Source organism: the organism of the source record quoted next, unplaced genomic scaffold (assembly GCF_019419815.1).
Source record: "Pyrus x bretschneideri cultivar Hongxiangsu unplaced genomic scaffold, Pyrus_bretschneideri_v1 Contig54, whole genome shotgun sequence".
Lineage (NCBI taxonomy): Eukaryota > Viridiplantae > Streptophyta > Magnoliopsida > Rosales > Rosaceae > Pyrus > Pyrus x bretschneideri.
In genome coordinates, this window is record NW_025999792.1 from 1,711,453 (window position 1) to 1,779,331 (window position 67,879).

Consider the following 67,879-nt stretch of genomic DNA (forward strand, 5'->3'; position numbering starts at 1 on the left):
GGGTAACTAAGTATGTTGATGCAAATTCGTCGGATTTTATCACCCATAACTTCCAATGTTGTTCCTTGCTGTTTTTAAGTGTTTTTAAGCTATTTTAGAGTGTTTTAGAGTGTGTTGACTTAAAAATCCGAAAATACCATAAAAATTTGAAAAATTGTTTTGAAAAACCCAAAAAGAGTTGTTTTTGTGTGTTTGTTTGTGTCGTAGCTCACCTTCCAACACAATGATGAGGATTTGGTTTTTAATTGCATGATGCTATGAAAAAGAGTTATAAACATGGAGAAAAGTTTGATTTACTCTTGGTATATGCTTGGTTATGGTTATAATGTATGACTTCACATGCAATCATAAAAGAAAAATTAGTTTTTTTAACATGCTTGAAGGAAGGAACTCAAACAAACGCTACAACCTTGTGAGACTTGAGCCTAAACGTTATTTGGAGAGTTAAAATCTGTGCATTATTGTTTTCTAAAGTCGTTGCATGATCTCATTATTCTTTGCTTGGTTGCTAATTAGAAGGCGTTTCATCATATAGTTCCAAATGCTAGAACTCATGCCCATTTCATTCAAAGCATGTTATTGATTTGCATAACACATATTCAAGAAGAAGTTGTGTAGTGACCACCACCAAAGCCAAATTGCCATGTATCCTACTTCATTATATGTTTAAGTTAACCCCGTTGAGCCTTGTAAGCTTACATACTTTGTTAACCCACATTATCCTCACCTAGCCTAGACTAGGACCATCCATACCTTTGTTCTTAAAAGATAGTGAAGCATGACTCAGATTGAACTCCTTTTGATTAATGAATGGCAGAAAACAAGTGTGGGGGAAGTATTTCTCATGTGAATTAGTGTGCCATAGGCACGGGTGGAAAAGAGAAAAGGAAAAAGAAAATAAAGGAAAAAAAGAATTTCGTGGAAAAAGAAAAAGAAAAGAAAAAGTTGCGAAAAGAAAGAAAAAAGAGTATGAAATAAATGAAAATAAGTTCACATGTTTGTGGTAGTTGAGGAAAGGGTCCAAAAATGTTGAATATAGCCCTGAGTGTTGCTTAGTTCTTCCATTTGTGTTAAAAGTTGATTTATGTGTTTTAAAGTGAGTTCTAAGTTTCGATTTCATTACTTTGCTTGCTATTGCTTTAAGAACCTTTATTTCCCTCTATCTTTCCATTGTTAACCAATACCCTAAGCCCCAGTACAACCCTTGACTTCTATCTTGAGTGTTGTGCATTTCAATTTGTGGAGTTTGAAGTTGGTATGAGCATATGGTGTCAATGGTTCTCGCATCTAAGTAGTAGCATTCCATTCATGAGATCATATCTAAACATGTTTATTAACTCCAGAAATTGCTTTCTTTGTGATATATATATGTGAGTGTTCTTTTCATGCTTACATCAATCTTCTCACATATAACTAGATTAGGGTGTGTAGTTAGAAATTCTGAGTGAAAATTGAGGGCATATCTTGTAAGGAATTGAGCAAATTCTCTAAGCCATGTTACTACATTCAAAACATGGTTTTAAATGCTTAATTGTGAACTAGTATGTGGTGACTATGATTAAGAATGTACTTAAGTGTGAAGATGACTTAAATCTGTGGAGATAACGATTTTTAACATGTCTTGTGCATTGGAAATCCCTGAGGCAACGTTGGAAGGTTTAGATTGTCTTTTGCTTGTTTTGTTTTGTTTCGTTTTGTTTAGTTTTTCTGTTTTGCTCGAGGACTAGCAAAAGCTAAGTGTGGGGGAATTTGATAGGAGCATATTTAGGCAACTTAGTTGGCTTGTTCTTGTGCATTTACGTTGTTATTTCTTAGTTCTTTAAGTCTTTTAAGTTATATTCGTATGTTTTTAGGTTCTAAGGGCTAAAGGAGCAAAGAAGTGCATTTTGGAGCACTTTTGGGCTAAGGATGGATAGCTTATGTTTGGAGCAAAAGGAATGGACGAAATTGAAGACCTAATTGAGTTAGGATTCCTAATCACAAGAGGATTCCTAATCACAAGAGGATTCCTAATCAAATGAGGAATCCTAGTCAAAGAAGGTTTCCTACTTGAAGTAGGAAAGTTAAGCCAAGGTGTCCTATTTTGGTTTAATCTTTCCTAATCCTTAAAGACTCCATGTTCAGCAATATCAAGGACTCCTACCTATTCTAGGTCATAAAACAATGTCCCTTGCAACATTAAAGCCCTTGCCGTGTGTCCCTTGGTGTTTCCCTTCCTTGCCGTGCAAGGAAGGGCCTTGTTTCCTGTTTTAAACCACTTAAACACCTTCCTTTTTCATATCAAGCTCAGCCATAACTCACATACCCTTTTATATTCCAAAGTTCTTGCCTAATTTCAGAAATAAATGACATTCCCCTTTTCACAATTGACTGCCGCAAGTCACTTCCCCTTTCCTTCAATTTCTGAATTTGTGTTTCCTATTCTTGAAGGATTTAGAGTTATTTCCTTTCCTAAACTAAGTAATAAAGCCTTAGGATTCTTTCTTCCTTATAAAAACCCCTATGCCGCACCTTTATGACCCTAATCCCCCTTCCACACAACCTGCCTTCATTCACAGAAAATCACATCCTTTGCCGCAGCCTTTCCAGCTTTCCCCCTTCATAAAACAATCAGCCACACTTCCACATGCATTCCCTCTTTAATCATTCACTCCCTAGCTGTCATTCCACATGCATTCCCTCTTTAATCATTCAACCACACTCTCTCCCACACATTCACTCCCATTTCTCTCCCATTAACCCTTTTGTGCCGTGCATAACATTCCCATTTCCAGCTTTCCCCCTTCATAAAACAATCAGCCACACTTCCACATGCATTCCCTCTTTAATCATTCACTCCCTAGCTGTCATTCCACATGCATTCCCTCTTTAATCATTCAGCCACCTATAAATAAACATCCTTGTTGCAGCCACAAAAGAGGGATTCATACACACTTCACACCATCACAACCCTTGTGTGCCATGCACTCCCATGCCACATTCCAGCTTTCTTACAACCTGGCAGCACCACTCCAACCACTCCCCATCCCTCCAAAACACTACCCTACCATCACACATCCATTCCTCCATACAAATACCACCCCAAAACCTGTCCTTAGACCTTGTGCCACAACAAAGAGGAGGAGAAGAGGGCCTAAACGTTCATACAATTCAAGTTTGAGTTGTTGGAATTTTTAGGTGTTTTCTCTCCTTGATTTCAATGGTTAAATTTACTTATCTTTGTCTTGTACGTATGAGGAACTAAACCCCCCTTGGCTAGGGGGGGATTTGAAACCATGATCATGCTTGCTATATGATTTGATTACCTCTAATTGCGTTTCATAAGTTATGAATTCAATTTACTTATCTATTTGAATTAAACTGATTTGTGTATGTTGGTTGAGAGTGCACGCTTAATTATCATGCGTAAATCTAATGCTAGGATATAAGGAAGTTTCTCTTAATCGTTACAAACTTATATTCACAAGTAGTAAAAGTTGATGACCTCAATTGCGTTAAGTAAATTCTTGGCATAAGTTTCATGCAATTCATAGTAACGAATGCTTTGTCAATGCTTATGGTTTTCAAAGAACTTAATGATTCTTGCTTGTATCTCTATTATGCAATTCATGTAGGGAACTTGTGGGGAATGCTTTGGGTTGTCGTATGCAATCATCCAATTCAATAACATTAGGAAAATCTGAGGGTTAATTAGTGCAATTCACGGTTAATCTGGGGCGTTGAGAATTCATGGGTTATTGAAAAGCAATTAGAAATCGTTTTGTGTGCAAGTATGGCATGTGTGGAGATGAACCCCTTAGCTATTCCATCATCTATTGATTCATCACAATTTGTCTTACAATCTGTCCATTTAATTTAATTTCGTCCAAACACAATCCCCCCATATTTTGTTAAGTCTTAGTCATTACAAGCTATCTTATTTTGTGTTTTTAAGTATTTGGAGTCTTGTGGACTTGTTTTGAGTTTTTGATTGAGTTAAGTGGTTTAAAGGTTAGTTTTATTTATTTGAGTCAGTTTAAAGTGTTTAGCATCCCTAGTTAATCCCCGGTTAGAACGATCCCTACTTACATCATTACTACAATTGTCACAAATAGGGTTTAATTTGTGTGTCACATTCCTAACGCATCAGTGACATACTAGAAAAATGTGAGGGTAAATCTCAGCATAAGGCATTAGAAAAGTTATATTCTGGGTACAAAACACATAAGAGGTAGTCTTGATTAATAACTGATGTGTGACATGCAAGTTGAAGAGTTAGGCTAATTAAGTGGCCTAAACCTGTTTGAAATTTTCTATTATTCATGGAAAATACCATTGTGTATCTCCCTTACAGAAGAGGTCAAGTTTATCTAAGTCTATATGTATTGATAACCTAGCTATATATGAATATAAATTTATTTACCATATGCATAAGCACTTGATATAATTAATTTGTATCTTCTCTTTCTTATTTTCTAGTAATGGGGTTAAGAGAATAATACAAGTTACATTTTCAATTGATTAACTTGCATTTCCTCATTGGTCTTTATAGCTGTATATTGTTTTCCACAATGTCAATACAATTTAATTAAGAAACAACATTGACATTTAAATTTTATCGCATCTTTAAAATTGTGGGGTCTCTCCATCTCAATTTTTCTTGGAGGAATTAAGTTGAAGCTTTGTACCGTGTGATTATGAGTATTATAAATGAGCTATACATCTTTTAGATGTAATCACTAATGAGTCTGTTCGAGTAAATTTCAAGACATCATTCCAAATTGTTGGGGTTGGAGGAGAACCCAGTATACAGGATAAATTTTGACATACTTGAAAATGTGGGTGTATGCTAATTATCTATAAGTTTCTATAAAACATATGATTTAGATTTGATAGTGACCCTGGCAAACATGTCTGCCTTGAAATTTTGTTCATATGCATGGCATTAGATTTATCTTGAATGCGTTCAGAAATAGTTTTGTACTTATCAATTTTGGTATGAAAATTAAGTGTGGCCACTATGATACTAACACTTAGCTGGTGAAATGTAAAGGATTTGGGCAAGTGTACCACAAAGTTCCATCGACCATTGCGGAGGCATATACTGAATGTCAAATATTTTGAGGTATTGTTTATATTAATTACAAATGAGTGGTAATTTTTATTAAACAGTTTATGGTAATGTTATACGTGCAAATGCCATATTATGTTGAGATGTCATGTTTGGGAGAGATATCTTAAATGGATATGCAAGTTCACTTTGGGTTGGAACATGAGTTGAAACTCGTTGGAAAAGATATTTATTTGAGGCTTAACAACCTTTTTGTTATATCCCATTTTATATGGAAGAGACCAATTTTGTTTGAGTTTATTATTGTGATATCCCCTTGTTGAAGAGGGCATTTTGTTTGGTTTGAGATATCCCACTATTTGCGGAAGAGAGTAGTCGGTTCATTGTGTATGATATCATAGCTATGAAAGTTTAAGCGGAATGGCTTATGCAATGTATTTGATATAATTATTTTAAGGTCAAAATTGGATCTTGTATATCCTCTGACAAATCCACTAAGCTAAATACTAGTGATGATTATTTGAGGGAGATGAGACGTATGCCTTTAACATGTATCAAGAGTGATGGTAACCCAACCTATGTGAATGGAGATCCCATGAAGTAGGTTCATATGGGTAAGAACAAGTCACTTGTTGATTAGGCTTGCATTATTAATTTATATCAATAACTTTATTAAGCGTCTATCCCTATGGTGTAGATAGTGCAACCGTCAGTATTGCTATTACATAGTGTTTGTTTTCTGTTGGAACTTTAACAGGGTATTTCAAAACACAATTCTTCATTGGTCACACTTCAACACTATTCAATTTGTAGTTTCGAACACAACAAGCCTAGTAGGCTTCGCGCACTGGCCCAAAACCGAAGCCAGTCTCTTGACTGGGCTTCTCGCACCCAAGACCAAATTCGAAGCCAGCTCGCAGCTGGGCTTTGCGCACACCTATGGTTAACTTCCGAGCTGGGCCCGTGTTCCCCTGCACTACAGGGCTTATCCCAAATCCCAGCCCGTGGCCTACAACCATGATTTGGGTTGCCCCACAGCAACCTGTGGTCCACTAAGCCCTTTTAGGGCCTTGCCCTACTCATGGCACCCAAGCCCACCGATATTAGGCTTTGGTTTTTCAAACCCAATGCTATTTTTGGCTTTCTATAATTTTAACTCAAATGTTATAATAATTATTGCTTCTACAATCGACCCTGCATGGTCCGATCTATTGACGATTAATCCAAAATTATTGGCTTGAAGCTCACTTTTGGCAATTAATGATTCAATAAATTATTTCGTTTCATTGAACCGTTGACTATCTTTTGTAGTCCTAACGCACTCACACTTAGGTTCCTGATACAAGCCACAAATCCACTACATTTTACTATATATTGTGTTCTGTGTTCTTACAGGTACCCCTATATATAAACTAAATGTTCATAACTAAATCAAACCTGTAGTTTTGAATTTAGTGCCTTTGAAACCCGTAGCTTTCATGCTTAAATTAAACCAATACATGTCTATAGAACCCGAATGTTCTACGATATATATATATATATGGCTTTCCATACGACTAGCCACGTTTTGTTGTACCCTCCGTTTTAGAGACATGTCGTACTTGAACAAGCTCGATTTCACTGCTCTAAAAGTCTCTGGAAGAAACTACCTGAAGTGGGTTCAAGACGTGAAGCTCCATCTTATTGCAAAGAGTCTTAAAGCTACTATCGAGGAACCTACCAACGATAAACCCGTCGACAAAGCTCAAAAAGCTACTGCTATGCTCTTCATCTGCAGGCATATCCATAATGCATTGCAAATCGAGTACTTCGTAAAGGAGGATCCACGTACCCTCTGGTTCGCTCTGGCCGATTGCTTCGATCACCAGAAAGACATTTACTTGCTTGAAGCAAGACACAACTGGCATCATTTATGTTTCAAAGACTTTATGTCTGTGAATGAATACCACTTTGAAGTTTGTAGAATCCGATCACTGCTTAAGTTCTGTAACGAGGACTTAACTGAACATGATCTCCTAGAGAATACCTATTTGACCTTCAGTGCCACCAATATTGTCCCGCAGCAACAATATAGGGCACAGAAGTTCACCAAATTTTTTGACTTCATATCTATTTTACTTCTCGCTGAAAAACAAAACCAGCTTTTGATGAAGAATCATCAAGCTCGACCCAATGGCTCGAACACTTCGCCTAAAGTGCATGTGACCAATTCTAGTAGCCACAACCGATGGAAATCCCGTCATGGCTATGGAAATGGGCGGCAAGCCCCACCATGGGCCCAAGGTTAATAAAACAGAGGCCTACCCAAGGGAAGAAATTTGACCCAGAAGTGCCAACCCCTTGCCCATAAGGCCACAAACTTTAAGAACAAGGGAAAAGCTATCGTTCATTCAGCTTCCGCTGAATTGGACATATGCTATCGTTATGGATCAAAGGATCATTGGTCACGTGTATGCCAAGCTAGCCCTGAGGCTATTGCCAAGTATTATTCCTGTCATGAGACTAACTTTGTGCTTGTAGAACTTCCCGAATATACTACTACAACTCTGGAGGTTTCAAATTTTCAGGAGGGATTAGCTCCCATGGAAGAATAAAATTTTATGTTTCCAATCGAAACCCAACCCCCTAAATTGTAGGACTATGGTTTAATTTTCAAACAATTTTTCTATGTCTTTGGAATTATTTGTTTGCTTTTGGTTTGTTTTAAAATATGGATAATTATTTTTTGGATATTATTTCTCAAATTGATTAATTGAATGAATGGAATTATATTTATGCATGTGACCAATTCAATTAATTTATTTCTAGGTATGACTAGTGGATAAATTAGTTATCTGGCTGATAATGCCACCACACACACCATATTGCGTGAGAAACACTATTTTACTAACTTCGTACCTAAAAATGCACCTCTAACAACCCTCTCAGGCCCATCTAACCTAATAGAAGGATACATAAATGCTTGCATTATGTTGTCCAATGGTACTGAATTAATCATTAAAGAGGCATTCTATTCTCCACGTTCCGGAAGAACATTGCTGAGTTTTAGAGATATTCGAGATAATCAATATCATGTTGAAACAACTGAAGAGAATGGTTTTGAATTTCTTTGTATCACTTTTTACAAATATAACCAGAAGCGTATTCACGAGAAGCTGGAACGTCTCCCGAGTGGGTTGTATACAACAACCATTCAATCCATAGAAACTTATCATGTGGCCGGCCCTATGGCTGAGTTCCAGAGCACCCTCCTACTTTGGCATGATCGAATGGGACACCCCGGACGGGATATAATGCACCGTATCTTCAAAGCATCACATGAGCATTACTTGAAATCTTATCTCGGCCATCCACTTTGCAAAGCATGCTCCTTGGGGAAGTTGAACATTCAACCCTCACTTACAAAGATTATTCACAACCCCTCTAAGTTTCTTCAGAGGATTCAAGGGGATATTTGTGGAGCTATCCGACTAACATGTGAACCATTTAGATATTTCATGGTGTTGCTTAATGCATCGACGCGATGGTCACATGTCTGCTTATTATCCACACGCAATGTTGCATTTGTGAAACTCCTAGCTCAAAATTATTAAGCTTAGGGCTTACCACCCTGATTATCCGATTAAGTCAATTCGACTGGATAATGTTGGAAAGTTTATCTCACAGACCTTTGACGATTATTGCATGTCTGTTGGGATTGAATTTGAACATCTTGTACCCTATGTTCACATCCAAAATGGTCTAGCAGAAGCTTTCATAAATCGCCTTCAAACGATAGCTCAGACTTTGGTTATGCGAACCAATTTCTCAGTATGTACCTGGGGCCATGTAATATTGCACACAGCTATGTTGGTCTGCTTGAGGCCCATTACTACCTAACCTCATTCACCGTTATAGTTTGTTACTAGATACGAGCTTGACATCTCGCATTTACTTTTGGTTGGGTGCACAATCTATCTACCAATAATACCAAAATGGGTCCTCAAAGAAAAATGGGAATCTATTTCGGTTATGATTTGCCATCAATTATTCGCTACTTAGAGCCCTTGACATGAGATCTCTTTACCGCATGTTTTGCAGATTGTCACTTTAATGAGACAATCATCCCATCGTTGGGAGGAGATAAGATCACTAACGTTCCTGTAGAATGCTGCGAATTGTCGTGGATTACTCCCACTGTGTCTCATTTAGATCTCCGCACCTCTTAGTTTGAAACTAAAGTGCGATGTATTCTAAATCTTCAGAGCATCACTCAAAGCATGCCAGATGTTTTTATTGACCTAGCAAAGGTGACGAGATCACATATACCTGCTGCAAACGCACCTGCAAGGATGGACATATTTAACGTACACTGTAAGACCGCCTTGGAAGGCCAGACCATCCCCAAAGGCAGGGCGGCCACACCTCCCACGCTACTTGGTACACTGGTGGCAAGCCAATCACCTGCTTTCACCTTGAAGCATGGTAGGCCCCCTGGTTCAAAGGATTCGCAACCCTAGAAGAGGAAACAACATAAACTAATGACCCTAGTCTGAATCCGACCATTGCTTACTCATGTGTTCCAACGCATAAGGTTATTCTAGATTATGGTGATGTCTTAGATGAGACATACGGGTCTCCTGAGAAACATGAAATTTCGGTCCATTACGCAGTATTGGATGAGGTTTGGAATCAAAATAAGATGATTGTCGATGATGCATTCGGATATACCATTGCTTCTGAATCACGCTTAACGATGACATTGAACCACATTTCGTTGATGAAGTCGATGTAGAACTGATTGGTCAAATTGGAAACAAGCAATCCAGGTCAAACTCGAAGGTGTTTGGGCTTGTAGCTCCTACTCCACCACATGTGAAGCCTATGGGCTATAAGTGGGTTTTCATGAGGAAGTGTAACTAGAATAATGAAATAGTGCGATACAATGCACATCTTGTAACGCAAGTCTTCTCTTAACCCCTTGGGATTGATTATGAGGGGACGTATTCCCCTGTAATGGACGTCGTAATGTTTCGCTACCTTATCAGTTTAGTAGTTTATGAAAAACTGAATATGCAGCTTATGGACGTGGTAACTGCGTATCTCTATATGGATCTAGATACATAAATGTACATGAAAGTTCCAGAAGGACTTCCATTAACTGGTTCAAATTGTTCTAGACCATGGATCACCTTCTCGATTAGATTGAGGAGGTCACTCTATAGATTGAAACAATCTGGGTGGATGTGGTATAATCGTTTGAGTGAATATTTGACAAGTCAAGGTTATGTCAACAATGAACTATGTCCATGCGTGTTCGTAAAGAAGTCACATTCAGGATTTGCAATCTTTGTAGTTTTTGTCGACGACATGAACCTCATCGGAACTCCTGCAGAGGTTGAGGAAATTGCCGCTCACTTGAAATCGAAATTTGAGATGAAAGATCTTGGGAAAACTTGATATTGTCTCGGCCTGGAGATCGAGCATTGTTCAAATTGTTCAGATTGAATCATAGTACATCGATCGAACTACACCCAAAAGGTGTTATGACATTTTAATAAGGATAAAGCGAAGCCTTCGAGTACTCCTATGGTCATTCGGACTCTAGATGCTAAATGAGATCCCTTCCGTCCAAAGGAGGATGAGGAAGAGATTTTGGAGCCTAAAGTTCCATACCTAAGTGCAATTGGTGCTTTATTGTACTAGGCTCAATGCATTAGACCCGACATCTCCTTCGTTGTTCATCTTTTGGCTAGACACAACAATGTGCCTACATGCAAACACTAGAATGGTGCTAAAGATATCTTTCGCTACCTTAGATTTGGGCTTGTTCTACACCCACGAATCCTCAAGAGGAGCTGCCGCCCTCCTTGGTCCTCGAGTTGATTCTCGCCTTGTTGGTTACGTAAATGTTGGTTATCTGTCTGACCGATATAAGGTATGTTCTCAAACAGGCTATGTCTTTACCATTGGAGACACCGTTACATCTTGGAGGTCTACCAAGCAAACGCTAATTGCGACTTTTTCAAACCATGCTGAGATTCTTGCCCTGCATGAAGCATCACATGAGTGCTTTTGGTTGAGTGCAATCATGAAACATATTCGAAGCATTAGTGGTCTGACTTCTGTCGTTGACCTTCCTACAACGATCTTTGAAGACAATGCAGCATGTATCGAGCAGTTAAAGAATGGATACATAAAGGGAGACAACACCAGCTCATAGCACCGAAGTTCTTTCATTCTCACCAGCAACAATATCATTAGAACTTTGAAATCAAACAAATCCATTCCCCAGACAACTTGGCCGATCTCTTCACCTAGTCATTGGTCATCTACTTTTCAGAAGCTCATCCAAGGAATCGATATGCGTAAATTATTGGAGTTGAATTGCTTGTAGTTCTCTTATTTGGAAGTTATGTCTAACTTAGTGGGAGTATCTAGAAGCATACTCACTTGATCTTAATGTACTCTTTAACCTACGATTAGGAGCATTTTTCCACTGGGTTTTTTGCGACCAAACAAGGTTTTAACGAGGCACTCATCCTGGGATGATCATACTCCGTTGAGTTCACTACTTTCATCTTGTTCGACATTTGTTTTTAAACATTATGCACACTTCTCACTTTTCTCCTTAGTTTATGGGTTTTCTCCCACCTTAAGTTGTACATAGCGAAGTTTTGTGAGTTTTACTATCAGTACATACTTTCTTTTAAATTTGAGACTCAAATTCACCTGCTGTGCCGACCACTTCATCACTATTCTACCTTATCTGCTGAAGATTTGATGCAATGTTTTGTTCGAGTATTCACAAACTGAAGGGGGAGTGTTGCAATTCTATTGGATTAGGAATGTGATTGTGTAAATCCTAGTGTATTTTGGAGTATCTTTGTATATTCCCTTTAGTAGTTAAATTCCTATTAGAGTTGTAATCCTATTAGGGTAGGGATTTAACCTTCCCTGCTACTATAAATAAAGGCACAATGGGGTGATTCAACACACATCTCAGAATTACATCTCTCTCTTCTCTCTCTGTTGCCGCCGGCCTCTCTCCCTCTCTATCCTAAATACAGTTCAATCAAATAAGTCTACAACAAAAACTATATTTTAGTTCTACGAGTAAATCATATTTTGTGCGAAAAAAATATATAAATGAGATAATTGAAAAATATTTTGAATGAAAAACCAAGATTATCTCCTAAAAAACGGTCAACTAAAACACTTTGAAAGTAATATATAAAATTTTAATTTTGAAATTACAATAATGTGGCCTAATGTGCCTAAACACCTATATGTTTGAAAAAAAAAACTTTAAATTTTGGGGGTTTAAATCTGATTAAGTCAATAGAGAAACAGCTTCTGACAAGATTTTTATTGAGCAAATTTTCGAATGCGATAGGGTTTGAACTTTAAAAAGCGGGCAGCAAACCTACGTTCCAACTCAAAGGGGGAAGCATGCTATTAACAGACAACATAAGAACTAATGAAATAAAGGAACATCAGTTTAACCTATATATTACAAGAAAGATAGAGAGAGATACGTAGGTTTAGTATACTCTAATGTTATAACATCATTAAATAAAAGTTGGTATGGTCCAACCCCAACATATATACTAATGATATCATCAATTCTTCCGGAGTGGGATTTGGTTCGGATTTGTTCGTCCCAATTATTTTATATTAACCCTGGCCCCTTTATTAACATAAACAAGCAATAAGATAAGATTTAATCCTAATGGAAGAGAAGAGACTAAGAAATGCAATAATAATATCGAAAGACTGAATAAAGTGGGATGTATCGCTTTGGGAGGGATATCCAATTGTCCTTGACGTGTACGTTGGGGTGGTGGAGGGTGACGAAGGAAGGGCAAGAGGTGCGACCCCTCCAAACATTGCCGATTGGGAGTAATTTTCTATTCCATACTGTCAGATGTTGTTATTATTTTTATTGAAATGTTGTAAATACATGGATGTATTTTTTTTATTTATTAATTAATATGATTTATGTTTGTAACATATCAATTTTGTTCTCCATTCATAATGAATGGTGCGTAAGAATTTGTTTTCATTAATCTATGAGTTAGATATGTCAAATAATATTGTCTACTCATATTATAACACATCAAATAATAAAACGATACGATAGTTCTACAAAACAATTTCTTGTTAAGTGAGACCCCGTTAAGAATGTCCCCAATTACGAGTATTCATCCACTGTTGTATGCTAAAATTTCTTAGATTAGACAAAGGATAAAGGTAGTGTTTATGTGGTGTATATAGGTTGCTGTTGCACGCCATTGGCTTCTTCTAGCACTAATCCAATGCCTAGTTGCAAACAAAAAGACTTGCCACTAGCAGGGAAAACATAATATAGTGGGAAAATAATGTAGTACTACTACTGATCATTTTCTTGTTGGGTCCCAGACTCCACCCTCTCCTTTGTCTATTAATTAGTTTAGTTGTTTATACTTGTCCACCAAACCAGTTGAGTCACACTGATGATATTCACCATATATGTATATGTATATTATGTGCATGAGCAATTAAGTAGGATATAACTCAAAAGGCATGCAACTCAAAGTTTGGATAAAAAAAACTCAGCAAACATCTTACATATATATGCTACATATTTATCGAGAAGGAAATCAAGTTTTTTACGGTATCTTGGTTTCTTATGATATAATGGAAGAATTATTTATGGCGACTTCATCATATATGATTTATCTGCACACATATTTATCGAGAAGGAAATGATTAGGTTGCATATACTTTACCTTCATTTGCGGCATAAAACTATGCTTATCAATGGTGGTCTATAGTTCCGGCATTTGTAGGCTCTGCCCATGCTCGTGCTATTTCGTTTTTCCCATATTATTGTTGCCGTTGATTTTTATCTTTTTTGCAGGTTTTGACTTCATCCCCCACTTGTATCTTTTAGAGGAGAGTATGTGTCTTGCATGCCACCATTACTAAACAGCTAATCTCACTGAATCTTTCTCCATTTCATTAAAAAAAAATGCTAAATTACATACTTGTGTCATCTTTTTATATATGCATCTTTTTATATATAAACATTATTGAAGTGAACCCAAAAGAATATACAAATGACACGGAAATAAGAAAAAGAATTGTCATTTTCTAAATCTTTAACTTAAAAGTATAGGGGCTGCGGAAACTGAACAAAGCCAGAAAAAAAATAAAAAAAAATAGGACAGAAAAAAGAAGTGGGGCAAGTGCCAATTGCGTGTGAGCAAACACTGGAATCAACTTAAAGCAGTAACACTACATGCATCGGCCAAAAACCGTTTCCCTGTTTATCACAATTATTAGCCATTAGAAAAGCAGCAGTTTCCTGTTCTTTTTCAGAACTACTGCTTTTGTGCATGCCCCCATTGCTAAAGCTCTTCCTTTTCTTGCTAGTAATACTCCAACCCTCTATGTATTTATCGACGGTCTATGATGTCTTGCTGTGGTCCTACCATGCACTTATTAAAATATCAACTACCATGATTTCTGAAGAACTCAATTCTAGAAAAATATTGGTTGGTTAGGCTGTACATCGAAATGATTTTATTTATCGCAATTTATGTCCCAATTGTGTGATTATGTATTGTTTAGAGTATCGAGATTGTGTTTGTATCCAAAAGAATTATATTGATGTTTGGAGTTATGGGTTGGATATTTAGAATGGAGGACATATTTTGAAAGAATTTTGAACAATATTTTAAGAACATTACGAAGATAGTTTGAACTCATGACGCAATAAGTTGAAAAGGAATACTTATTACCAACAAAATCTGCCGCTTACTTAGTATGCAAATATATTTTTCGTTTAACTATCCCTTTATGGATTTCTTTATATGGCTTAGTTTAACTATAAAATTAACAAACTAATAGAGGATATATATATATATATATATATATGTACGTACGTATGTATGTATGAAGACAAGTTGAGGAAGTTAGATATTGGATGAATTATGTTGTACTTAATCTGTAGGGTCCTCCTTATTCCCAGCTGATTACAACTGAAAAAAACATTCCTAAAACATATGATCGCATGCATCATCTTGTCAACAAAGTTGAATGATCAGTTATGACAAAGCCAATGATGGAATGAAAGCGTTTTCTTATATGATATTATCCTAGCTATTCTATACCAATATAATGTTCCATCTACTGTATTCTTCAATGCGCTACACACTCACAACAATATACACCCTCCCTTCCCATCAACCAAGTTACAAAACGCCTGCAAACTTTACTGTACAAATGTAACTCCTGATCCTTTTGTCCATTTCTCAGGCGAAAGATACAAGGGCTAACACCGAAAAAGACTAATGTCAGTCGTATATGTGAATTCTTGATACTGTTCACTTGTATTAATAATTGATAGTCATCCAGGCTCATACCACAATTGCGATTGGCAAAACTACTCTATACATAAAGTTTATTGGTTATGATTAATCAGCGTGACGTACCATAATTGTACAGTAGGATAACATGTATGTTAATTTGTTCCATATCCGTTAACACACAGCACACAGATATCAAAATAGACAACTTTTCATTTGTTTTATTTTCGTTTTCTTTGTTGCCAAACGTTCCATGATTACATTCTCTACTGAAAACTTATCTGAATACCAAATCTAACCCTGAGTGCGTTTTTAGTGTGCTCATGGATGGGTGAAGTATCCCAACAAGGAACAAAGAGGGACCCAGTTTTGCCCCACCCTTTCCTCATGCAAAATGACGACATTAATCTCGAAACAAAAACAAAATAAAAATGCTTAACTCCCACAGATTAGACCACCCTAGCTCTGTCTATATATAACACCCAACCCCATCTCTACTTCTCAACCCACAACACCCTCAAATATCTCTTATCGGTTCTATCTTTTGCTTGATTTGCTTCTTTTGCAAACATTTTGTTAGCTGAAAAAATAAAGTCATCAAAAGTTCAAAACACGCACATTTGATTCAATTAAAATGGCAGGGAGAGAGCCTTTTAACGTGACAGCCAGAGCACCGGAGATGACGACGGCACAGAGGTCGCCGTGGCATTCCCCGGTGCCCTACTTGTTCGGTGGGCTGGCAGCCATGTTGGGTTTAATTGCGTTTGCGCTTCTGATCTTAGCATGCTCCTACTGGAGGCTCTCCGGCAACCTCGAAAACCACGAAAACGGATCAGAACGGGACCTGGAAGCCGGAGAAGGCGACGAGTCCTCCCAGAAAATCGTGCCGGTATTCGAAGAGAAAATCTTGGTGATCATGGCCGGAGACGCTAAGCCAACTTTCTTGGCCACACCCATGTCGAGTAGGTCTTCATCTTTTGGCGACAATACTAACAACACTTGTAGCTGTAGCCAAAAGACTGAAAAGTGGGTGGACGTGAGTGAGACGACTGCTGACAACAAGCAAGGAAATAGTGATGGAAGTGATCAGCATCAGGTACAAGTTACTGATGAAAACGGGGAGAGTGCCCAGGAGGCCTCAGATCACTCGGATCAGAGAGTAAGTAATTAAGTAATTAACTTAATTACTTGTGACTTTGGTAATTCATTAAATTTCTGGATGGGGTTGATTTGGTTGAGACTGAAGTTGTGGGTTTTTTTTTTTGTCTTTCCTTTTTCACGGTAGATGTAAATTAAATTGAGATGAAAATGGAAGAATTCCCTTTTCTCCTTACAGTTTTGCCTTCTGCTATTTATGCCCTTAATTTGTTAGCCTCCACTCCAAATTTAATATTTTATTTCTTAATTAAATAACTCACACATAAAACTAATGCAACACCACAAATTAAAGAGTGGGAATGACATTACTTTTTCATTGTATTTTTTGTTTGAAATTGTTACTATAAGGTTTCGGTGTGGGTTAATTATATATTAGTTGTACATACATTTTGAGGGTGGTTTTGACAAACCCAGAAACCATTTATATATGAGAAAAAGAAGAAGATGGAGATGGATGCGTCTGGAACTTTGTATTGGGTGCAGAGAAGAAGGTGAATCAAGGGGTACGTGGTGGGCTGAAACGGTGGAGAAAGGCACGTGTAGGTAGGTCTCTTTAAGGAGAGATTTTATCTTGGAAACGCAGAGTAGCAAGCTATACGTTATTATATAAGTGCAGAAAGTTTTTCTTTTCACGTGTCGCTCTACATGTCCGAATAGTTTTAGGATTTAGGATAATTTATTCTCTTTAAGTATTATTAATATATACACATTACAGTGTTGGTGAGTGGAATTCAGTGCAATGCGCATTAGTTCAGCTTCTTTGTGTTTGTGTTTGAAGGTACCACTACCAAAATATTGAATAGTAGGGACGAAAAATCAGAGGTGGAACAAGTTTTGCTTTTCAATGTGACCAAAATATGGAGCGGCACGTCCAATCGCTATTATTTAGAGAATAAAAGTAATGGTGAAATTAAATGCCATTAATCCTTCAAAGTTATAAGTGTACTATTATATAGTTGCACATTTTAGTATTTGGCAAATATGCAACATTTGGGTGGTGACACTGAAGTTGTGTGGTGGATATTGTTTATATGAATATCGAAAATGATATTGGCAATCAACCATGATTGGAAATACTGAACATATATGCATTTACGCGTCAAATAGTAGTCCGCTAAACTTTTCTTTAAATAAAGACTGTAAAGTAAAACTCAACTTTCAAAATGACCCACAAAAAGGAAGTTGTTGTGAGTGAAAGTTGTCCACCTTCTTCTCCCCAACTTTTTAGGCTATGCTTTCAAGTCACCTGAGTGAAATGTTGTTGTGGCCAATTTATCTAACAAAAGTTGGAGGGGTAAGGGAGAGAGAGTGGAGAAATATGTGATATTCTGAGGTGTGTTATGTTGTCACACAATACTTTTATATATAGTAATAAGGAGGAGAAGAATCCTTGTCCTTCAAGGAAATACAATCCTAGTAAGGAAAGAAGAACTAGTAATCAAATCTATTTAGGATTTAGGAAATCCCTTTACTATAATATCTATGACATTCCCCTTTAAGTGTGTAAATACTTAAATAGATTCGTCATCAGGTAGAGTCGAGGAAGTCGACTCATCGGAATTGATTCTAGGAACACCTAGTCTCAGACAAAGGAACTTGCATATGGAACTAATTCTCACAAAAACCCAATGGCTATGGAAAAACCTGAGGTGGGACAAAAACCCATAATCTAAGAAAAAGTGCGTAAGAAAGTGCAAAATCAAATGGAATGTCTATGAGACATATATCAAGGATATGACCAACCCAGGATGGGTGCCTCGTCAAAACCTCGTCAGGTAGCAAACACCCAAAGGGCAAAGTGCTTCTAATCGTAGAAAAAAGAGTACATTAAGATCAAGAGATTATATTTCGGGATACTCCCTCTGAGTTTGGCATAATTCCAAAGAGAACTAACAATGTTACAACTCAGAAAGTTTACACATACCTATTCATCAACAAGCTTCTGAAACGTCATCCTCTGCAGTGATTTGGAGAAGAGGTCCACTAGGTTGTCCTGGGAACGGATTTTCTTGACTTCAATCTTCTGATACTCTTGTTGTCAATGTGCTTGGTGTTGTCTCCTTTGACATAGCCCTTCTTAAGTTGTTCGATACATGTTGCGTTATCTTCATTAAAGATATTACTTGTCTACCAAGTAAGAAAACCTAATTAAGGTCAAATTAGAATATCTTGGGGATTAAGTGATACAATCATGATTTTAGGAAGATTGGGTATTTTATCCTAGATTTCCTCCTAGATAGTCTCCTAATTTGATGAAGATTTCTTTCCCTACAAGAACTCTCAAGATCCCTCTACACTAGCCTAGGTATTTATTAGGGGGACATGTTAGGATTTTTACCACTTGCGCCAAAATGGTTAAAAACAAGTTATGAAAGCACTAGGCTTCCGCCGTCACCTTAACAATCCTATGTAAGTTTACTAATTACTTATAAATTACACATGCATCTTGGAAGGTTAAGTTTTCCTAGTGCATATTCTACTTATGGCAGTCAAGTTAGAACATATATCAAATATGCAATCCGTCTGTCGCATTCATATCAATTATAAACATGCATGACTCATTATGCTTTCTAAAAACCCTTTGAAAAACCATGCAACCCCTAAGACGTGGCATTCGCCCTAGGTGGAATTACAATTATTAACCACGCGAAGCATTCCTCAATTTCAGGTTGACATTCCAACGGAAACTGCATCTAATTACTCTTTTAAATATTGGTAGCTAAGCATTAAGCCAATTGACGGTTTAAGCATAATGATTAATAATTCAAAGTATGTATGTATAATATCACAAGCAATTAAATAAAGACTACATATTCATGCTAAGGCTTGTGGCTCGCCCTAGTAAAAGGAAATTAGTTACACATACTCATAATAAAAGTCAAAAGGATTTTTATTGAATGGAAAAAAGAGTGAAAACACCTTGAATGTAAAAGTCTGAAAAGTTCCAAAAAACCCAAACTCTTCTCTCCAAAATTGCATAGATAAAAAGAATAGGGTTGGCCACTATGGCTTATTTATGTTACTCAATTATAAATCTTTCCTACAAAAGGTCTTAGAATAAAACTAAGAAAATGAAGTAAATTTAAATAAACTAGGAAACGTAATCGTAAAGTGATAAGGAAATCCGCCCATAATTTGATCATCCACTTTTTGGACCCAAATATCTTCCAAAGCCGGCCCAAAATTGCTGCATTTAAAGTTTGAAATATTCTAAACACTTCTCCATAAGGGCCCAAACCCAAAAGAGGCCATCTTGAACTCCAAAAATCGCAATTAAGTCCAAAAACGTTACTTTTCCAGCACCGTGCGCTGCTCCTTTATTTAATCACCAAAAAATAACCACTTGGTAGAAAATTTTAAAACTATGACACGATCAAGCTAAAGGACTCACAGAAATTTCATCCATTTGATCAATTTTTGCTCTGGAGGAATTCAAATATCCTGTATTGAAATTATAAAGAAAAGTATCAAAATTCACACAAAATAACCAATACATTATAACTAAGATTAAATTGAAATCATCAGGACATCACGTCTACTTCTCTCTAAGTCTGATATTCTCTACAACATACATATTCTCTCTGTGCCTAGCAAAGACCATCACGCCACCGTCTATGTGTAGACATGTCCATGGAGAACTCATCTCTCAACGTCTTGCCATAGGCTATTCGACAATGATGGTTCACACCATTCTTCTTTTAAACTACACACATAGTTTGATTTTCCTTCCTAGGGATATGTAAGCAGTCATTCCCCCATTCAAATCATTTTACTGACATGTGAATCTATTTTGGGTAAAAAGTGATCAAACAAAGGAATTTTGGAGTAATTTCAATTGAGTGCATGTGCGAGTCTTTCAAGATAATTGTGTCCAAATTCAAGAATTTAATTCCAAGTGGTTTCACCGTGTCAAAGAAAAGAAGGCCTAGCGCAACTTTCCAAAATTGACATTTATGGATGTTTTGGGTATTTTGAAGGTCAAAATGACCTATTTCGAGGAAGGTTCCTTCTAAGGATATGTTAAGAATGTCATGAGATTTAAGAATAAACCTTTTGGGACCAAATTGGAGTTGATTTGATGAAAAAAAAATATTTATCCAAGAGCGACAACAAAAACAAGGAGGGTTTCTAATATCTTATTACTACAAAAAATTTAAATTGCTTTATCATGAAACAAAGAGCCTGACCTGACTATTCGTTATTATTTTGCAAAGAGGATATGTGTTGATTGAACATCCTTTCATCCTTTCAGATCATGTGACATTGTACTAACTTAGTCCAACACTATTTTGGTGGGGCCAATAATTCCGACAATGACACAACCTTTTTGACGAATATGGCATGATCTCAACACGAGAAGATGTACAATGGGGGTAAGTCACCCCCAGAAAAGGCGTAAAAGTGCAATTCCAAAACTAGTGTCAAGTTCCGTCAGAGTTCGAAACCCAAAATGAAATATAATGGTTCTACAACACATCGTAGCGATCATGCTATAGCACAAAGAACTACAAAAAATGAAGAGTCTTGTTTCTTTACCGCTATTATTATTTAACCACCACCGCTTAGGGTTTTTGGTTTGAGCTATTATTAATTTAATTATTAGCATATTTTTGTTCACAACTCAATTCGTGATTCCAAGAGATGGTAACCCAAGGAATTAGGGAGAAGCACATCTAAGATAGGAAGGAAAGGTAAGTTTAGTTTCATGGTGACCAACACCTCATCGTAAGTTTGACTCATATATCTCTTGTCTAGCTTAGTTCGAGTCCATCAAAACTCTGACCGAGGGCAAGTGCTTGCGCAAAGCTCTAGAGGTAATGTAATCATGCCAAAAATCCATTATACACACTTGAACGATTTTTTGACGACGAACTGGCTTCCAGATGAATTTCGACACAAGGTCATTTGAAGACAAAAGCTAAGACACCCAAGATCACTGTGTAAAAATCTTAAAGTTTTCTACTAAGAAAATCTTTCTAGTTTTACATATGAAGACAATTAAAGCTGCATTCTTGCTAGAACTACACTGTTGTGAGCAAACGAAGATTTCAAGGCCTTGTCGATTTTTTTCCCCCAGTGAATGCCATATATGCACGAAAAGATAAGAAGTGAAAATAAATTGTTAATATTTTTCCATAATTTTTGAGAAGATAGAACGGTGTCAAATCTGGCATGCAAGGCAGCTGAACAGCAAGTCAGCAAAAGTAGTGCATCGCGGCAAAACCTCCAACTTCCCAGATTAAATTGTATCTACTCGAAGCAAACTGGGTTTCTTGACATACATTATCGTAAATATAAGGAAGTTAGCTTTCTGTAGAATTTTGCAGAACTCAACTCCGAGTTATGTGGAAGACATTGTTACCATTTACCATTCATAGAGCAGGCTGGAATTTTCTGTGGGATTCTTTATGTTCATCCTCCGAACTCATATCAAATGACATATAAGCTCAAGATGCACAAATCATGATCAAGTTAGTAGTTAGTTCAAGATGCACAAAGTCATGATCAAGTTATGAGTTAACCTAAGGGTTCCAACCAATTCAAGTCCGCTTCAATAAGCTAAAATCGAAGGTCGCCTACAAAGTATTGCGTGACAACTCCACACTTATCCTCCTCCACTACTAGCTCGTAATGGAAAAGGATAGGGGGCATAGCATATGTAGTTAGATGAAAATTTTCATGACTCTGAACGAGGAAACCAACTTGAAGGCCCATTTAACGAGTGAACAACCTTGGTTGAAAACCATGGTATCGCTCTAAGAGATAAGTATGTCTAAGTATTTAATTATATAAATGACTAAATGCATGTCCATGACAAAAGACCCAAAGCAGGAAATGATCTTTTCGTATCCTAGCACGCCATCGTTCGTTATTTCTTACACCATTCTTTGTGGTACATGGAATATTCTAAATTCCATAATTATGAAGAGCTTTGAAACTTTGCGGAATGGCAAAGTTCAAAACTTCAAATTAGTCAGAGGAGTCTCTGTTAACCTCATCCCATGTTGTACGGTTAACAGCTTGAGAGGCATGAGCCATCATAAGCACAGTTACAATTGGCAGGCTATGGGCATGGGCACGGCACATTGCACCTTGACCTGGAAGTTCAATGCACCACCCGGCCTCCGGAAGGATTATATAACCAAAAAGGATGTGGGTTATAACATTCAAACCTGGGTTTTACACCATTCGAGGGAATAGTCGAATGGGCGATCTAGAAATCATCCGATGGTGGCTATAAACTCCAACCCTGAATATGACTTCTTCTCTCCTGGACCAGCATACTAAGCCAAGTACATTTGCAACACCATGTGTTAAACAGGTCCAAATGAGGCATGCAACACCATGTGTTAAACAGGTCCAAATGAGGCATCCAAACTAGGAAATCCTCAAGAGGAATTTTTTTCCAACTGGTCTCCAATATGCAGAAGTGTCTTAGCCAAGCCAGGTAAGTATAGTCCGACCAGAAACACTCAAGCCCGACGCATAGGGTATGCCAAAAGGATTCAAAAAATGTTTCTGACCCATATGTAGAGCACGTCCCTAACAAACTTTCATTGAAGATCCACTAGGGATGAATCAGCAATTCGGACTAAGAAGGAAACCCCTTCCTGGTTACATGTTGCACTATTAAAAACCTCTGACCTAGAAAGGGGGCAAGGTGAAAGAACAAAGGGAATCAACAAACAAGACAATCTGAACATGTCAGATTGACATTAAAATCAAGAGGCCATTCCAAGTATAATTTGACACTTCTCATCCTTGATCCGATCAATGCATTACGACAAGTCTGGGGCAAAAGGTTTTCCATGGCTTAAAAATTTAAAACCTACTATCAAGTAAGGTGCTACTTGATGTATATTTAAACTAACTTAAGTAATAGACTAATTTAAACCAAATTAAACTGGCAAGTGCACAAATCAATTGTAATAATATATGCAAATACAAGGCCGATCCCACAAGGATTGCTTTAACACCAAAATAACCGATTAATCACGCTAGACTTTATTAAACAAACAAAGGATAAATTGAATTGAATAATTGAGTAATTGATCAAGACTAAAATTAACAAGAAAAGGAGAAGCCAATTAATTAGAATAAACACACGACACAAGAAAACCTAAGGTTATGAATTCACCAATAACAATCCTATTTACTTTTCCTAGAGCCAACTACTATCTAATTACCATGCCAATGTTAAAGGTTGTTATTTCTAAGGTATGAATTAATCCGTGGTCAGACATCAACTCTTGTATCTCTATACGATAATTATATTCTATTGGTTAGGAATACAATTAAACACATAAAAACCCATTAATCGTAGAAGAATCATGTCAACCAAGTAGGACTAGCTTGATATTGGCCATCCTCGCTAGTTTATCTACTCTTCTTAATCTTAATTCCAATAAACCTAACTGATTGGTCATCCTCATAGATCCATCTAACTATCTAGACGCAAAATTCGTAAAGGTGATCAATCATTAGAAATCCGAACCTAGAATAAAATACCCAGAAAGATTAAGAATATAACATGGCATATAATTGGATAACAATTAACAAAGTACTTCACAAATATTCATGTCATAGCTTTATCATAAACCTTAGAAAATAACTTAGTTACACATAGAAAAAATAAAAAAAAATATAGAACCCGAAGTTCATAGCAAAGCACATCCCTAAGCTCTTCTTCACAAATTGCAGAGATGGATTGTTAGGTTTTGAACTTACACGTATCATGATAAGGTACCTAAATGTGGGTTTAAACCAATAGGAGTCATGGCCATGTCAACAATCGATCTCCTAGAGTTAAGGGATTATAGGAACGTTATACATAACCTCATTCGAACGTGCAAGATAATGGGTATTAACTGATCACATGGCAGGTGGGATCACGTTAGGAATATACTCTATAAATACAAACATCCCTACTCACCAATCACTAGACTATCACTAGTATTAGACATAAGGGTTGTGTGAGTAGAAGATCTTTTGTTAATATTCTCTTCAGTGCATTCATACTATTCTTCTTCGTTTCTTCAAGTATGTATATGCATATATATACTGATTCAATCACTTTGAACTAATATTTTATTTGTATATTGTAGTCTTAGTTTGAGACTAAATATAAATGTCTATACTTCACAGTGTTCTTTAGTGATTGCAGAATAAAGGAGGATCGTGTATGGATTTGTTTTCTTAGCATAATTGATCGTATGAACCACATCAAAATGGGTTCATATTGAAATGTTAAATTGAGAAATAAGAAGCATGGGAATTTTATAGTTCATTTAATCATAACATGCATATAAGAACTTCTAAAGAAGACAATGTATGAATGGTTTGATTAATGGATTAGGGCATAGTTTTTGGTGATTGGTTAATTATAGTTTTGATTCTTGTCTAAAGACCTGAGTTTTGAAATATTTTTAACAAATAACTAAATGGCTATGCATGGATTAAGTTTTTGCAACAAACGTTCCTCACCCAAAGGTGTTGTATCTTACTATGTTTTTCCTTACCTCATTGTTTTTCTAACGTCTGTCCTCATGGCTTCTTTAGTGAATCCCACTTCAATGAATTTTTCCTCTATCAAGCCTCTAAGTGGGGGAAATTACAAACAATGGAGAGAGGACATAGAGATCATCCTGGGACTAATGGACTACGATCTTGTATTGAAGGAATATGAGCCACAAGCACTAGATGACAATAGCACCGTTGAACAAAGGCTAAATTTTGAAAAATGGGAGAAAGCGAATCGCATGGCACTGTTGGTGATCAAACGATCCATTGGTGAAGCTGTTAGAGGAGATATTCATGCAATTGACAAAGCAAAGGATTTTCTAGAAGCAATTGAGGCCAAATTCAAGGTTTTAGAGAAGGGAGAAATGGGGAATCTCATGACTACCTTGACAACTTTGAAATATGATGGGAAAGGCAATGTCAGATAACACATCCTGAAGCTAGTAGAGGCTGCAGCAAAGTTCACGGACCTAGAGGTTCTCATTGATAATGCTTTTGTTGTTCATAACAATTGAAGACATCATACAACACACCAAAGAAGAAGTGGAGCCTGAACGATCTCATTTCCATATGTGTCCAACAGGAAAGTGGGATAAAAATGTGTCAAATGAAGCAGTGAATTTCATAAGGGCTGAAACTGCGAGGCAGACTATCTTGACATCTGGTAAGCCATATAAACCCTTCTCCTATTTTCATGCTATTGGAAATGATACTCCCTCATTGTCCAAGGGATCTCACAGTTTTAAAGGCAACATTGAAAGTTTTAAATGCTACTTCTCCAAAGAATATAGCCACTTGAAGAGAGATTATGATAAACGAAAGAAATAGGCACCTAAGAAAAGGTAATAAAATTGAAAATGTTTTTGTCTATGTTAATGTTAATCTTATTAAAGTCCCTCCAGATTCTTAGTGGTTTAACACTAGTTATTCAATGCATATTACCAATTCCTTGCAGGGATTCACAAGAAGGGAAATTTCAAGAAATGAGGTCTACGATGTCCACATTGGGGATGGGAATAAAGTAGTTGTGGAGGCAGTAGACACCCTAAAGCTCAAGTTGTCATGTGGTTTCATTTTGGAGTTGCTAGATGTTCTTTATGTTCCTAGGTTAACTAGAAGTTTAATTTCTGCATGAAAACTTGTAAAAGACGGTTATGCTTTTGTGGGAGATGATGAAAGTGTATGGATTTACAAGAAAAATAGTATGAATCTTTTGTTTGGTATTTGTTTTTTAAACAAGGATCCTTGGAGGTTGAATTGTCAAGTAATACTAAATACAAAATTTTTGGCGGTGGAATCAAATTTGTCTTTGTAAAGGTCTCTGAATGATGAAGGGTTTTCTATGCTTTGGCATAGGAGACTTGGACATATTAACAAGAAAAGATTAGAATTTCTAGTTGAAGAACAAATGCTCCCAACGTTGAATTTTAATGATATGCAAAATTGTATTGACTGTTGGAAAGGGGAATTAACAAACACAAAGAAGATTGGTTCAATAAGAAGTCTTAACCTCTTAGAAGTCGTCCACTCAAATGTTTGTGGACCTTTCCTCACACAAACAATTAGCAAAAATGCATACTTTGTGTCTTTCATTGATGATTTTTCTCGGTATGCATATATATATATATATATCTTATATTCGAGCTCAGTATACCACTCCTGGAACACCACAACAAAATGGTCCAATGGCTTTGTTCTTGGAAGAAAATGGGATTCAAGCTCAGTACACCACTCCCGGCACACCATAGCAAAATGGTGTTACCAAGAGAAAAAATAGGACTTTGATTGAGATGGTGAGATGCATGATGAGTAGGACTGATCTTCCTATGTTTCTATGGGATGAAGCGCTAAAACTGGCAAATTATATCTCCAACAGAGTCCCAAGTAAGTCAGTGCGCAGGACTCCATTTGAACTTTGGACTTCAAGAAAGCCTAGTTTGAATCATCTTCACATATGGGGCTGCAAGGCAGAAGCAAAAATGTACAATCCAGAGGCAAATAAACTTGACCTTAAGACTATAAGTTGGAGTTTTATTAGTTTTCCAGAGAAATCAAAAGGGTACAAGTTTTACGCTCCAACCCTACATACGAGAATATTCGAAACAAATAATGCAAGGTTTATTAAAGTGGAAGAATCAAATGGAAAAGAGGCTCGTGATTTTTTTTTTTTTTTTCTGAAGAAGAAGAAAAGGTTGTGACAATAACTTCACCATCGTTATCAACCAAAATTGATTTTGGGACTATTGACACGCAAAACCAAGTACATGAAGATTTTTGTCAAGGTGATTTTGGTAGGGCTACTGGCATCCAACATGCATCAAGCAGTAGCAATACACAAATCTCCAACATGCAGCATAATGGAGATGAAAATCATGGTACAATTGCCATGCAATCAATGGTTGTTCCCATGATAAGGAGGCAACCTCCACGTACAAGTCACCAATTTTTGGAGATTTTCTTGTTTATGTGGGAGAAGCTGAGAAACTAGCCAAGGTTGATGATGACTTACTTAAGTTTCAGCAAGCTAATAGAGATAAAACTGAACATGAGGAAGGCATAGAGATTGGTCTAGTCACCTTTAAGCAAGCAGTGGCAAGTGAAATGCTAAACAATGGAAAATAGTTATGCAAGAGGAAATGGACTCTGGGAAATGGACTCTGTGTATTGGAATGAAGTATGGGTTTGGTCTTGACAACAACACATGAGTCTATAAAACCCATTGGGTGCAACTGGGTATAGAAAACGAAGAAAGGTTCAAGAGGAAAGGTTGATAGGCATAAGGCAAGACTAGTTGCCAAGTGGTATACTCAGAGGGAAGGATTGGATTACTTCGATACATTCTTGCCAGTTTCTTCGCAGGATTCTTCATAATCATCCTTGCTATAGTTGCTTAATACAAACTAGAACTCCACCAAATGGACGTGAAAACTATGTTTCTTAATAGAGTCCTAGATGAAGAGATTTACATGTTCTAGCCACCTGGATTTGTTGAAATGGGGCAAGAACAAATGGTGTGTAAACTTGTTGAAATGGGGCAAGAACAAATGGTGTGTAAACTGAGGAAGTTGATTTATAGGTTGAAATAGGCTTCCAAGCAGTGGTTCTTAAAGTTTGATGAAAAAGTAACCAGTTTGGGATTTGTTGAAAACAAAGTTGACGATTGCTTGTATCTCAAGGTATGTGGCTCGAGGTTCATCTTTCTAAACCTATATGTTGATGACATTTTATTAGCAAGCAATGATAACATGCAAGATTGTTCAAAAGGTGAAGCACCAATGAGCAAAGGAGATAAGTTGAACAAGTCTCAGTGCCCTAGTAATGAAATTGAAATACAAGGGATGGAAAATAGGCCATACGTGTCCATTGTTGGCAGTCTAATATATGCTCAAGTGTGCACTAGACCGGATTTGGCTTTTATTATAAGTATGCTTGGGAGATTTCAACCAAATCTAGGAGGAAAGCATTGGACAACAACCAAAAAGGTTATGAGGTACCTATAAAGAACAAAAGATTACATGTTGGTGTATGGGAAAACAGAGAAATTAGAATTGGTTGGCTACTGTGATTCTGATTTTGTAGGTTGTGAGGATGACAAGAGGTCTACGAGTGGGTTTATTTTTCTTTTGGATGGCAATGCAATATCTTGGAGAAGTGCAAAACAAAAAGACCTTGGCTAGTTCAACAATGCAAGCAGAGTATATGTCATGTTTTGAGGCCACAAAACAAGCTGGCTTCTAGAGGAATCTCACCACTGGAATGAAGATTGTTCAAAGCATAACAAGACCAATTGTCATTTTCTGTGACAATAAGGCATCAGTGTTCTTCTCTAAAAACAATAGGAAGTCCTATGTAGCGAGGGTAATGGATGTAAGGTATCAGTTAGTGAAGGAAAAGGTGACGGCTAGGATAGTTTCCGTTGAGCACGTTAATACCTCAGAAATGCTAGTAGATCCTCTCATAAAACCACTTGGAGTTGGAGTGTTTAGAGACCATGTAACATGCATGGGTGTTGCCAAGTATTTTGATGCTTTTGTGCTGCATGCATGAAGGTTATTTTCTTTCATCATTTTTCTATTTTTCATGAAAAATTGAATAAGCATGGATTATTGCATTCATATGTTGGTTTTTAAACAATGAATTCAGGACAATTGTTTCAGTTATTGTGTGTATGTACAAATATATATGTTATGTTTGAAATGATGAATTACTAATCAAACCGAGGTTTAATGAGTTGGTTATTGTAAAAGGCTTATCATTGGAGCCAAATAAAGGCTTGACAATAATGTTTGGTTTGATCAGTAGGAGTGTAAATAGTAGACATGTTAAATATGTTTGCTTGCTCTGTTAATGTCATGCATGAGTAGTTTTGGGGGATGTGATCTCAAAGTGTTAGTACAAATTATGAAGTATGAGTTTTCTAGGGTTCAACTCTTTGAAGCTAGTCATGGCAGATATGAGTTGTTGTATGGTTGACATGACTCAAGTGATCACTTAAGGGATTTGTTTAATGCATTGGACAAGGAACATGATAAGTGGAAGTTCAAAAGTGGGAGAATGTTAGGTTTTGAACTTACATGTATCATAATAAGGATATCTAAATGTGGGTTTAAACCAATTAGGAGTCATGGCCATGTCAATAACTGATCTCCTAGAATTAAGGGATTATAGGAACATTATACATAACCTCATTTAAATGTTCAAGTTAATGGGTATTAACTGATCCCATGACAGCTGGGATCACATTATGAATATACTATATAAATACGAACGTCCCTGCTCACCAGAACTACGTTCACTCGATCACTAGACTATCACTAGTGTTAGACATAAGAGCTATGTGAGTAGAAGGCCTTCTATGTAGTCTCTTTAGTGCATTCATACTATTCTTCATGGCTTCTTTAGGTATGTAAATGCATATATATATATATATATATATATATATTGATTCAATCACTTTGAACTAACATTTTGTTTGTATATCGTAATCTTAGTTTGAGACAAAAAGCTTAATGTAACATGGATGTGGGATGATGTCAGGATCTCTAGAGAGAGCTTAGGACATCTCCTAAACAATTAATGACACAAAACTAGGAAATAATCCTTCTTGGCTTGGGAAACACGTCATTTCTCTTGCACCCCAAATTTGGGGTCGATTTATTTTCTGAAAAATTATGTAAAAGTATGGGAAACGTATCTTTATCTCTTATCTTTCCAAGCATATATCGCACGTCCTAGGAAAAATCAAGAAAGCCTTCAAATCTTCATTCTCCCACAGCGGCGCAATTTAGACGAGAAAATAACTTCTACGGGATTGATTTGTAACACTGGAATGAAAGGCTTCAAGGGAAATTATGAAATTCAAACACAACGATCTTTAGCCTATAGCTTCCTTCTCTAATTGGCTTTGCATCAAAAGTCCTCCAAAAAGTCAAATTATCACCAAAAAGATCCTGAGTTTGCAGATTGGCTGAAATTAAGGAAAGGAAAGTAATAAGGCTCTTTTATAATCAATTCTTTAACAAAACTTAGGGATAATTAACATGAAAATATGATAAATAATGCACCTATCAGTACTTTGAATATCATGATGGGAAATTTTATAAACACTAAGTTTGGGAGGTGATGTTGATTAGCCGAATCAACATCACTAAGGGGGTTTTTGACAAACTCTGTCCCGGGTCTGCAAGCTTACTTGTGTTTTGCCTCAGCATTCCTTACATCAAAGTTAGCTTACTTCAGAAAGATTGACAAATTAAACTATATTCCGCGATTATGGAGCAAAGGACGAAACTTCCAAGTGTTTTCTCCAACATGCTTAATGGCTTGAGTAAAATAAACTTAGCAATATATTCCTAAGGCATCTAAGTCATTCCAAGAATATATAGGTGCAATCCACCTTGCATCTAGCATTTTAGCTATGCATCTGGAACTTCAACCAGGGGTTTATAGTATAATTCAAAACTCCGAAAGATCAAACCTTTGAATAATAAACGAGTAGGACTAGTCGGACTTAGCTAGCTCTGGATCAACAAGAAGTTTGGAAGTCATTCTGATGCACATTCCGGAGAAGTTACTATACAATGAATCACTCACGGTCCATTGATAATTATCCATCTTCGAAGCGGAGCACATTCTCAGGAGCATAGTTAGGGGCATGTGGGACCATGATATGTCGAAAGAATGATCGGAATGCCTGAAGCCCATGGACTATAGTCCGGTAGAATAAACTTAGCCTATTAAAGATATTTCTTGTCTTCTAAGTAAGAAAACCTCATTAAGGTCAAATTAGGGTATCTTGGGGGTTAGGTAATACAATCATGATTCTAGGAGGATTATGTAACTTATCCTAGATTTCCTCCAAGATTATCTCCCGATTCGATGAAGATTACTTTCCCTACAAGAACTCTCAAGATCCCTACAAATACACTAGCATGGGTATCATGGGTATTTATCAAGGGGACATCACATTTACTTTTCTTTAAGTCTGATATTCTTTACAATACACATATTCTCTCTATGCCTAGCAAAGACCCTCATGTCACCATATATGTGCATCCATATCCATGGAGATCTTATCTGTCAACACCCTGCCATAGGCTATTCATCAAGCATGGTTCACACCATGTTTCCTCAAAACTACACTTGTGGTTTGATTCTCCTTCCTAGATTCAACCACACCCCCCAATCAACCTAATTTTCGCTTCATTAGAGATTAGGGTAAGTCCGACTGGATTTCTCCTTCATCCACGGATGTGCACGAATTTGGTTCCAACAGTAGTGGTTCGATGTATCTTGTTTGAGGATAAGTCGGCCGAGCTCACGCTTTAGGATAAGCTCAAGATGTCTAGTGTGTTTAGCAAGCTTGCATCAAATATAGGTTTTAGGAAGAACATCTGAGGCCTTATCACCATCATCATCGTCTTCCTCAACCATCTCTTCTGGAAGTCTAAAGTCAGCTGGTTTGGTGGTCATATAATAGCCGCAATTGTTAATTTCTGGCAGCGGAGATATATTTCCACCTCCTGAGGTGCCATACGGTCTAGCGTGATGGAAACATGAGAATCATGTACCAGTTCAATGCCCAAAAGCATAATTTCCAGATTTGTAGATGTTTTTTCCATTGTTGTTTTCTTCTAAACTGAGCAATTTCAGTGGTCATGAACTTCATAGGTTTTTTTCTTTTTCTTTTTTTTCTTTTTCTGCATTTGATCACACTTGACATGCCTAAATGACCCTAAAAATTTCAAAGGCTACGTACATATTACACTAACTACTTCCTTCATGTGAATGCATGTGGCCCAACTCTCAATCGAGTTCGGTCGTGTGAGTATATTAGATGTGGTGGTGGTGGTGCCAAATGTGCTGCTTACTTCTCTATGCGAATACGATCGAGAAAGATACCTAAAATAAGTGCACAATATCAATATCAGATTGTAATGGCAAAGATACCCAAAATAAATAAGCCTCTTTATCGTGAACGTTGTTCAACCGTCTGAATGCCAAACTCTTAAATGTATTTGTGAGTAACCGATCATAGAACACCTCACTTCACTAATGAAGTGATCTTTTTCGGCAAAAGAATCAAAGTCTCTTTGCTAGCTAAGACTTGGATGGATAATCAACTGAACTAAAGGTATTGTTGTTCCACCAAACTGAATGTACTCCTAGACGATTAGTTCTACAACTCTAGTGATGTTCCAGCAAATTGAATATATTGCTGATTGCCAACCCAATGATACTCCAACGAACAAAATATGTGTTGGTTATGATAATTAGTATTTTTCTCAAGGTTGTGAGAAGTTTTGAGGTTTTACACATAGAGCACTTGAATTGTTTGTTGAGTTGAAATGCCTTTTATGTTGCAGAACCACTTCTATTTATAGGGATGGATTTCGTGATAACTAAGCTTGCCGAGGTAAAGTCTTGATATGAATATGTCTTTTCAACACACACTTGGGATACCTTTAGAAATTATCTCTTAAATCCCTTTTTTTAACAGAAATCAACCTTTATCTAGTTTCGGTTTCTACGACTTGAACTAGGATTCTATATATAGTTCCTTTATGCACTTAATTTATTCTTTATCTAATCAGCCACAAGTTTTTATTCCTAGCATAATTTGAGCCTTATCCAAACCCTGCCTAATCCTTAGAAATCTTATTTCAACTAGGGCTCACACAAGCCACACCTAAGTCTAATGCCTTAGTAATCCTAGCTCCACTAGGACTTGGTCGAATCATGTTTCTCTGGGCTGAGAACCAACTGGCCTGAAGAATTATCATTTGGCCGAGAGTCACAGCCTTCCCACTCGACCTATCTTTCCTCGGCCCAAATCCTACATTTTAGGCCCAAACACATGTGTAAACTTAATGGTGTATTCGAAAGACTTTACCAAAAAATTACGAAAAATAAATAGCCTTTTTTGTCTATATGGTTCCTGAGATTGACATAACTCATTATTTTGGTCCCTGAGATTTAAATCAATAGAAGTGGTCCTTAAGATTGTCCACCATCTATCATTTTAGTCATTCCATTAAAAAGCTTCGTTAGATTGAAGATATTTTTGCCAAATCAAATTCTCCACTTGCTTTTTCACCCTTTACTCTCATTTCTCTCGTCTTTTAGAACTCAATCCTCATCTTTGTCATCAATTTTTCCTTGTCAGCTGACTGAGAAAAGAAGAAAACAAATGGATGTCACTGCACAAATGGATGAAAATAAGCTGCAACCATTTTTTTCTTCTTTTTTTGGATATTTCCTAAATTCTTCAAACTTCTAAATATCTTCCTCTTGAAGGTAAGAAAGTCATAGGGAATAAGAAAAATAGATGAAGGCAAGATATAGGCTTTGGTGTGGCTATGTGGAACACAAGAAGTAGGTCCAAAATGCTTCACAGCTTCACGAGCATTCTTAGGTCCTCTAAGAGGAATCATGTTCTAGCTAAGAGGAGCTCTGAGAGCCAGTTCGTCAAAAGTCAAGCACTCGCCACCTGCTTTCTTAACCCTAGCTCTGACGGGGTGAACCTGAGGGCGGTCATTATCAGACATGGAACCTTATAAACCCAAATGTCGTCGATCAAAGTCTCGACCACCACAAGCAATCTTACCCTCCTTTTCGATCATTTACTTAATCATTTGAGAAAGGCACAGAGGGCCATGTTCAACTCGCTAATGAACAACCTCTTCAGAATGACATCATTGAACTTGTTGCTTGTCCTCCTCCCAAGAAATCGATGCTTTTCACAATGGATATCGGACAATCTCAATGGCCACTTCTATCGATTTTAAATCTCAGAGACCAAAGTGATGAGTTTGCTCTTAAGGACCATTTTAAATATAAAATAAATAAATAAATATATGTTAAAGGGTTTTTATCACAAATGGTCCCTGAAATTTACTCAACTCATCAAGATGGTCCCTGAAATTAAAAATCGATCAATGTAGTCCTTGAAAATAGGTGTCTGAAATCAATGTGGCCCTTCCCTCACAATTCCGTCAAAAACTGTGTTATGTGCTGATGTGACACATGCATGGGTTCCACAAGACTAATTAATATTGCCGTGCGGATTAGAAATACTTTAAAATAATAAAAAAACAATTTCTATTTTTGGATAATTAATAATTCAAAAAAAAAAACCGTCATCTTTTTCTCTCATCCGAGGAAGCTACTGTAATGACCCGTTCCCAATTTTCCGGTTTTTTTATAATTTTAATAAGTGAATTTACAAAAATACCCTTCGAGGAAAATGCGTTGACTTTTGCTGACTACTGTGTCGTGTCACGTAAAACTCATTTTCTTGGTGTATCCTCATAGTACTCATCGCTACGGACGTATGGGCTCAAGCGAAATGTAATTTGGAGTTATAACGAAGATTCTACGAACCTTTAAAAGTTGAGGGCATTTTGGTAATTTTCCATTTAAAACACAGGTGGTATTTTGTCTGATCATTGGATGAGTGCCACATGAGGCCACCCCCACTTTTCTAGAACTCTCTTTCTCTTTCTTTTTCTTCTTCTTCCGTAGCTCCTCTCTAATTCTCTCTTGGCTCTCCCTTTTTCCCGTGAAACAAACCACCATCATCACTGAAAATTTTGGCTTGTTAAACATCAAAACCACCATTATCTACATGTCTTCACCACCATAAACCCAGTTTTGAGTTTTGTTTCATTGAAAATGAATCCTAACCACGTGTTTGAAGAACAAGGTTTTGGGCCGACATTTCTAGGAGTGATTCAGACAATTCCCAGCCATCTTTTGAACTCAAAATAGGTACAAATCGATTCCTCATTTTGTAGATGAATTTTCATGTTTGGATCATGCGATTTGGTGGAGAAATGAGAAAGTTATAACAATTTAAAGTTTGCCTAGTTTCCGGCAACCTCCGTCACTTTCGAGGCGTTTTACGGCTAAATCACAGCGAGATAGCGATCGTGTAGGTACCAATCTCTTCGTCTCGTCAATAACTATGATTTCTGTTTTTAAATCACTTGATTTCGTTGAGTATTGACAAAGTTATGGACGTTGAAGGGTTGCCCAGAAATTCTGGAGAGTTTCCCTGTTTTCCCTCAGACAGCCGTCTTTCAGGCAATTTTCTGGCCATTGTGGGCGACCATTTGGACTCCAAGCAGGTATAACCTTGTTCTACACTTCTTGAGCTTTGTTTTAGTATATTATGGGTCGATTCTAGTTGAGAAACAAGTGAGATATGGAGTTCTTGCCCAGAAAATCTGCAAAATCTGCAGAATCCGACGAAATTTCGTTAAGGTCCGCCACTTGAACATTATAGTAATTGACGATCTGACCATTGGATCATCACTAAACTTTGATATGCTATAGTAATTAATATTTGAGGACCATAGAAACTTACATATCGGGAATCCGACGTACGGATCTTCCCGAATTGAAATTGTAACTTTACAAAATAAAACGTTAACCGCCACTTGAATTTGCAATTGGCAGCGATCCAGCCGTTGGATCATAATGAAACTTTAGTATGTTGTTCTAGAAGCATATTGTGTATCTTTGGAAGTTACGGATCAAAAATTTGAGATGCGGATCTTCCGGATCGAGTTACGTAGGGTTGTGGACCCTACCGTCGATCAAAGATTGACGGTTGACTTTTGGTCAATGGGTCTTAAATCATTCAAGAACGTCATTGGGGATTTGTTTTATTTAAGTTACGTGTTCTATTGATAAGGATTCTGAGATGTGGCTTGATAATTGTTCTAGGCGACGATCGTTCGAGACATTTTGATATTCGTGCTAGGGAGTGTAGCGTGGATCTCAAGTGAGTGGGCTTTTGGTTTTCTATACACACACACACACACACACACACATTTATGCTTTACATTTTCCTAGAACTGTGTTAAATGGATTTACGTTTATAAATGCCATGTCAATTACATTATATGTTAGTATATGCATTAGTATACATATGCATAATATTTGTTGATGCTACGGAGGCGCAGGTAAGTTTCAGGTGAGTATATCACGATGATAGTGATTATGGTGAGTATGGTTATGTTTAGATGCATTTAGTGCTCATTATCTTGCACCCCGGTGTTAGTCCTCCGCCCGTGGCCAGGGCCTAGCCTTCACGTGATCGTTCACCTCCCGCACCGCACGCTCAACTTGGATCAAAGTCAGGTGCCAGCCTGTCGTACAGACCACATTAGGTGGTTCCGACTTATTGGTGACCTGCGATTCGTCGCACAGCCTTCACGTGATCGTAGCACTTGAGCATACTTATTCACACCCAGCTTGTCGTACAGACCACATTAAGTGGTTCCGACTTGTGTGCATGAATTAGTAGATGAGCTATAGGCTCAGCCATACAGGTCACGTTAGGTGACTCCAGCTGACATATTAGTTACATTGATTTATTTAACCTGGCTTACTTTGCTGAGATACTTGACATGGCATATACTTGGTTTTCACTACTCTCGAGCATGATTTCTACGTAGGTATGTATTACTATTTTCTGGGAAATTATACGGGTTTTACAGTGAGGGTTATTATTTTTTTTTGGAAAGAGAAATAGTTTTAAAAAGCTTTGTCTGTTTTGCCCACTCACGTTTTTTGTTTTTCGCCCCTCCAGGTTTTAGCTGCTGAAAGTTCGTATCGATGAGGATTCTTGGCGAGTCTTAGTATAAGTGGCTACGTCTGAGGGTATAGTCCTTACCTACTTTACTATACTTTACTTATGCTCTGGCGTCACATGTGAATGGGTTCATTCCCGTTCACCAGCGCACTCTGGTATTTTGGCACTCTTAGGTTTAAATTTATTCACACTTTCCACATCACTACACTTTATGGCTTCATCACTTGGAAGGTGTTAGCCAGCACAGCTCGATTCGAAACCCTAGTGGACATTCTGGGTTGGGTGTGTCAGCTACACCCGTCCACTTCGGCTCCGAATCAAGAACTATATGTCTGATACCCAGAAGCCTAAAGCCCCTAATATCGCATCCACCACACAATGAAGCAACACATCCCCAAAATTCAAATACAAAATTTAAAAATTAAATCGAAAATGTGTTAGATACCAATTCCGGCCACTAGTTTAACCTTAACTTGGAGCAAGAGTAACAGAGAATGGCAAGAAGAAGATGGAAATATTTTTTTGTAAAATTATTTTTTAGTTCTGATTTCATTTCTAACTGTTGCAACAACAGAGAGAGAAAGTTTTATAGCACTAACAAACCCCTCCAATGTGAAACTGCCACATGGCACACAACCTAGACTCCATAACAAATTGCATAAAAGAAAGGCAAATTACATAATGACCCCAAAACATTACATTTTGACCCTCAAGCATTACAATTCTACCCAAAATCCTGTTACTTGTGATCAAGGTAATCACCAAACATAACAATGCTTCCCCCTTGAAAAATAATCTTGTCCACAAGGTTCAAACTAGAAAGTCAGGGTATCTTGTCTTGAAAGCATCAAAGTCCTCCCATAAAGCCTATGTTGTTTCCTGTCTAGACTATTGCACCAGTAATTGCACATTAGCTGCATTTCCTTTCTTATACATCCTTTTAGCCAAGATGGCCTGAGGTAGGTTCTGCACCAATCCATCGCGTGCTATAATAGGTAAGTTCACACTTGGAACCACTTCTTCCCCCAGTTGCTTCTTGAGGCAGCTTACAAGGAATACATGATGTATTTTTGTTCCTTCAGGTAACTTCAACTTATAGGCTACCACACCAATTTTTTCCAAAACTTCATAAGGGCCATATAACCTAGGTTGTAGTTTGTGATTACTATGTGTAGCAAGTGTTTGCAACTGAGAAGGAACTAGCTTCAGGTAAACCCAATCCCCCACATTGAAATGTTTCTCAGTTCTTTTTATATCAGCCTGAATTTTCATTTTTTTTTTGGTGCAAGTTCCAAGTTATGCTTGAGAATAGCTAGTATGTTATCCCTTTCTATCATACTTTGTTCCATAGAATCCGTCTTTGCAATTCGTACTTCATATGGAGCTATATGAGGTGGGGAACGACCATAGACCAATTCAAAAGGTGTAAAACCTGCTAATGTGTGATGTGATGTATTGAAACACCACTTAGCCCAAGGCAACCAATTCACCTATTTCTTAGGCTGCACCCCAATGAAACACCTTAAGTAGGTCTCCAAACACTTATTCATAACCTCAGTTTGCCCATCACTATGAGGGTGATAACCATAACTCATGCACATTTTTGAACCCCGCAGCTTGAAAAACTCTTTCCAAAAAGCACTAACGAACACAGGATCTTTATCACTTACAATGGAGTTTGGCATTCCATGCAATTTGAACACAAGCTCAATGAAAGCTTGAGCCACATTCCCTGCAGTATATGGATTAGAAAGAGCAATGAAGTGTGCATATTTAGAAAGTCTATCCACCACAACCATTATCACAGCTTTCCCTTTACAATTTGGGAAACGAACTATGAAATCCATGCTAATGTCAGACCAATTCTTTTGTGGGATGGATAATGGTTGTAATAGGCCATGAGGTGCTATGGTTTCCACTTTGTTTTGTTGACCATACCATATTCAACTACAAAGTTTCTAATGTCTCTATTCATCCACTACAATAGAACCTTTTTCTAATCATGTGATAGGTTTGTACCACCCCCTGGTGACCTGCTCCAAGAGTAGAGTGATATTCTGCAATAATTTTGTGTCTCCGAGGTGATGTAGGGCTCAACATTATCCTCTTCTTATAGCACAAGAATCCACTATCCAATGTGTATTTAGAGACTGCAACATTATCACTAACTTTTTTTAGAACTGTCAAGCACAGGTTTAACTCTTTTTATAATCCACTTATCATTTTCAGAACTCCTCCTTATGTCATCCATCCTACCAAAATAAGGGTAAGATATTGTAGTGAGTTCCATGTCAGAGTTAATAAGATATTGCACATGATTAGAGTTGATACCTGGTATTTTAAAGAGTGCATCAACCACCGTGTTTTTTATTCCACTCATATTCTGAATCTCATAGTCAAATCCCAGGAGTTTTGAAACTTATTTCTACTAAAAAAGAGTATTAGCTTTTTGACTGAGGAAATACTTGAGACTGTTGTGATTAGTCTTGATTATGAAGTGTTTCCCTTGCAAATAGTTTTACCATTTTTTCTCAGCATGAACTATTGTAATCAATTCTCTTTCATAGGTGGAAAGAGCTTGGTTCTTAGGTCCTCATGCCTGGTTGGTGAAGGCAATTAGTCTGTTATTTTGTTGCAGTACTGCCCTAATTCCATTATCTGAAGCATCACACTCCAATTCAAATGGTTGATTGAAATTAGGTAGTGCTAATACCTGAGGTGAAGACATAATCTTCTTGAATTTTTCAAAGGCTTCCAAGGATCCACTCCCTAATAGAATCCATCTTTTTTGGTAAGATTGTACAAGGGTTGACATATTTTTCCATAACCAAGAACAAACTTCTTGTAGTAACCAATGAATCCCAGAAACCTTCTCAATTCCTTAACATTCCTTAGCACAGGCCAATCAGTAATTGCTTGTAGTATCTAGGATCTGCAACCACACTATCTTTAAACACAACATGGCCTTAGTATTCCACTTTACTTTGACCAAATGAGCATTTCGATTTTTTCAAAAACAACTGATTGCATTGCAATATCTAAAAAACTTGTTGTAAATGAACCAAGTAGTCTTCCCAAGACTTGTTGCATATAAAGATGTCATCAAAAAATACCAACACAAATTCCTGAGAAATGGTTTGAAGAGATCATTCATCAAATTTTGAAGAATGGTAGGTGCATTAATAAGACCAAAAGAGATGACTAAGAACTCATAATGTCCTTCATGAGTACTAAATGCAATCTTGGCAACGTCTTCAGGAATGTATTTGAAGATGTACATTTTTTGCCAAGGAAGCTTGTCAGTAGATGAGAATACTGAGATTTAGTGTGGATTAATTTGTACAAAGAGAGGTTTCCAAGAGGTAAATTCGGTAAACTTCAAGATAGAGATGGTGGTCCACTTCGTATTCTAAAACAATTTGGTGAGTGCTTATCAAGTGGAGTTGCTTACAGAGGCCTCTACAATTTTGTTCAGCAATATCTCTTTGTTCAGCAATATCTGGTGACAACCTAATCTTAGGTCAAGCTTTAAGAAATATATAGCTCTATGCAGCGCATCAAGCAAATCATCAATTAAAGGATGGGGTATGTATCATTGATGGTAAGAGCATTAAGCTCCTTATAATCTGATAGGAGCATATTCATGCGACTTAATTAGCTTGTTCTCGTGCGTTTATGTTGTGTTTACTTAGTTATTTTAGTGTTTAAGGCCACTTTTGTGTATTTTCAGATTATAAGGCCAAAGTGTGCAAGAAGATGCAAATTGGAGTATTTTGGAGCGAAAGAGGAATGAATGAGTTGAAGACTTGAAGAAACGACGAATTCCTACTCCAACGATGAATTCTTACCAAAACGAGGAATCCTACTCAAACAAGGTTTCCTACTTGAAGTAGGAAAGTTAACCCTAAGTTTCCCGTTTTGGTAACCTTTCCTAAACTTAAACGTCCGTATTTTCTAGCCACTTTGACGGCCTTGTAGGCACTTTAGGACACAAAACCAAGGCCCTAGCCCAATTACACAACCTTGCCGTGCCTTAACCTTAATTCCCTTCCCTTGCCGTGCAAGGGGGGGCACTTTTGTCCAATGTTGTGCAATTAAACCCTATTTCCCTCTCCTAACCTAACCCTAGCCGCACCCTTTAATTATTCCCTTTTAATTTCTGATTTTATTTCCTAAATTCTAGCAGCCTTTAGGTGAATTTTAGTTAATAAAAATAAAAGAGGGTTTGAATTTCTAAGCCCTAGGGTTTCCACCATTTAGCCGCACCTTAGGGACCTTTTATTATTTTTCTTTTCATATTTTTCAGCAAAATTATATAATAAAACAAATCAGCCACTAATCCTACATTTTTGCCGTGCCTTCAAGAATCATTCAGCCACCATAATTCCATTGACCCTAATAAACAAAAGAATGATTCTTGCCGCAAAACCATATCATTTTTTATTGTTCTCAGCCGCATTTCTTCCCCATAACAATTCAGCCATTCAATTCTCCCATTGCCCCCATAAACCCGTGCATTCCATCACCTTTGATCCCATTTTATTTTCTTAAAAACCGTACCCTAATTCACACCCTAATTTATTTTCTCCATCAGCCGCACCATCTCCCAAATTCTCCCATAATTCTAATCAGCCACCATAACCCTTCCATTCTCACAAAAGAAAGCCGTGCATAACTCCCATAATTACCACGAGCCGCATTTTTTCCCAAAAAACCGAATCCTCTCATATTTTTCATTCCAGCCGCAACTTTCCCCCATAATTCCACAACCTTGCCGCACCACCCAACCTCCATAAATCCATCCCTAAACCCGCAAATCATCCACCAACACCATTTAACCAATCTGCCGCAGAAAGGAGAAGAGGAAAGAGGAGCTTCGACGCGCACCAATTCACGTGGATTCGTTGGGCGTTCTAGGTGTAATCAATCCTTTGTGCTTTATGTTTAAATTCATTTGTAATTCTCTTTTTGTGACCATGAGAGGCTAAATCCCCCTAGTTAGCTAGGGGGTGATTCGAAACCATGTTTATGCTTGCAATATGAATTGATTATTTTTGGTTGGAATTTCATGAATGGTGAATTCAATTTGTTTAACTGCTTGTTCGATAACTTATTTATGTATGTTGATTGAGAGTGCACGCTTAATTTTCATGCATGAATATGATGCTAGAGTATAAGTGAATTTCACCTAATAGTTATGAACTTATATTCACAAGTAGTGGAGGTTGCTTATAAACAATCGCGTTAAATGAATTCTTGGCACTAGTTTCATGCTCATCATAGTAACGAATGCCTCATCAACACTTATAGTTTTCATGATGCTTAATGATCTTTGATTGTATCTTTATTGTGCTTTTCACGTAAAGGACTTTTGGAGAATGTTTTGAATTGCGTTGCGCTAACCCATCCAATTCATTAACTTAAGGAGAACTTGACGGTTAATTTAAGCGGACCTAATTAACCTGAGGTGTTGAGTTTCATAATTTATCGAAAGACCAACTGAAAATCATTTTGTATGCAAGTGTAACATGTGTGGAGAAGAACCTTCTAGCTAGCATTCATTCCATATTTTCATCACATTCATATTTACATTCTTCCTTAAATTTACAATCTGTGCATTTAATTTATTTTCGTCAAAACCACAATCCCCCTTTACCTTAGTGTCTAATTTAGTTAGAAAGTGTCTTAATTTGTGTTTATAAGTGTTTTGTATTCTTTGAGTCTTTTGATTTGTTTGAGTGTTTTTATTGTTAGTTTTGCATTCTTTGAGTCTAGTTTAGTGTTTCAAACTTTATTTTACGTTTTTGAGTCAGTTTCCAAGTGATTTTGCAATCCCTCCTAATCCCCGGTTAAGAACGATCCCTACTTATTTATATACTACAATTGTCACAAGAGGGTTTTAATTTGTGTGCTTACTTAGTTTGCATCATAATCCCCACACATCCTCCATGTACCCTCATTCTTTTCACTAGCAGCACTGGGAATGAAAAGGGACTATGACTAGGTTTTATAAACCCAGCTTCCAATAGCTCTTAAACTACTTTCTCAATTTTTATTTTCTATAAGGGGCCACAATGATAGGGTTTGATATTTGGTGGTTTTGCTCCTGGTACCAATGGTGTGTTATGATCATGAACTCTAGAGGGTGGTGTTTTAGAGGGTAGAACAAAGATTTCCTCAAATTGCCCCAATAAACATTGTAATTCCTATAGTTAAGACTGAGTGAGATCACTAGCTTCAAGCTTTTCCCCTTCCATCGAATATAAGGACAACCCTAATTGGAAATGTAAATTTCCTTATCAATGTGCTGTAGAGAAATTTCTTGAATGAGTGGCATTGTAGTAGGGCTATGATGCAACTATATTGCTGATTATCTTTTACAAACTCCATAGTCAACAACTGGAAATCCCAAAGGACAAGACTAATTGAGGAGAGCCATTGGACCCCAAGCACAGTGCCATAGCCCCTTAAAAGCAAAGTGCAATGACCTACTACACATTTATACCTTTCTGTAGTGAGTGAAGTTGATTTACAACACCCTAAACTTTTGACCTTCCCTTCATCCGCTATCATCACCTCAAATGCTTTGGTGGGATGAACTTGTTGCCCTCATTGCTTAAGCAATTTGGAATCAATGAAATTATGTGTAGTGCCAGAATCCAAGAGGGTTTTCACAGCCTGACCATTAACAACATCATCCACCTTCATGTTTTGAATAGCCTGCCTAGCCTTGGTACCATAAAATGCACATTCACTGAGCTTCATATGAAGAAGCTCAGGTTGTATCACAACAGATTCATCATTAACCACATCAAGCATCAACAATTGTTTTACTCCACATTTATGTCCCCTAGTCCATTTATCAGTGCAAAACCAACACTCACCCTTTTCCCTCTTCCTTTGAATCTCTTCTGGAGTGAGTTTCTTAATGGCCAAGTTTCTCACTCGAGGCACCGGATATGTAGTAGGAGTATGGACTACATATAGGGATTTAATTGGTGGAATTGATTTAGGAGGAAATTTTTTTAACTTAGAATGCTTGGTATCCAATTGGACAGCAAGAGCAATTGCTTCATAAACATTTGCGGGTTTCAACAATTTAACATCAAATTTCAGTTCACGTTTAAGTCCTTCTAAGAAGCAACTCTTAAGCAGAATTGGACCAAGGTCAGCTATTCGAGTAGCCAAACGACAAAACAAGGTAAGGTATTCGCGAATGGTACCTGTTTAGCAAAGCTTGAATAAGGCCTCGACGTTGTCTTCAAATTCGGAAGAGCCAAACTCACGGCAAAAAGCACGAGTGAATTCCTCCCAGCTCGGAGTAGTACAAACACAGTCAAGCCAACGAATCCACTATAAAATCTCCCCATCCAAATGAAAAGAAGCAGTGAGAACACAATGAACAATAGGAATGTTATAGAAGGAAAAATATTGTTTAGCTTTAAAAATCCAAGCAAGATGATCATCTCCCTTAGTGAATTTGGGAAAATCAAGCTTATGAAACCACTGAGGACGTGGTAAGGGATCATCGTCGTCATGGATTGGGCTTCACAGTCGTTGAAGCTGGCCAAAAGCAGAAGGATCTAGTTTTTTAGGCACCACAATGTGGGATGGACATTCTCCAGGACCACGATAATGGAGTTCACATCATAATTGCTCAAAATACATCTGGAGTTTGGTATCCAAGATGTTAGCAACCAATTCTTCGATCAAAGAAGGAATGGCATCCATGAAGGCTTCCAACTCAGCCGCTTGAGCATCTATAGCAATGAAGTAGGTTGTGGTAATGTGGCGGCATGCACAGAAGGGCAACCAGGATCGGAGGCTAATACTAATGTTAGATACCAATTTCGGTCACTAGTTCAACCTTAACTTTCAACAAGAGTAGCAAAGAATGGCGAGAGGAAGAAGATGGAAATATTTTTTGTAAAATTATTTTTTCATTGTGATTTCATTTCTAACCGTTACAACAAGAGAGAGAGAGAGAGAGAGAGAGAGAGAGTATTATAGAACTAACAAACCCTTCCAATGTGATACTGCCACATGGCAAACAACCTAGACTCCTTAACAAACTGCATAAAAGAAAGGCAAATTACATAATGACCTCAAAACATTACATTTTGACCCTCAAACATTACAATTCTACCCAAAATCTTGTTACTTGTGATCAAGGCAATCACAGAACATAACAAAATGTAATTAAAGGAAATTAGAAAATGTGAAATTACGGGAAGAAAAGCAGATTAATGGAGGAATTACCATCGGAATTTGCATTGCAAACCTTTGTCATGAGTATGTCGATGCGCCAATGATTAGAGGGTACTTGGGCTCCAGCTTGTGCCGATCGAACCTGTGCCCGACCCGAAAAGGCAAAAGATTGGACGGAGTGGCGGAAGTTAAAGATTGGTTGACCTCGAAGGCCGTGCTAGCAGGGCGCAAACGACGGGTTTGCTCCTGTGATTACTCGGATGGGAGAGGAAGAAGATGATGAATAGTCATCTTCTTTTTTTTCTTCTTTTCTTTTTTTAAGTTTTTAATTATATAAATATTTTTTTATTTAAATATTTTAAATCCACATAGCAATATTTAATTATATTGGTGAGACCCAGTTATGTGTCACATCAGCACATAACAGAATTTTTGATAGAAGGACCACATTGATTTGCAACACTAATTTTCATGGACTACATTGATTGATTTTCAATTGTAAGGATCATCTTGATGAGGTGGGTTAATTTCAGGGACCATTTGCTATAAAAACCTTATGTTAAAAACCATAAAAATATTAGTAAGGAATACACAAGATTGTACTGTACATACCGTACTGTGTTGGAAATCATCAAGTCGTGTTTGTCTTTTCTTAATTTTATTAAGTAATGTGAAAACCGAAAGGGGTTGATCAAAACTTGACGCCCAGAAGAAACTCCCAAGAATTAGACTTGGTGCCAAGAATTAGAGGCTTCGTTCTAACAATTAAGGAATCGGTCTCGGTAAACCATCAAACGCACAAATGGAAGGGCAGAGAAGAACATCAGTCGAAGTAGAGATGCTAGAAGAAAATTAGGGGTCCAACCTGGTCTGAAATGGTCCTTCGATTATAAAATATAGGGTAATGCTAGGGAGATTAAGGGTATGTTAGGAAGTGTGCTTTTACAATGACTGAAACCGCTTTTTATGAAAATTCTTTTGAAACTAATCTTTAGTAATTAATAATGTAAGTAAATTCTAAAAAAACACTTCGGAAGTCCTTCCTAGAAGAAGTACATAATTAGTGCTTCTTCCAAAATGCACTTCAAGTGCTTTTGGAACCCAAAAAAACCTTTCACCAATAGTGTTTTCAATCATTATAAAACACTTCCAAACAAGCCCCAAATTTGTAAATTAAATTTTGTAAACATAATGTTATGAAAGTTGATGATTGAATATTACTTAAGTTTTGATTAACGTGTTTATTTCTTATTAATGACACATCATTTAAATCTAAATCTCGAAGCTTTGTGTCGCATTATCAAAGAATTAATTATTTTGTGTAAGTGAATGCTGGTATGATCAAAAGGGAAAATGGTGGCAGCATCACTGTGCTTGAATTAGGAGAGTCCATGTACAAAAGAATACTTCTAATATGAAACCTCAATGAAAACGAAATGAGATAGAGGCAACTCCAAAAATCTTTGATCAATGATTAAACAAATGCAGAGGCCACATGTAAAGGACCGAAGAAATTTTCGGATCTCTCACTTGGAATGTCGTTTATTTATTTAAAACTTGATTTGAATTTAAATTTCAAATACAATCTGAGACAAGTTCGTTTTATATACCTTTGGGTGACAACTACTAAAAAATGATTGACAAAATGTCTCTCAAGCTTAACAAACGATCTACTTTAGTACAAAATGTTAAAAGCAAAAAATCAAACAAATAAACCTTGAAGATTTCGTGTATCAGATAATTACAAGGGTGGAGCCAGCTAGTGGTTGCCCAAGGCTCTAGGCCACCTCAAGTTTTAAAATATGAATTTTTTTTTAAAAGAAGCATGTTATGAAAAACTAAGTCTAATATTGCACAACAGAGAGAAAGTTAGCGTACCCCAACACCTAAATTTCACTCCATACTATAAAAAAAAAAAAATTTGTCCACCCCTTTGCAAATTCCTAGGTTCGCCCTTAGATAATTAGATTATTAATCTTATGGGTATATATATTTTAATTAGGCAATAAACTCAAAATCAAATGCAATATGTTTAAATTAAATCTTCTGAACTAGAAAAATGAATGTGAATATCAACAAAAGTAACAGATCAACGCGCACCAATTGGCAATTTTATGATTAGATATACGTATAGGACTTGGAGAATGATATTTACTGATGCTAGGATTGTGAAGGTGATGTGATCCTTTTTAAAACTTTATTTTGACACTTCAGAATGAAAGTCAAGAGAGTTCATACATATATATGTGTGTATATCTCATGCTGTCAAGTAAATCCTTGCTTTATTTAATTTAACTTTTTGTTTACGAAGAATAGAATAGTTATCCTGAATTAGGGATTGGGACATGTTATCAAAGTCTATGGCGCCCGGCTTGGCATTAGTGAAGCTTTCTTCAACGAATTGGTTTGGCAAGAATAGGTAAGACCAAATTGTGAAAAAGAACGTTCGAACTTGGGTGCAGAGAGTAGAGCACATTGGTTAACCAAATTTGCTAAATTCCTCGTTTTATTAGTCGAGATCCTAAATTTGCTTCTCTCTCCTTTAAATAAAGATGTCAAACTAATAATGTCTTCTATAGCCACTAGCACTACGGTTTAGAAGTATTCGTTCATCTATAAGTGGGATATCTCATATTCAACTCATATGAATGATGAGTTCCATACCTAATTATTATGACTCACTTAGCCCATATCTCCCATATATCTTCAAGCCGATTAAATTCAATTCTCGTACAAAATGGTAATAGAAAATTTCAAAGCTAGTCTCCAACATATTATTGTCCTGAAGTAATTAACATATTATTGACGGACCATCCCACAAATACTCAATTAATTAACAAATTGGTATGAGAGATATTATTGTCCTGAAGGTCACATGGTAATTTAGTACATCATATTGCAAGATGGTTTATTATATTAATTAATATCTGGATGGCAAATTTTTGTTTCATTTTATTATCAAGTTTAGTTACAACCGTTCAAGCAACTTGATATTCAACACATGCCGGCCGAGGTCGGCTCTTACGTCGCATCTATGATATTATATATAAGCCAGAACACAACTAATATGGTTAATTTAAGAGGTTAACACTGATTAATTTCTTAAGCAAGCTTAATATATAATTAGATCAACTCAATTTTTAAAGTACCCATCCCAAGTCCATACTATGGGATCATCCGTGAGTGCTTGCTGTAGTTCAGAGAAGGTAGACGAAGAAAGGTATGTTAAAAATTTCGACCTTTTTCCTCTTTTTTGCCTAAATCCCAATTCAAAATTAAACAGGCTAATTTTTTTTTTTTATGCGATAAATTTAGGTGGCCTACTTTGGCTGAGATTGACATTTTGTTATGAGAACTTAAGTTTTCTGCAAGAAAAAAGGAAAAAAATCCAGAAATTAAGTTTTGCTTTGGTATTTTTAGGGCTACTCGGGAAGTTGGTGGAGCAGGTCACACATCATGGAGAATATTTTCGTACAAGGAGTTGCATACAGCTACTAATGGGTTTAGTGATGACAATTTGCTTGGAGAGGGAGGGTTTGGAAGTGTTTATTGGGGAAAGACCAGTGATGGTCTACAGGTAATGAAAAAGAAAACTAATTAATTAGTATCCTAATACGCTACTTACCCTTCTTTTTTCTTTTTTTTTTTTTTATAATTTTTGAGTAAATAATTTATATTCAGATTGCTGTGAAGAAGTTGAAAGCAATGAATTCAAAAGCTGAAATGGAATTTGCAGTTGAGGTTGAAGTTCTTGGAAGGGTTAGGCACAAGAATTTGTTGGGACTTAGGGGCTATTATGCTGGGGCAGATCAACGCCTTATTGTCTATGATTACATGCCAAATCTTAGTTTACTTTCTCACTTGCATGGCCAATTTGCAAGTGAAGTTCGGCTGGATTGGAAAAGGAGAATGAAAGTTGCTATTGGCTCAGCAGAAGGCCTCCTGTAAGCAGTAGTATAACATAAGTTATACATTTAATTATTTATATACACATGCATGGTTTAGTTTGAAGCTACCATTGATCAAAATCATATATGGAAGTGTTGGTTGATCGAGTCCACCAACTTGTGCCCTCCAACTCACTAAGAAATTGACAAATACAATAATAATTACGCAGTTAAGAACCATTTGGAATATTATTGACATCTCTTGCACATGAAATTTGAAGGTCAATTTTCTCTTATAATTGGATCAGCATGCACAATAGAAAAGTAACCAACAGTAACCCTCAATATTTTTCTAGCATTTAGATGCTTATGTCTTTAGATCACATATTGAGGAGAAATGTGCTCTTGACATACTGTTTGGTTAAATAGGATTATTACCTTACTAGACTGGAAATATGAACACAATTGATTCTGTTGATTTTCGCCCAAACGTATTGTCTATAATCACAATCTAGAGAATACTTATTATATAGATGGTTTGTCTAAAGAAATAAGTAAACGTGGTGCAGATAATAATTTCATCATTTTTCACAATTTTTCAAGCAAAAACCAAATTTCCCAAATGCTACACTAATTTTGCCTGTAAAAATGATTTGACAATTGTTTAACCTGTGCATTCTCATCCTATTTGTGGTATGTAGGTACTTACACCATGAGGTGACACCCCACATCATTCATAGAGATATAAAGGCTAGCAATGTGCTGTTGGATTCAGATTTCGAACCACTAGTTGCAGACTTTGGGTTTGCCAAGCTAATCCCCGAAGGTGTGAGCCACATGACTACTCGAGTCAAGGGAACTTTGGGTTACCTAGCACCTGAATATGCCATGTGGGGAAAAGTCTCAGAGAGCTGTGATGTTTATAGTTTTGGGATTCTTCTTTTAGAGCTCGTAACTGGAAGAAAGCCCATAGAAAAACTCCCTGGCGGAGTTAAGAGGACGATCACTGAGTGGGCAGAGCCACTTATAACCAAAGGCAGACTTAAGGAACTTGCAGACCCAAGACTCAGAGGAAACTTTGATGAAGGCCAACTGAAGCAAGCTATCAATGTTGCTGCACTTTGTGTGAAAAGTGACCCTGAGAAAAGGCTCAAGATTAAGGAAGTGGTAGATCTTTTAAAAGGGTATGAGGCTCAAATCAAGATGAAACCATTGAGAATTGAAAGTGTGAGATACAAGGAGGAGCTTCTGGCACTCGACCAAGCTACCGATGATGATGAAGATGGAGGGACGGACGAAAGTACTAACGGGTATGGAGTTTTCAGTGCTATAGAGGTGCAGAAAATGCAGGATCCTTACAAGGAAAGAGAACGGCGAAATATGTGTGAGAGAGTATTAATTTGATTTTGCTCATCTATATATAGCTCTTGATTTGTCAATACGAACGACAAGCAATTGTTTTCCATACAAGAGAAATTGATTTGTGAGAGGGGCTTGACAGACTTTTTATTCCCTTGGTCCTTATGCAAATTTAAAGATGTTATAATATGCGATTGCCATTATCTTTTGACCAAATTATTTGATTTTGTGTCCTATTGATTTGAGGTAAGCCACATAATGAATCAATCATAATAAATTGACATTGAATTCATCTAAAAAAATGAGGATGTTATAAACTTTTCTAGTTTAAATGTGATTGTGTAAATCCTAAATTAGATTTGGTTCTAGTTATTCTTTCCTAAATGGACATGTATTCCTAGGGGATGAAGGATTTCTTCTCCCTGTTAGTACTATAAATATAGGTACTACATAGGAGGGAATAACACACACATTCCCCTACGATTCTACAAACACATCTCTCCTTGATGCCAGCCCCTTCCCCTTAGTCAGATAAAATAGGCTACAACACTTTATCAGCAAGCTCCTATAGCTACGCTTAGGAATCTGAGGAGGAGTTTTTCTGTATCAAACTATTTCATCCATATCATCATGCAATCAGGTTCTTCCAAAACAACGGTTTTTATCTCAATATTTTTGCAGCCCTGATAACATGAACATTCACCATAATGCATGACCTAACTTTACGTTTTTCGAATTTTAGATTCTACATAAATTGTGTAAGCATTATATTCATAATTGTTGAATTATGTGAATTTGATATTTGCCATGAATTGCATCAAATATATGTACATGCATTAAATTATTAAATTGTATATGCATATAATTGAATTTTATAATTTGAAAAAAAAAAAAAATTGAAAACGCCATCTGGGTTCTTCGAACCCATGACCCCGAGCAAACATGGAGCAACAAGCTCCTTGAAACCCGATGCTTATGGCGTCCAACCCTGAAAACCCAACTCGCCTAAAGTAAGACCACGACCTTGTTGTGCAATTTTTTGGCAAAATCCAACATGGTGTCATGATTTTTGAACCAATATCATTGAAATTCCAGAAGAATTCCACCAAATTTGGGTTAAATTGCAGTTTGAATTTCATGGGTTTCCCTTTCTTTCCCCTCAATGTCGAGGTACTCCCTTCATCCCTAGGAATTTGCTCATGGCCCTGCACCAAGAGCCATCTTCTAAAACATGACCACCTATAGCGGCGGCACCGGCCTTAATCGACGGTAATTGCACCCAGCTCTGGCTGGGGTGTTTTTTGCTTAAACCCAAAGTCCAAATCAGGGTTGGCCTTCTCGGCCTGCAAAGAAAAAGTTTTTTTTTCTTAAACGGGCTTGCATGATGCGGCCCAATTCCTAAGCCCAGCCCAATGCCAGCCCATAGGGCTATAGTGTCCTTGCGTCTGTATGTCACCCCAGATCCCAACTCCGTTAGAGTATCCGTGTTCCCTCGTGTCGCGTCACACACAGTTGGCCCCCAGTCTGGGCCTCTGTTTTGGGCTCGACTCCTTTTGCAGCCCACTATATTATTTGGGCCTGATCCCCCCAAGCCTATCCTAGCCCATTCTTGGGCTTGGGCCGCATGAATCCAATTTGCTTAACCCACCCGTGGGCTTTGGCCTATATTTTTGGGCCCCAAGCTTCAATTGTTTATTATTTTTAGACAATTTGGGTTTTATATTTTTTCACCCACACTTTTAATTTGGCCCGAAGTCCAAATAATTATTTCAATTACAATTATAGACCTGAAACTCTATTTGCATATTTTCTTGTTGCATATTTCTGTATATATATTTGCTTTTGTCTGCAAGAACATATGAACGTCAAGTTCATAATTATTTTGAAACCTGAAGTTTCTAAAATCATGCCTTGTTTGAAAACCTTAAGTTTTCCTTAAAAACATCACCCATGAAAACCTGAAGTTTCTCATGCAAATTTTAACCAATACATGTCTATTAGAACCTAAATGTTTTACTCTTGTGTGAATGGATTAATATTTTTCTCCATCGCACTAACCCCATATTGTCCATCTATTTTGTGATAGGAACATTACAAATTTGAACACACTCGACTTCACGGCTTTGGAGGTCTTTAGAAGGAACTACCTCAAGCAGGTCCAAGATGTGAACCTCAACCTCACTGCAAAGAATTTGCGTCCCGCCTTTGAAGATGAGGTGGACAACCCTGTTGGTGAAGCTAAGAAAGCCATTGCTATGATCTTCATCCGAAGACATATCCATGATGCACTGCAAACTGAGTATCTTGCTGAGAATGATCCACGAGCACTATGGGTCGCTTTAGCTGATTGTTTTGATCACCAAAAGGACATCTACTTGCCTAAAGCAAGACATGACTGGCAGTATTTGCGGTTCCAAGACTTTAAGTCTATGAATGAATATAATTCTGAAGTTCATAGAATCTGATCACTTCTCAAGCTTTGTAAAAAAACTTTAACCGAAGAAGATTTCCTAGAGAAAAACTATTCGACCTTCTCAGCTACTAATATTGTCCTGCAACAACAATATAAAGTTCATAAGTTCACTGACTTCTCAAATTTGATCTATATTTTACTTCTCACTGAAAAGCAGAGTCAGTTGTTGATGAAAAATCATCAAGCTTGACTTATTAAGGTGATTGTTGTGTCTAAAGCACACTATAGCACCAACACCCAAAATGCCAATAGAGGTGTGGTAGGGGTGACCAGAAGCCACCTCGTCAAATTCAATAGAGCCAAGGCCCATCTAAGAAAGGAAACAAAGCCCAGAAATGCCCTAACCTCGCTCCCAAGGCCCCAAACTTCAAGAATAAGGGCAAAGCACCTGAAACCATGATGCAGATATGTGCTATCGCTATGGTTCAAAAAACCATTGGTCCCGTGTTTGTCGAGCACCCTAGAAGGTTGTAGCTGAATATCATTCTCGTCATAAGAAATTTGAATCAAACTTTATGCAAGTGGGCAAACCCCCCTTTGTTTTTTGGTTAATTTTGAATAATTTTCCTTTATGTTTGGATTATTTGTTGGTGCGGCACATATAATGTTGTCCAATGGTACAATCTTGATCATTGATGAGGCACTTTATTCTCTACGTTCCGAAAGAACATTGTTGATTTTTAAGGACATTAGAGATAACAATTACCACGCTGAAACCCACGTAGAAAACGAAGTTTAATTTATGTGCATAACTTTCTACGAATATGGCCAGAAGCGTATTCTAGAGAAGATGAAGCATATCCCGAGTGGTCTATATACTACGACCATACGCCCCATAGAGAGCCACCATGTGGCCGGCCTTACCTTTGGGACCGCATACAAAATTACACTTTGGCATGATCGTTTGGGACATCCTGGATGAATAGCGATATGCCGTATCCTCAAATCATCACACGGGCATCCACTAACCCGAAGCTTAGGTTTGCTCCAATGAATCGCATGTCGAACATGTTCTATGGGAAATCGTATTACTTAGCCTTCTTATGACAAGAATCATTCGAATCCTCCCATTTTTCTACAAAGGATTCAGGGGGACATTTGTGGACTGATTCACCCTTTTTGTGGACCATTTAGATATTTTATGGTTTTGATTGGCGCTTCCACACATTGGTCACATGTGTGCTTGTTGTCCACAAGGAACACTGCATTCTCCAAACAGTTGGCTCATGTTATTAAGCTTAGGGCTCACCACCCTGATTATCCAATCAAATATATTCGATTGGGTAATGCTAGAAAATTCACATCTAAAACTTTTGATGACTATTGCAAGTTAGTTGAGATTGAAGTTGAACATCCAGTACCAAATGTTCACACCCAGAATGGCCTACCGCGCACCTGAAGTCGGAATTTGAGATGAAAGATCTAGGAAATACTCGATATTATCTTGGTCTCGAGATAGAGCATTGTTCGGATGGAATTTTAGTACATCAATCAAACTAACCAGAAAGTGTTGCGCCGCTTTAACTAGGATAAAGTGAAGCCTTCGAGTACTTCTATGGTCGTTTGATCGCTAGATGCAAAATGAGATCCCTTCTGTATGAAGGAGGATGACAAAGAGATTTTGGAGCCTGAAGTTCATGCGATAGGCGCTTTAGTGTACTTAGCTCAATGAACTAAACCCGACATCTCCTTCATTATTAATCTTTTAGCAAGATACAGTAATGCACCAACACGCAAACATTGGATTAGTGTTAAAGACATCTTCAGTTACCTTCAGGGTATTACGGATTTAGGCTTGTTCTATCCCTATGGATCCTCGAGTGATGTCGTACTCCCTGCTTCTCAAGTCGATTCTCGCTTTGTTGGTTATGCCGACGCATGATACTTATCTGATCCGCACAAGGCACATTCTCAAACGGGTTATGTCTTTACCGTTTGAGGCCTGACAATATCTTGGAGGTCAACTAAACAAACCTTAGTTGCCACTTTTTCTAACCATGCTGAAATTATCGCCTTACATGAAGCACCTGGGGAATGCTTTCGGTTGAGAGCAGTTATGGTCATATTCGAAGCTTCTGCGATCTTTACCCCGTCATTGACATCTTGATGATGATCTATGAAGACAACATAGCATGCATCAAACAGCTCAAGAAGGGCTACATCAAAGGAGATAACACCAAGCATATTGCGCCGAAGTTCTTCTTCTCACATCAACAACAAGAGCATCAGAAGATTAAAGTCATGCAAATCCGTTCACAAGACAATCTGGCCGACCTTGTGAAATCTCATTCCTGGATTTCACTGTTATAATTTATGTATTTGTATTATTGAGATTTATATTATTTTTCGGGAATTATATTAATTTATTTGAATTTAGATTTTAATTAAACTAGTTACGAAGTTTGAAGTTTGGAAATTAATCATTAAAATTCATTGAACTTTCAAGGTCACAATTAATGTTTTTGAATAGATTTCAAAACCATGCGTGCCTAGGTGAAAACCGTTTACAAATCGAGATTATAACGGAAAAGTTACGGGCGTTCGAATCCGTGTTTTTTTTTTTATAATTAAATTTAGATTATAAATTAATTAAACTCCCACCTTGTGGGAAAGAGGCCCAATCAGACTATTATTTAAGGACCAATCATAAATTAGTGAGAGGGAAGGGGACTAATCAGAAAGTGAGAGAAATGACCTCTCTGTCCTGTCGATCCATCCACACGCACCCAACCCGTTCAACCCGGAGTGGTTTCCGGCCACTTCTGCCATTTTTTCATGCCACCCCATCCACCACTTGCAACCTCTTCCACAACCTCCCCTCTATCAATCACACTCAAGATCGAAGGGTTTTTGGTACAAAATTGCAAGGAACTTCACCGGAGCACCGGAGGTACTCAACGGCGATCCCGTTGTTCTGGTGAGTTACACCACCCACCACCACCCTTAATCAACTCCCCTTAGACCCAGGAACAAGAACCAACCAGTGGTAGGGGCATCAAAACACCGAGGACAGAGAATCCAAGCTCACCTATTCTAGGGTTTCTGACGGGTGCGAGCCAATTTGGGACCTTTCCCGGCCAAATTGGACTTGGCCATAGGTATGAAAATTGCTACCTTCATTAAGATCTACAAATATGTAAAGTTTGGTAATTTTTGGAAATAGTTGAATTTTCTGGCATGTCGAGGCGGTGTGTGGGCTGAGACCCCACCTGCCCCTCCTGGAATAATTTGGATACCCTGATTCCATATGTGACGTTCAATTGATGAAATCTTGTCATATGACTATAGTTTTGAAAGAGACCGCCACTTGGTCATTATATGAATCGACGATCTGACCGTTGGATCGTCACCAAACTTTATTATGTAATAGTACGTAATATTTAAGTTTGTAAGTATAGATCGTCACCAAACTTATGGATTGGATATCTGATGTATGGATCTGCCTAAATTGGATTTCTAAGTTTGTAAACTCAAACATCGACTGCCACTTAATCTTAGCGATTGGCGAAGATTCGATCGTTGGATCGTTCCGAAATTTTAGAATATTGTTCTAGAAGATAATGAGAACCTTGGAAAGTTACGGATCAGAAATCCATTGGTGGATGTTCCAGATTGACTTGTATAAGGTTGTGGACCCCCCCTTTGATAGAGACTTGACTTTTGGTCAATATGATACAAATTGATCTTAAATATTAAAATCAGTATTACTAGAGATTATGTAAGGCTTAGTGGGCCTATATTGGTTAGTGAGTTATCCTAAATTATATATACCTAGGTTTACGTGTATGGGATGTCATATGGTGATATATATGTGTTTAGTTATTTTCTTGATAATATGAATGATAAAGTTATGACCATGTGATCCTAGAATCCTATTAGAAGTATTCTATAGAATATATATGCTTGCATGATATGTTAGTTAGTGGCCATGAGAAGTGGATAGTACAGGTGCCTACGTTGTAATTCATAGGGATTGGTATGATGTGGTGAAATGTGAGTGACTTTAATACATGTGGTATAGTTATTACCCTATTCCGTATTTAGTATCCTTTTTGGATATGACTTGGTTCTATAAATGTGTTTTCTATTGAAAATGTGATTCGACTTGTGTATTGGAAATATTTCTGACATGTGATTTGAAATGCATATTGAATTGCTTATGAAATGTGAGGGCTAGTAGTGGACCATTAACCCATTGTGATGGGGATTTGTTGCTTCAATATTGTTTCATTTCTCGCTTTGTGACCTGTTCTCAATTTTGTACCTGTGCTTTTTTCATTTCATTGAGAATCCATGAATTGATTAACTTGATACGTGCCTTGTTTCTTTGAGCCGTTGTTATGCCGGGGTTCCATTGAGTGGTCCGATTCCCTGCTCCGTCTAAATTTCATTGAGAGGTCCGGGATCCCTCGTGCTCTACGATTCTATTAAGTGATGGTCCAAAATTGCATCCACTCAGATTTCGTTGAAAGGTTCGGAATCCCTTCTACTCCGTGATTACATTGAGTGATGGTTCGGAAACACATCCAGTCGGATTCCGTTAAGAAGTCCAAAATCCCTTATACTCCACAATTCCGTTGAATGGTCCGGAATCGTATCCTGTTTGGATTCCGTCGAGTGGTCCAAAATCACATCATTTGACTTTTTGGTTACTTTGATTCGATTTCAGCTCAGAGATGTAGGCTTTGGCCGAATTGTGCCACTCTAGCCCTACATTTCGATGTATTATATGTGTTATTGATTGTTGTGAATATTGAATGGTGTTGGAAAACATATGTGTGTGTGCATGCCAAGATGACTAGAGAATATTATTGTGCTTCGTCGAATATTCCTTGAGATGTTGCATGCCTGAATCATGGAATTATGTTTGGACATACTCATTTATTTGATGAACATTTGAGTGTAGTGATTGACGAACTACGAATGGCTTGATCGTTGTTTAAGGTACGTAGGAAGTCTAACGAGGAGGTTAGATATAGCCATAAAGTATACGAAAAATTATTACGCTGTTGGATCTCGAGTTGTGCTTTGCCCATATCCTGGAGGCGGTATATGATAGAGATACGGGTATTTGGTGACGTCACGTGTCAATCCTGGACGTATGTCGGGATCGGGGCATGACAGACCTCTTCACCAAATCACTACCGAAGATGAAATTCAGAAACTTGTTCAAGGAATTGGTATGCATAAACTTTCTTAGTTGTAACATTGCTAGTTCTCTTTGGAATTGTGTCAAACTCAGGGGAAGTATCCTAATGTATACTTGGTTGATCTTAATGTACCTCTTTTTCTCTATGATTAGGAGCATTTTTCCCACTGGGCTTTTACTACCTAACTAGGTTTTAACGAAGCACCCACCTTAGGTTGATCATATCGTTGATGACGTCCTATAGACGTTTCATTTGACTTTACATTACTCACGCATTTTTCTTTAGACTATGGATTTTGTCCCTACTTGGGTTTTTGCTATAGCCTTAGGGTTTTTTTTGGTGAGACTTACTTCTTTATGCAAGTTCCTACCTTATTGAGAATAGCATTGTTCCCATAATCAGTGTCGACGAGTCGACTTCCTCAACTTCTACGTGATGCTGAATCTACCTTGAGTATTTACACACTCAAGGGGGAGTGTTATAAACTTTCCTAGTTTAAGTGTGATTGTATAAATCCTAGATCAAATTTGATTCTTTTCATTCTTTCCTATATGGACTTGGATTCCTTAGGGATGAAGGATTTCTTCTTCCTCTTATTACTATAAATAAAGGCACTACATAGGAGGGAAAAACACACACATTTCCCTACAATTCTACAAACACAGCTCTCCTCTCTCTCTCCCCTTACCATCAACCTTTTCCCCTTAGTCAGATAAAATAGGCTACAACAGGGGATTATTTTTTATTCTAATAAAAAAAGATAAAAAAAATAAAGACAAACCATGCATGCCTAGCTGGCTTTGATAATAAAACCATCACTACTTTGAGAAATTATTAGATGGTACAGTACCACCACGTGACATTAACAGCTGGTAGTACCCACCAATAAATAAATGACACATGGCATAATAATTATTAAATAAAAAACAATAGCTAGATTTTCATCTTCCCTAATGTCGTTAGAGTTCTCTGCCAAAACCAATAACTGCTGCCCCTTGTATTCCACTCTCTTTTTTTCTCCCAAAAGCAAAAAAAAATTGCTGCTTCCTTTTCTCTTGAATCGCATCCCCTACAATTAAAATCCACAAATTGCAAAACCCAGAATCTCAAGCTACTGCTACTGGAATTTTTTGTTTGAATCTAATTGCAATTTTTTATCTTGAGTTTCGTTTTATCTTTTGGTTACCAGCTTGCGTAAGTTCCTGAGATTTAGTTTTCATGAACTAACTCATATTCTTCTTTAGTTGAAACCTTAAAAGTATGCTCTGCACCATTCTCAAAAAGCAAAGCTTCACCAAGTGGAAGAATATGGATACTGGTAAAATATTTAACCTATCAACCTATTTGGTTTGTCTTTTTTTACATTTTCTCTTTTCATTTTTAACTTGTTATTTGGATACTGTCATATGTCTGCTATTTTGCATCTATTATTCAACCGTTCAATTACATAAAGATTTTTCATTTACGTATAAATTTTTCTTGTACAACATTGATTGATACCGATAGTGATGAAGAAAATAATCAGAAATGTCATTTATATAAGAAGTGATGAAGAAAATAATAGAGAAGATGACCCAGTCATTGTGAATCGAATGGAGAATTCTGATGACGTTTTCTTGGGAAACGTTGAACTCAATGAAAAGGAAGTTTCTGATCTCTACAACAACTATGTTACGACAATTGGATTTAGTGTTCATTAGGGACAAAAGAGATATAATAGAAAGAATCAATATAGACATTGAAATTTCAGTGAAATAAATGTTGATCAATGTATTCAAATTACAACCTTTATTCATTTCACCTACAACTTCCACTTACTTCACCAACCTCACACACTTATTTCACCTACATCACACACTTACTTCACCTACCAACTCCATTTATTTCACCTACAACATCCACTCACTTCACCAAAAAAGATGGATGGTGGTGATTCACTCTCAAAGCCTATAAATAGGCTTCTCCATCAAGAGAAAAAAGAGGGGAATTTACATCACACCAAAACCTTGAAGCCTTAAAACTCTAAAGCTCTCAAGCAAATCCCGAAGGATCAAGAAAGCACTCTTCGTTCTTCGTCAAATCCTCCTTCAAGATTAAGCCCCAACGACCCTTGAAGAACTTCCACCAACTCAAGATCAAGCCCCGACGACCCTTGAAGAAAGTGTTCATCGTTCATCATCCGTTCATCCTAAGATCAAGCCCTGACGGCTCTTTGGATCAACAACCTCAACAAATCCACACATCCAATCGTTCTTCAAGATTAAGCCCTTGAAGATCCTTTTATCCATCAACCTTCAAGATCAAGCCCAAAAGCCCTTGAAGAAATCCACACAACCATTATTCAAGATCAAGCCCAAAAGCCCCCTTGAAGACCCGTTCATCAACCTTCAAAGATTAAGCCCTGAAGGCCCCCTTGAAGAACTTCCACCAACTCAAGATCAAGCCCCGACGACCCTTTGGATCAACAACCTCAACAAATCCACACACCCAATCGTTCTTCAAGATTAAGCCCTTGAAGATCTGTTTATCCATCAACCTTCAAGATCAAGCCCAAAAGCCCTTGAAGAAATCCACACAACCATTATTCAAGATCAAGCCCAAAAGCCCCCTTGAAGACCCATTCATCAACCTTCAAAGATTAAGCCCTGAAGGCCCCCTTGAAGAACTTCCACCAACTCAAGATCAAGCCCCGACGGCCATTGAAGAAAGTGTTCATCGTTCATCATCCGTTCATCCTAAGCTCAAGCCCCAACGGCCCTTTGGATCAACAACCTCAACAAATCCACACATACAATCGTTCTTCAAGATTAAGCCCAAAAGCCCTTGAAGATCCGCTCATCCATCAACCTTCAAGATCAAGCCCAAAAGCCCTTTGAAGAAATCCGCACAACCATTATTCAAGATCAAGCCCAAAAGTCCCCATGAAGACTCGTTCATCAACCTTCAAAGATCAAGCCCTGAAGGCCCCTTGAAGAAACTTCCCTCCACCTTCAAGATCAAGCCCCAACGACCCTTGAAGAAACTTCAAACCATTCATCCAAGATCAAGCCTCGACAGCCATTGGATCAATCGCACATCCACAAATTAACACCTTACAGAGATTGAATCAGAAGATCAAATTACAAAGAGATTGTAACCCCAAAATCATTAATTAATACAAAATATATTTTGTACATGTGTTCTTGTTTCAGGAATTTTTCGTGTTTACAAATTTGGCACGCCCAGTGGGAGAATCTCTACCTCTCATCTCTTTCTCCATTCAAGAAAACCAAAGCACACCTCCAAAATCAATGGCATCAAGCAAGGGACAAGCCATTCTTGCAACCACCAAGGGAAGAAGCATGAGCATTTCCGCCACGAATGGAGCATCCATTGGTGCCACAACCACTCCTCAACATGCCACTGCAAAGTTGATACCGCTAAGCAAGCAAGAGGAGCATCAAAGGCGCGAGTCGGTCATCAACCTGACCTTGCTGGGGGCATCGAAGCATGTTGCTAAGGCGCACAAGATGACATCCCAAAACGGCCAATGGGGTTCTTCATCAGCACCCTGGATGTCTGAAGGAAAGTCGTGTCCATTGGTTGCACAAATTATGACCATCGGCATCACCTCTGTTGAAGATCAACTAGCTCAAATGAGTGAAGCAATTGCAAAGCTCACACGGACTGTGGAAGAGAAAGATTTGCAGATCGCCGCACTCATTAACCAACTGGATGCACGGCTCAACGTGAAAGTCGACCCAAATGTTGGTCTATTAAAGAAAGAAATCGACGAAGAAGAGGAGCCTCCAGTGGAGAAAGTCGAAGAGAAGCTGAAGCTAGACCAAGCAATGTCGTTCATGGGATCTCTCTCTATCTAGCAACTACAAGAGATGATCGCAAGGACCATCAAGACACAATATGAAGGAAGCTCACATGACTCTATACTATACTCAAAGTCTTACTTCAAGAAGATTGATGCTTTAAAGATGCCAAGGGGTTATCAACCCCCAAAATTCATGCAGTTCGATGGAAAAGGCAACCCAAAGCAACATGTCGCCTATTTCATTGAAACTTGCAACAATGTTGGGACGTAAGGAGACTACCTCGTCAAATAGTTCGTGCGCTCTCTGAAAGGTAACGTCTTTGACTGGTACACTGACCTTGAACCTGAGTCTATGAATAGTTGGGATCAGCTAGAAAAGGAATTTCTCAACCGCTTCTACAGCACTCGTCGCACTGTGAGCATGCTGGAGCTTACCAGTACGAAACAGTGGAATGATGAACCTGTCGTTGACTACATCAATAGATAGCGTTCATTAAGCTTGGATTGCAAAGATCGGCTTTCTAAAACCTCCGGCATTGAGATGTGCGTTCAACGCATGCAATGGGGACTACATTACATCCTTTAAGGCATCAAACCACGAACTTTTGAGGAGTTAGCCACCCACGCCCATGATATGGAGTTAAGCATCGCCCGTCATGGGAAGAAAGAACCGATCGCCGACTACAAGAACAACAAAGTTTGGGGGCCAAAGGTGGATAAGGCTGCGTGGAAACCCACCAAGGAAGCAATGATGGTCAACACAACTCCAGTCAAAATCCATACACGAGGCAAGGCGATTCAAATCGAAGCTTTTCGTGATCAAGAGATGCGTAGCCGCACTTTGAAGGATCTTGAGGAGAAGACTTATCCATTCCCCGACTCTGATGTGGTTGCCATGTTGAAAGACTTGCTTGACAAAAAGGTGATCGACCTACCTGAGTGCAAACGGCCGGAAGAGATGAACCGTACTGACAGTCCAAGGTACTGTAAATTCCACCACTTCATCAGTCATCCGACGGAAAAGTGCTTCGTGTTAAAAGATCTCATCATGAAGTTGGCTCAGAAAGAGATCATCGAGCTAGATCTTAATGATGTGGTGAAGTCAAACTATACCACCGTCACTTCTGGCTCTTTCGACTCAAAATCTTCACCTCAACCGCTGGGGGCATGCTCTAAAACCATGTCAATCAAGTCAAGTGAAGTTGAACGATGGACTTATGTCACTCTAAAGAAAATGCACAAGAAACATACGTCTCCTCCACAAGTTCACCAATCGGAAAAGGGGCAAAGCAGCTACCGTCAACCTTCAAAGCTACAGGAAAGTTTTGAGGATGATGAAATTATGACAAGAAGATCGTCCGTTGCCATCACCATGCGCGATTTCTTCCCCAAAGACTTCTTCAATCACTCGGTCAAGACTCTTTGCTATGAAGATTGCAAGGAATGCCTCTCTAAGATCGTTTGACAAATTCAAAAATCTCCTCGTTCGCACAAGCCTAAATGGTGACAACCAAATGCTTCTTGCATGCATGAGCTGAAACTGCAAACGGCACCAAAAGCTCCTTGCATGCATGAACTGAAATTGTAAACGGCACCAAATGCTCTTAGCCCGCAAGAGCATAAACTATGTACGGCAAAATAATCATCAAAATCACCATTAAAATCATTTAAAAAACAAAAAACCATCACTCATTTGAACTATGTTATGACTTGATCCTTCCTTAACCAAGGGTACGTAGGCAACTTGAAACTTCAAAACTTCAAGTACAGTCACATCATCAACAAAAACACAAACATTTTGAAGAATAAAGAGCAAATTCAAGAATGCAAACACTTTATTTCTTTAAAGGAAAAAAGTCGGCCCCAGAACCTGATTACAAAAAAAAGCAGAAGACACTACTTGAAAACTATGTGCCTAAAACTACGAAGGCGATCTTCAAGCAAGCCTTCCAAAGTCTTCAAAGTCTCTACCTCGGTGGGAGACAAGATGGGCAATTCCATAGCCATGCCCTTCTCTTGTTCTAGGAGTGAAATCTCCTCTTGGCATTGAGAAAGTGTAGCTCCCTGCTCCCCGAGAACACTTTCAAGTCGTGATGCTTCGATGCCCAGCTGTTCTTGCTCTCGTATCAACGTATCTAGATGCACCTGGATGGAAGCTAAAGAAGTCTCTATGGCTTGATAATCTCCTGAAGTAGCTTGCTGAGAAGACTGGACTTAGGTTAGTGACAAGTTTATTGCTGCAAGCTAGTGATAGGAGCATATTTAGGCAACTTAGTTGGCTTGTTCTTGTGCATTTACGTTGTTATTTCTTAGTTCTTTAAGTCTTTTAAGTTATTTTCGTATGTTTTTAGCTTCTAAGGGCTAAAGGAGCAAAGAAGTGCATTTTGGAGCCTTTTGGAGCACTTTTGGGCTAAGGATGGATAGCTTATGCTTGGAGCCAAAGTGTTGGACGAAATTGAAGGCCTTGCATGCACTTTAGGACATAAAACAAAGGGCCTAGCCCATTCTAACACCATCACTTCCTTTTGTGTCGTGCATCCCCCTTGCATTTCCAGCTTTCCCACTTCATCATTCAACCACATACTCTCCCATTCATTCACTCTTTAATCATTCCATTCATGCACCCTTTAATCATTCACTCCCTAGCTGTTTTTCCATTCATTCCCTTCATTATTTCAGCCACCATCACATTATTCCAACCTTAGCTGCACACTTCCATATTCCCTAGCTGTCACTCCCATTAAAACCATCATCATTCAGCCACATTCTCCCATTCTCCCTTTGTGTCGTGCATTCCCCTTGCATTTCCAGCTTTCCCACTTCATCATTGTAGCACATTCTCTTCCATATTCCCTCTTTAATCCATTGCAACCACCATTCACCCTAGCTGTCACTCACATGCTTTCCCATTCTATAATTCACCCACATGCTCTCCCATCATCATTCCCTCTTTAATCCATTCAGCCACATGCTTTCCCATTCTATATTTCAGCCACATATTCTCCCATTCTCCCTATAAAACCCATGCATAACCCTCCATTCCATTCACTCCCCTTCAAATCCATTCATACACACTTCACACCATCACACAACCATTGCCGTGCATAACATTCCATTTTCCAGCATTTCCCCCCCCTTAATTGCAGCCACTCCAACCACTCCCCATCCCTCCAAAACACTACCCTACCATCACACATCCATTCCTCCATACAAATACCACCCCAAAACCTGTCCTTAGACCTTGTGCCACAACAAAGAGGAGGAGAAGAGGGCCTAAACGTTCATACAATTCAAGTTTGAGTTGTTGGAATTTTTAGGTGTTTTCTCTCCTTGATTTCAATGGTTAAATTTACTTATCTTTGTTTTGTACGTATGAGGAACTAAACCCCCCATTAGCTAGGGGGTGATTCGAAACCATGTTTATGCTTGCAATATGAATTGATTACCTTGGGTTGGAATTTCATGAGTTGTGGATTCAATTTGTTTAACTGTTGATTGATAACTTATTCATGTATGTTTATTGAGAGTGCACGCTTAATTTTCATGCATGAATATGACGCTAGAATATAAGTGAGTTTCACCTAATAGTTATGAACTTATATTCACAAGTAGTGGAGGTTGCTTATAAACAATCGCGTTAAATGAATTCTTGGCACTAGTTTCATGCTCATCATAGTAACGAATGCCTCGTCAACACTTATAGTTTTCATGATGCTTAATGATCTTTGATTGTATCTTTATTGTGCTTTTCACGTAAAGGACTTTTGGAGAATGTTGTGAATTGCGTTGCGCTAAACCATCCAATTCATTAACTTAAGGAGAACTTGACGGTTAATTTAAGCGGACCTAATTAACCCGGGGTGTTGAGTTTCATAATTCATCAAAAGACCAACCGAAAATCATCTTGTATGCAAGTGTAACATGTGTGGAGAAGAACCTTCTAGCTAGCATTCATCCATATTTTCTATCACAATTTGTCTTACAATCTGTTTTCTTTATAATCTGTCCATTTAATTTAATTTCGTCCAAACACAATCCCCCCCATATTTTGTTTAATCTTAGTCATTACAATCTATCTTATTTTGTGTTTTTAAGTATTTGGAGTCTTGTGGACTTGTTTTTGAGTTTTTGTTAAGTGAGTTAAGTGTTTAAAGGTTAGTTTTATTTATTTGAGTCAGTTTAAAGTGTTTAGCACCCCTGGTTAATCCCCGGTTAGAACGATCCCTACTTACATCATTACTGCAATTGTCACAAATAGGGTTTAATTTGTGTGTCACATTCGTAACGCATCAAATTTTGGCGCCGTTGCTGGGGATTAGCAAAATTGCTAATCCCTTGTCTTGAGTCTTGTTTAAATTGTTTGGTTTCTGTTTTGTTTTAATTTTTGCACCGTGTGTAAGTGTTCTGTTTTTGTGCCGAGTCTATTAAGTTGGTTACTTATCTTGTTTTTCTTGTTTTAGGTACTAGTGTATGACTCGGAGTTCTCAACCGATTCGTGAGAATATCTCGGACTTTGACAGTGATTTTGAGAGGACTTTGAGATGAAGGAAGAAGCACCACGAGTCAAAACCACCAAGCCCGGAACCTGAGCTTGAAGAACAAGTCCTAGAAGAGAAGGAGGAACCCACGGCAAGGATCTTTGAAGAACCACAAGGCATGGCCGTAGACACCCGGACACTCAAGGAGCTTTCCACTTCGGGATTGGATAATGCCGCACCCTTGTGTATCCAATATCCCCCACCGGCCGAGGGCAAGACCGAGGAGTTTGAGTTGAAGTCAAGCTTGCTCCACCATATTCCGAAGTACCATGGATTGTCCATGGAGGATCCGAACAAGCATCTGAAGGAATTCGAGGTGGTGTGTTCAAGCATGACTCCCGTCAACGTCGACGGAAGTATTTTGAAGATGAAGGCTTTTCCATTCTCTTTAATGGACAAAGCCAAGGATTGGTTGTACGACTTAGCTCCCGGAACCGTCACATCATGGGAGAGCATGAAGAGGGCATTTCTGGAGAAGTTTTTCCCAACTTCTCGAATCATCCTTTTACGTAAACGGATAAGTGGAATTCAACAAGATGAAGGTGAGTCTTTTCCTACGTATTATGAACGTTTTAAATCTCTTGTTGCTTCTTGTCCACAGCATCAGATGAAGGAGGAGTTGCTTCTGCAATACTTCTATGAGGGGCTCCTACCAATTGAACATCAAATGCTCGACGCCTCGGCGGGTGGAGCATTGGTGGACAAGACACCCATGGCTGCAAAGGTCTTGATTGCTAACCGAGCGTTGAACGCTCAATAATACGAAGGAGTAGGCCAAAGAGGACCCCCACGGCAGCAAGTGCATGAGGTAAGTTCCGCCCCCGATATTCATTCACAATTAGCTAATCTTACTTCCATTGTGTCTCAGATGGCCGAAAGCATGAGGATGCAAGGACCAATGGTATGCGGGGTGTGTTCTATCCAAAGACATGCTTCTAAGACGTGCCCACAACTCATCGAAAATGGTGGATGGGAAAGCGCCAACGCAATTGGATTTCAGGGCCAAAAGCAACCAAGGGGTGATCATTTCTCCAATACTTACAATCAAGGATGGTGTGACCACCCAAATCTCAGATGGAGAGATGCACAACAACCTACACAACAAAGTGGATTCCGACAACCCCCGGGTTTCTTTCCAAGGCCAATGGCACCACAACCACCTCCTCAAGCACAATCATCCCAAACCAACTCAGGTACGTTTATGAATGATGATAAAACATATCAATTATTAACCACAATGGCACAGGGAATGCAGAACCAAGCAAAGAAGGTTAATGAGCTAAAGAAGCAAATGGGACAA

General features: G+C 37.9%; 2 protein-coding genes across 4 annotated transcripts; both read left to right on the forward strand.

Annotated features, from left to right (window-relative positions):
* The first annotated feature begins 15,862 nt into the window (after positions 1 to 15,862).
* Positions 15,863 to 17,559, forward strand: LOC103967897 (protein GLUTAMINE DUMPER 3). 3 transcript variants are annotated; one of them, XM_009381226.3, is made up of 3 exons: positions 15,863 to 16,540; positions 16,954 to 17,082; positions 17,318 to 17,559. In XM_009381226.3, the coding sequence occupies exons 1-2, from the start codon at positions 16,016 to 16,018 to the stop codon at positions 17,032 to 17,034; spliced, it is 606 nt and encodes a 201-aa protein (XP_009379501.1). In that variant the 5' UTR covers positions 15,863 to 16,015; the 3' UTR covers positions 17,035 to 17,082; positions 17,318 to 17,559. The 3 variants fall into 3 exon arrangements, with proteins under 3 accessions (XP_009379501.1, XP_048426650.1, XP_048426651.1); XM_048570693.1 differs by having other exon boundaries at positions 15,865 to 16,540; positions 16,978 to 17,082; positions 17,318 to 17,557; XM_048570694.1 differs by lacking the exon at positions 16,954 to 17,082 and having other exon boundaries at positions 15,867 to 16,540; positions 17,318 to 17,554.
* Positions 17,560 to 25,193: 7,634 nt separating this feature from the next.
* LOC108865926 (PTI1-like tyrosine-protein kinase At3g15890) lies at positions 25,194 to 50,754 on the forward strand. The gene is made up of 6 exons (XM_048570655.1): positions 25,194 to 25,473; positions 25,577 to 25,723; positions 35,587 to 35,687; positions 48,729 to 48,944; positions 49,049 to 49,311; positions 49,956 to 50,754. The coding sequence occupies exons 1-6, from the start codon at positions 25,194 to 25,196 to the stop codon at positions 50,656 to 50,658; spliced, it is 1,710 nt and encodes a 569-aa protein (XP_048426612.1). The 3' UTR covers positions 50,659 to 50,754.
* Positions 50,755 to 67,879: the final 17,125 nt, after the last annotated feature.

Excerpts from the sequence above, each read along its gene's own strand:
- LOC108865926 (XM_048570655.1), top strand. The coding sequence starts at position 25,194 with ATGGACTACGATCTTGTATTGAAGGAATATGAGCCACAAGCACTAGAT. Across the intron at positions 25,474-25,576 it reads TTTGAAATATGATGGGAAAG|ACATCATACAACACACCAAA; the intron begins GCAATGTCAGAT and ends TAACAATTGAAG. Across the intron at positions 48,945-49,048 it reads AGACCAGTGATGGTCTACAG|ATTGCTGTGAAGAAGTTGAA; the intron begins GTAATGAAAAAG and ends ATTTATATTCAG.
- LOC103967897 (XM_009381226.3), top strand. The coding sequence starts at position 16,016 with ATGGCAGGGAGAGAGCCTTTTAACGTGACAGCCAGAGCACCGGAGATG. Across the intron at positions 16,541-16,953 it reads CAGATCACTCGGATCAGAGA|AAACCATTTATATATGAGAA; the intron begins GTAAGTAATTAA and ends TGACAAACCCAG.